At 40.9% G+C, this 72089-nt stretch overlaps 2 protein-coding genes and 1 non-coding gene across 3 annotated transcripts; 2 read left to right on the top strand and 1 right to left on the bottom strand.

Moving 5' to 3' along the window:
* Positions 1 to 45380: 45380 nt before the first annotated feature.
* LOC110798391 (uncharacterized) lies at positions 45381 to 45848 on the bottom strand. Its single transcript, XM_022003565.2, has one exon. It carries the CDS (start codon positions 45846 to 45848, stop codon positions 45381 to 45383), a length of 468 nt encoding a protein of 155 aa, XP_021859257.2.
* A 16307-nt stretch (positions 45849 to 62155) lies between these two features.
* Positions 62156 to 62261, top strand: LOC130460246 (small nucleolar RNA R71). The gene has a single exon (XR_008920179.1). It is a non-coding gene; the product is annotated as a small nucleolar RNA R71 (small nucleolar RNA).
* A 5096-nt stretch (positions 62262 to 67357) lies between these two features.
* On the top strand, positions 67358 to 69125 carry LOC130471638 (uncharacterized). Its single transcript, XM_056841885.1, has 2 exons — positions 67358 to 68033; positions 68224 to 69125. Exons 1-2 carry the CDS (start codon positions 67358 to 67360, stop codon positions 69123 to 69125), a joined length of 1578 nt encoding a protein of 525 aa, XP_056697863.1.
* The last annotated feature ends 2964 nt before the right edge of the window (positions 69126 to 72089 follow it).

Raw genomic sequence — 72089 nt, 5'->3', positions numbered from 1 at the left:
GGTGAGCCTTGGTTAAGTGCCAAGTCCTATTGACAATGTACCATTTTTTTTATTTTTTTTCAAAGGGGATTAGCAAGCATTTGAATTACCATGAACGGGTGCCCTGAGTTCGAAGGAACGATGGGGCGATGCCGTAGAACAATCCTCTTTATTGCAAGCTTACTGCCCTTACTACTTGTTGGCGATCATGACTGTGTCTAGTGGTGAAAGAAAGTCTTTAAGTGAGTTAGTTCGCTTTAGGGAGGGTCAAGTCGAGTACTTTAGAGGTCATGGACGCTTGCGCTAGCCCCCATTCAACTGAGGCAGAGCGATCTTTTGAGTCTTGGCTAAGTGCCTAGGAGTGTGAGTGCTCCTTCTGGCAAGGGTACGTGCCTTTATTTTTTTTCGATGTGGGCTCATTAATTTTGGCATCTTGGTGACTTGGATTCTTCCTTTGACTTAAATTTTTCTTTCGACTTGGATTGCAAGTAATTAAATTTCAATAAGGGACTTCTATTTTTTTTATTCTTGTTTTTCTATAGGCTTTAATATTTTTGCAAATTGGTTGGACCGAATCATGGATTGCCTACGTATCCGCCTTAAATAGATTTAATTTGGAATCAGGTCTTGCGTAGTTCTTAGCCTAGAAAATGGTTTCTTAGAATGCCGAATTTGATAAGTATGTTCTGAGGTGGAAACATATTATTTGAAACGGTAGAATAAGTGAAGTTTATTATTATTTTAATCTACTGCTTTGCCGTAAGACAAAAATTTGTCTTATATATTTTTTGAGTACATGTATTTTGTGGTGGTACGTATGTCTGAATACGTGTTGTACCCCTCCAAGTGTTCGTTATTTTTCCGTGCATATGCGGATAAAATGACGAGCACTTCTGGACAAAATTTGGCGAGCAGAGAGATTCAGCGCCCCGGCTGGGGCGCTTAAAGATTTCGGCGCCCAGCTGTGGGTGCTGAAAATTATTTCTGGGCGGATCTTTTTTGTGCGCTAGATGCTTCTTTTCCTTTTTAGACTAACTTTAGAGGCGATTTGCAAAGTTTGCTTTTGTATTATTTACATTTTTTGTACTTTTCATTTGTCTTTTTTTTTATATTCGTGACTCAAGACGGTTTGAAAGGCGGGTTGAATGAGATAGGATAATTTGTATAGGTATTGGTCAAGCATGAGGATTATATTAGCTAGGGCTTACAATTTGCAACCTTGAACTAGTATCGTGAGTTTAAATTAACCAAGGTCAATGAGTAGTATGGGGATGGCTTAAGGGTATATCAACAGTATGTATCCACACAAGTTATATGGTCATTATGCTAATGGTGGTGTAAGAACAGGTTTTGGGCTTTGGAAATAATGGGTATGACGCACGTGTCAATGGCCGTGCGTTGTTTGCGGTTGACAACAAGTTCAAGAACAAGAGTCGAGGTAATGGTTTCTTGGGTTATGGCAATGAGAACATGGATGGGTTAGATGAGCTGAACAGGAACCCCAGAGCGAATGCGTCTAAGAGCATAAGGATTGGAAAGGGTAGACATCGTAGAATTTTATGATTTGGATTGGTTGACTCAATTCTCTTCCTTCGCTTACTTGGGTAAATTTCGTACTTTGGGAGGTACGGGCTAAGTATTTCATGGCTCGCTCTTTTCGCTCTCCCTTTTCTCTTTCTATTTTTTTCTTTTTGCTTGGGATTTCTCCCCAACATAAATCCTTCAATCAATTTGGGCTAAAGGGTAGATGGTTGTGGTCTTTGAGTCACGAGGCGAGACTGAGTGAGCCTTGTTTGGTGGGCCTATAGTGGACCTTTAATTTTAGTAGGCCTAGGGTGGACCTTTAAATTTGTCTTACTTTGCAAGCGTATTTAGTCGTTTCTTAAAATGTGCAAATAGCGTAGATTCAAAATGTTGTTTTTACCTTATTGAATTTTAACGGAAGAATTACATCGAAAATAATTTTTTGCTTCTTTTCAGATTCCAGTTTCTGGGATTTAATTGGAAGTTGTGATTTAGACTCAAACTTTCATTAATCTTTCTGATTATAACCCGTGTATGAATACAAGGAGGTGGCCTAGACTCAAAATAATGACGTGGCGTAAGCCTATAATACTTGACCAAGCAACTCTCAGACTTAGGCTAATTGGACCATAACTTTCGTTGGTTGACACTTTAGATTTTAACCCTTGGGTGTTCATTTGTCATGCGCCATTTTGTTTAATGTTGGCAAGGTAGTTAATTGAAGAGATCGAATTTTTATTTTTGCAAGAATAGAATCATTAGTGCGGCTTCTCTCTTAGTGTGTATTGCTTTACCCCAATGGTAGCCCTATTGGTATGCCGATTTGGGTATTTTCATGGTTGGTCATGTTGCATTCATGGAAAATCTTTTAGTCCGTACTTAATAGTATTTCAAGGAGTGAGTGACTCGAGAGGACTATGATAGTCGTGACCCAATGTGATTATAAGCCTTGAGGCCATTAATTTTTCTTGCCAATGGTATTGACACCTTAGGTTCACTTTAGGGGTTGTGCGACTATGGGGGAATGATTTTCAGAATGTGACCGTTTCCATTTTGCAAATACTATAACATATTCTTTTTATTGGTGAGAAAGAGTATTGAGGCCGTAGACTCTTAGTAAGGGATGAAAATTACATATGGGTGCTTATTGATTTAAATGTTAGGAAGGGAGACTCAATATGGTTTAACCTTTTAACTTGCAGAACGACACCAAGCATTAGGACCGATTCTATGGATAAGACAACTAAGACTTAGGATTTGGATTGTATTTTGGCATATCCTAGTCTAGACTCGAATTTATTTGAACATTTATTTTTTTTGAAGACTTTATTCGAACATTTATTTTTTGAATACTTCGTCCATGTGACATTCAAGGTTTAATTAGCATGCTCGGCTTTGGGGCCGAACATCGTCGTCGTAGGAGGCCTAACAACGACACAAAGAGTTATTTATTTTTTACAAGTCGCTTTTAGAATCGAGTGCTTTTTCATACGCCCTCGTAGCAATTGTTTTTACGAAAAGTTGTTTTTTTTTTGTTTTTTTTGCTACGTATTTTCTTCATGCGTGGGCACCGAGGCTGCTGTGCCTGACCAAAAGGCCAGGCAGCAACTTCAGCGCCCAGCAGTGGGCGTGAGAAATATTGGCGCCCAGCCAGGGGTGCTGAAAATGCGTCCCTGACTGGTACTCGTTTTCTGTTCGCGTATATTCTTTTGTTTTATGCGACTTAATTTTGCGTGCTTGCCTAATAAAGTCCTTTACGCGTCGTGCAGCGTTTGTGGGATTCGTTACAGGCCATCCCGAGCGTCGCTTATTTTCGTGGCGATCGTTCGGGCTTGCGGAACACGTATTTTGGTATAACTCTTTGGCAAATTAGTCTATGAATGTTTGGGCAATTTTTAAGGTCGTTGGTTTTCTAGCATCATTTGTCTAGCATTATTCGTACACACAATCATAACATAGTCACATAGTTCGCTACACATAACTACATTACAAACATGGATTTGAAAATTAAATATGTCACGTAGTTTATGATAGGCTTCTATGGGTAGTATATTTGCGCCTGGCTTGGTACCGCTTCTATCGTAGATCCAACACATGCCCTGGTCGAGGTAGTGTCTTCAACAAACGAATTTCGCTCAAGAGGCCAACCCGCAAGTGCAAGCCAAGGGGCATGCAGGCGAGAGGGACCTAATGAGCGAGCGATTGGGTTCGGGTAGGTGTACTACCTACACAAGTACCAAGTGGGAAACATGCGCGGCGTATGCACCCTCCTATTGGCGAAAAAAGGTATCCTTAGTCCCAACTCCCGAGGGAGCCGAGATTCGTTATGATGTTCTGCCCGTTCACATTAATATGCTGATTTTCAGGTCGTCCCAACTTGATGGGGAAATAAACGCGGGGTAGGATCGTTTCACCCTTCGGCTATTTTGATTACCTACAAGCACGAGTATTTCCTTCACTATCCCCAGCGGAGTCGCCACTGTGAGGGGGTCGAAAAAGCGCGAGGCTAATGCGTGACCTTGTCCCTCGTGGGTGTGACGATTCTTTTTATTCAATCAAGTGTAATTGGATTTCCTGTGAGTATACACCCAATTGACTAGTAATATAGGAGTCGCCATTCAGTTTTTAACGACAATGAGAAAAACTGACAAAACCCGGTTATCGTGACATAAAGGGAGTGCAATTATGTTTGACCACGACGGCCGTAGGTTCCCTTGTGATTCCTGGTGTGGGGATCTCTCAACGTACACCCGCAAGGTAGAGATTGAGGGTTCGAGGGACTGTAACTACCGAGAGGAGTAATTCGCTCGTCGATAACTCCAGAGGCAGGATATCCTTACTAGCTAAGCATAAATAATTGAAGGGACATGCGTTAACTATTAAACTAATCTGAATTGATTTTAGCAATATGCAACATATAATACTAATTCGATCGTGATTATCTGATTTAAATACCATTAAGGGACCTAGCATGATAATCCGATTTCCCAAAAATATTATATTTGTTAGGCGTGATAGAACAATCAGATTAGGTTAGTTTAACAGTTCATAAAAAGGGCGAGGAAAGCAGTTAAATCATCGAAAAGGGACACATTACGACGCACCCTTGAGAGGTGCGTCACGGTTCTCAGAAAACTAACCACTTTGACTTTGCTATTTCTCCTTTTTATTTAACGAATCTCAATTATGGGACAGGATACGTTCTGTTCGATTTATGGATCGATTGCGACAGAACGCGTGAACAGTTTCGCAGCGAGAGGCTTAGGCTAAGGGGTTTAGAGTCAATACTCAGAATATATTATGTGTTGTTGTGTGTTTTTTCACGTCGAAACTAGGGGCCTATTTATAGGGAAGAGTTCGTGGAAAGATAGAATTGCAGAGTTCTAATCCACAAAGAATTAGGAAAAGAAACGTACCCAGGTATTTTCAGCGCCCAGAGCCAGGCGTTGAAAATAGGGTCTGGGCAGTTTTGTTTAGTCAGATTCGGATTCCTAAAATCCGTAGAGTTTGAGATTAATTCGAGTCTTTTAGCGCGTATTAATTTTATGACGGAATGCGTCTGGGCCCGTTACGAACTCTAGGCTCGTTAGGATTTTAATTAATACGTAACTCTTATTTCCGAATCCTATTAGGAATAGGATTCTCGCGGTTTTCTATCTCATTTAGGATTTATGTTGGAGTGCAACACCTAATTCTGACAGGTTTCTATCTTTTATGATTTGCCACTTTTAGAAGCTACCTTTTACGGCAGTTACTATTTTTAGCAGGCTTCCATAAATAGCAGGTTTCGGGTGAAATGAAATGGGGAATCGAGATTCGTTTATTTTATAGGAGATGCGTTGTCAAGTGGAGTTTTTATGCTTTCATCATCGAACCTTTCCCTTGCGGGAACGGGGACAAAAGTAGGTGTCTACAGGTACGTATCGGAAAATATTATCGGAAATGGAAATATTGCCGGAATTTGAAATATTACCGAAAACGGAAATATTGTCGGAATCAGAAATATAATCGGAATCGGAAAATCATTCCAGAAACGGAAATATTAAATATTCGTTCGAAACGGAAATTAATTCCGGAATCGGAAATGTTAAATATTGTTCGTATCGAAAATGAATTCCGGAATCGGGAATTTAATCGGAAGCGCGTCGTACGAATTAGCATCGGACGAGCTTGCTAGACGAAGGCCCAGCACGAAGCCAGGCCCGTGTCCAGCAAGCCCGCTGTGAGGGGGTCGAAAAAGCACGAGGCTAATGCGTGACCTCGTCCCTCGTGGGTGTGACGCTTCTTTTTGTCAAATCAAGTGTAATTGGATTTCCTGTGAGTTTACACCCAATTGACTAGTAATATAGGAGTCGTCATTCAGTTTTTAACGACAATGAGAAAAACTGACAAAACCCGGTTATCGTGACATAAAGGGAGTGCAATTATGTTTGACCACGACGGCCGTAGGTTCCCTTGTGATCCCTGGTGGTGGGGATCGCTCAACGTACACCCGCAGGGTAGAGATTGAGGGTTCAGGGGACTGTAACTACCGAGAGGAGTACTCGCTCATCGATAAATCCAGAGGCAGGATATCCTTACTAGCTCAGCATAATAATTGAAGGGACATGCGTTAACTATTAAACTAATCTGAGTTGATTTTAGCAATATGCAACATATAGTACTAGATCGAACGCAATTATCTGATTTAGATTGTTTTAAGGGACCTAGCATGATAATCCAATTTCCCAAAAATATCATATTTATTAGGCGTGATCGAACAATCAGATTTAGTTAGTTTAACAGTTCATAAAAGGGCGAGGAAAGCAATTAAATCATAGAAAAGGGACACATTACGACGCACCCTTGAGAGGTGCGTCACGGTTCTCAGAAAACTAACCACTTTGACTTTGCTATTTCTCCTTTTATTTAACGAATCTCAAATTATGGGACGGGATACGTTCTGTTCGATTTATGGATCGATTGCGACAGAACGCGTGATCAGTTTTGCAGCGTGAGGCTTAGGCTTAGGGGTTTAGAGTCAATACTCAGAATATAATTGTGTGTTGTTGGTGTTCTTTTCACATCGAACTTAAGGGTCTATTTATAGGAAAGAGTTCGTGGAAAGATAGAATTGCAGAACTCAAATCCACGAGGAATTAGGAAAAAACACGTACCAGGTATTTTCAGCGCCCAGAGCCAGGTGTTGAAAATAGGGTCAGGGCTATTTTTCTTAGTCAGATTCGGATTCCTAGAATCCGGAGTATTTGAGATTTAATTGAGTCCTTTAGTGCGTATTAACCTTGTGACGGGATGCGTCTGGGCCCGTTACGAACTCTAGGCTCGTTAGGATTTTAATTAATACGTGACTCTTACTTTTCTCTCGCAATTTCTATCTGATTTAGGATTTATGTTGGAGTGCAACAACTAATTCTGACAGGTTTCTATCTTTTATGACTTGCCACTTTTAACAACTACCTATTACGACAGTTACTATTTTTAGCAGGTTTCCATAAATAGCAGGTTTCTATAAATAGCAGGTTTCGGGTGAAATGAAAAGGGGATTTGAGATTCATTATTTTATAGGAGATGCGTTGTCAAGTGGAGATTTATGTTTTCATCATCGAACCTTTCCCTTTCGGGAATGGGGACAAAAGTAGGTGTCTACAGTTAGCCCCTACTTTGACTGAGTCTCGGGATGAGACGATGGTCAAAGTACTGGACGGAGTGCGCCACACAAGCCATGGTGTATGTGACCTGTTTTGCGAGGGTCTCACGAGCCCCCGAGTTATAACATTTGACTTAAGGGTCATCACTTGAAATGTCGACATATCCCTCACGTGTCATAGGGATTTGTCAACGGATAGTATAGAATACTCCCTCACTTTGTCATTGGAAGTATCTAAAGAGGCGTAAAAACTCCCTCACTTTGTCATTGGGAGTAGCTACAGATGTTTTCGAAATCAAAGCTATAAAGTGTAATTGGGCCTGGCCAAGCCCAACCACGAGGTAAAAATGTTTTTTAAAGATTCTCATTTTCAAGGCTAGTTAAACGAGACAACCCCCTTGTTTTTATGGGACGTAAAACGAAGGAAAATCCAGCACATCGTGTTTTTTTGGAAAAACGGAAAACCAATCCTTTAATTTTTGGAAAAAAGGGAAAACTAATTTCATCGTTCTTTTTTGGAAAAACGGAAAACCAATCCTTTTATTTTTGGAATAAGGGAAAACCGATCCTTTAATTTTTGGAAAAAGGAAAACCGATAAAGGTTATCGCTGCAGCGACTAAGGACCTGCGCGGTTAGTGACGCAGACCCCGCCGGCTAAAGATGGCGAGCCTGTCCGCTAAGGGTAGACACCCCGTCCGATAGAAGTGGACGAATCTGTTTTTGAAATTTGAAGATAAGGACCTACGCGGTTTGTGACGTAGACCCCGCCGGCTAAAGATGGCGAGCCTATTTTGAATTTGAAGACTTTATTTTTCGAAAACTGAGGACCTGCGCGGCTTAGTGACGCAGACCCCGCCCGTTAAAGGTGGGCGAGCCCATTTGAATTTCTTTCTTTCTTTTCATTTTGCCTATGTAGAAGGCCTTTTGTGATTACGACCTTTTGGTGGGTCGCAATATTTCCTGATTAGGTGTGTCCTATAAGTGGGCCCACACTGCGTATATATTTTTTGTGTTAACGATATTGCAAAGTACCGTTTTTTTTTCTTTTCTTTTTTTGAGATTATCCAAACACGGGACTTCGTACAGCGTAGTCTGGGAATATTGTTTTAACTTTGCATATTCTCTTTTGAAATATATATTTTCTTTCGAGCCCCCAAGCATTCGTGCTTGACGGTCATTTCTTGTCAAAGAGGTTCCTTGGGGATACGCATTTGGTAATGTTCTTGATTGTGTTTTGGGTTCGAGCGGTCTTTGTAGTGGTGTGCTACTCTTGAGAAAGTCGTGAGGTGCGACTTCCTGTAAGGAAATCGGCAATTTTCGAGTCGAATGGATGCAGCAGGGCCCAATAGAAGTTAGGGCCTTTTTTGAGCCTGGGTTCATTTTCGGCGCCCAGGCCTGGGCGTTGAAATAATTCACGCCCAGGTGGGGCATTGAAAGTGTTGTTTGGGCTGGTCTTTTGATGACACAGTTGGCCTCTTGTTCATTCGTTTATTTCACTTGGAAGTTCTATGTATTCTCTTCTCTTTTGTTTTTTCTTTATTTTTAGAACGTGATGATTTTCTTGAGAAGCCGTAGCCGATTGGTGGACTACGGTGCTTGTCGCTTTGGGGCGATTATTTTAAGGAACTGTTGCTCTTAAGGTGTACAGTTATTGCAATAGTCGGGCGAGTCTATATGGCCCGAGGAACATACCTTGAGGTGTAAGACTTTGATCCCCCTTATATTTTTTTGAACGTGTTCGTGAATGATGATATGTATGTGCGAACGAGCGTTCATAGAATGGCCGTTGTGTGCGGTCCATTAATCAGTTCGCTTGAATCAATTTTTTTTTTTGAGCAATGACTGATTTTGAATAGTTTGCTTAGAAGCTTGATAGGGGTCAGGCCCATTCATGAAGTGGGCTCAAGCATCGTGCCCTTTCGATCGTTCAAACATTTTCTTCGAGATTTTTTTTTTTTGCTATGGTCGTTTCGTAGCTTGGAGCCCCCAAGTATGCACTTTGGGATGCTTCCTTTTGGCGTACGATTTTTGTAGGTTCTTTTGAGAAAGATGCCTTGGGGTTCCACTCGTGTAGGTGCGAGCTATCCCTTCCGTGGTAGGTAATGTTTTGCTACCTTTAATCCTTAATGTAGAAGTCGTGTGGCTTGCATTTTGAATTTGGGCGATAAGTAGTCTTTGCCTCTTTTACACATGCTCTTTGGTCGTGCCCGCAATAGCGCAATATGCCTTACTCTCTTTTTTAGACTTGTACCGTAGGATAGCTGAATTTATGATGCGACGTAGGCTTGTGTGGCCTAACCGCATGTATTAGAACATTTCTCCAGGTGTTGGGATATCATTATTATTTTTTGCATTGGAGTACTTCATCACGCCTCGTTCAGGTGCTCAAACAAGTGTAGCACCTTCTGCGTGGGTTTGCACGGCTTATTACTTCGTTCGATGCGAGGATTCATAGGTGTTTCTTTCTTATTTTTATATCTGGGCAAAACTTGGCTAGCAGAAAGATTCAGCGCCCAGGCTGGGGCGTTAAAGATATCGGCGCCCAGCTCTGGGCGTTGAAATTGATTTCTGGGTATATTTTGACAGTTCTTATCCTTGATTTTTTTTTTCGCTTTTGCTTTGGTACGAGGTAGACTATGTAACGGGCGCTTGTAGGGCGAGCGTTATGTGCAGTAGTTTGATCGGAGTTTTGGTGACTCGCGATTTTCAGTTACCCTTGTTAGTGGGGTGACTTTATATATTCTAAGTGGTGCTTAGAATTTGGGAGGGGTTGTAGCCATTCTAAGGTTCGTTTTACACGATTGACCTTAGGATTGTGCCCCTAGGAAGTGTGTATAGCATTAGCGTCGAGAATTTGCGATAAAATCGTCATTTCGAGCATTTTTAGAGTGTTTTTCTCAAGCCCCCAATTGTAGCTACGGGATTGGCTTGGTGCTTATAATGCTTGGCATACGTTTTTATGCATTCATGGTGACATGGATCATGAATAGTTTGAACCAGACTCGTTTAGTGCGAGATACGTTCGATTAGTGATTTTGCTACTTCTCTTGTAAATGTCGTATTGTGCGACATTGCCATGGTCAAGGTAGTCACATGTTGTAGTATGCCTTGGCCAAAAGCTAGGTGCCTTTCTTTACCCATAATCATATTTAGAAATCTTTTTGACTCACTTGCAACATCGGGATAAACGCATACCAACGACACTTTATTATGTTCGAAAAACTCTTTGAAAATTATTTGAAAATTATTTAAAATCCGGATCCTACTGTGTACAATCCGAGGTGTCCTAAGTAAGTTGACTTATAGAAGGGTTCGTACAGGATTACACGAGTGAATCAAAAATACTGTTACGATTTTTGGAATGCTGTCTAAGGATTTGCTGGAAGCCAGGGTGCAGGCGTCAAGATATACTTGTGCCCGTTTGGCATATGATTTAGGCTTTTAGGGCCATCTTTTCCAAAATTGCGGGAATATAAACCGTTTTCAAATTCACTTAGATTTACTTGGTGTATGTCTGCACAAAAGGTCAAGGTATACTTAGTTCTTACACTAGCTCTTTCATTTCAATTTTTAGCCCCCAGTTGTTGTTATATCTCCCCATTAATGATGCTTTCAGATTTCGATTTTAGATGCCCGTGTCATATGTCTGAGTAGGATGAGCCTTGGTTAAGTGCCAAGTCCTATTGACAATGTCTGATTTTTTTTTTTTTTTTTTAAGGGGATTCTCGAGCATTTGAGTTACCAGGAACGGGTGCCCTGAGCTTGAAGGAACGATGGGGCGACGCCGTAGAACAATCCTCTTTATTGCAAGCTTACTGCCTTTACTACTTGTTGGCGATTATGACTGTGTCTAGTGGTGAAAGAAGGTCTTTAGGCGAACGACTATGTCTAGTGGTGAAAGAAAGTCTTTAAGTGAGTTAGTTCGCTTTAGGGAGGGTCAAGTCGAGTACTTTAGAGGTCATGGACGCTTGCGCTAGCCCCCATTCAATTGAGGCAAAGCGATCTTTTTGAGTCTTGGATAAGTGCCTAGGAGTGTGAGTGCTCCTTCTAGCAAGGGTACGTGCCCTTATTATTTTTCGATGTGTGCTCATTTTGGCATCTTGATGACTTGGATTCTTCTTCGTGCTTTCAATTTTTCTTTCGACTTAGATTGCAAGTAATTAAATTTCAATAAGGGACTTCTATTTTTATTCTTGTTTTTCTATAGGCTTTAATATTGGTTGGACCGAATCATGGATTGCCTACGTATCCGCCTTAAATAGATTTAATTTGGAATCAGGTCTTCCGTAGTTCTTAGCCTAGAAAATGGTTTCTTAGAATGCCGATTTTAAACAAGTACGTTCTGAGGTGGAAACATATTATTTGAAATGGTAGAATAAGTGAAGTTTTTTTTATTATTTTAATCTGCTGCCTTGCCGTAAACCAAAAATTTGTTTTATATTTTTTTTGATTGAGTACATGTATTTTTTTTGGTGGTACGTATATCTGAATACGTGCTGTACCCCCCAAGTGTTCGTTATTGTTCCGTGTATGTGCGGATAAAATGACGAGCACTTCTGGACAAATTTTAGCAGGCAGAGAGATTCGGCGCCCCAGCAGGGGCGCTAAAGATTTCGGCGCCCAGCTCTGGGCGCTGAAAATGACTTCTGGGCGGATCTTTTTTTTTTGGTGCGCTAAATGCTTCTTTTCCTTTTTAGACTAACTTTAGAGGCGCTTTTGCAAAGTTTTCTTTTTTATTAATATTTTTTTTTGTACTTTTCATATGTTTTCTTTTTTTTTTATTCGTGACTCAAGACGGTTTGAAAGATGGGTTGAATGAGATAGGATAATTTGTATAGGTAAGCACGAGGATTATATCTGCTAGGACTCACAATTTGCAGCCTCAAGCTAGTGTCATGAGTTTTCATCAATCAAGGCCAATGAGTAGTATGGGGACGGCTCAAGGGTATGTCAACATGATGTATCCACACAAGTTATATGGTCATTATGCTAATGGTGGTGTAAGAGCGGGTTTTGGAAATAATGGGTATGACGCACGTGTCAATGGCCGTGCTTGGTTTGCAAGAGTCGAGGTAATGGTTTCTTGGGTTATGGCAATGAGAACATGGATGGGTTAGATGAGCCAAACAGGGGGCCCAGAGCGAAGGCGTCTAAGAACATAAGGATTGGAAAGGGTAGATATCGTAGAATTTTATGATTTGGATTGGTTGACTCAATTCTTTTCCTTCGTTTACTTGGGTAAATTTCGCACTTTGGGAGGTACGGGCTAAGTATTTCATGGCTCGCTCTTTTCGCTCTCCCTTTTCTCTTTCTATTTTTTTCCTTTTTGCATGGGATGGTTGTGGTCTTTGAGTCACTAGGCGAGACTGAGTGAGCCTCGTTTGGTAGGCCTATAGTGGACCTCTAATTTTAGTAGGCCTAGGGTGGACCTTTAATTTTAGTAGGCCTAGGGTGGACCTTTAAATTGTCTTAGTTTGCAAGTGTATTTAGTCGTTTCTTAAAATGTGCAAATAGCGTAGATTCAAATTCTTATTTTTACCTTATTTAAATTTAACGAAAGAATTACATCGAAAATAATTTTTTGCTTCTTTTCAGATTCCAGTTTCTGGGATTTAATTGGAAGTTGTGATTTAGACTCAAACTTTCATTAATCTTTCTGATTATAACCCGTGTATGAATACAAGGAGGTGGCCTAGACTCAAAATAATGACATGGCGTAAGCCTATAATACTTGACCAAGCGACTCTTAGACTTAGGCTAATTGGACCATAACTTTCGTTGGTTGACACTTTAGATTATTAACCCTTGGGTGTTCATTTGTCATGCGCCATTTTTCTTAATGTTGGCAAGGTAGTTAGTTGGGGAGATCGAATTTTTATTTTTGCAAGACTAGAATCATTAGTGCGGCTTCCCTCTTAATGTGTATTGCTTTACCCCAATGGTAGCCTTATGGTATGCCGATTTGGGTATTTTAATGGTTGGTCATGTTGCATTCATGGTTAATCTTTTAGTCCGTACCTAGTAGTATTTGAAGGAGTGAGTGGCTCGAGGGGACTATGATAGTCGTGACCCAATGTGATCATAAGCCTTGAGGCCATTAATTTTTGCTAATGGTATTGACACCTTAGGCTCACTTTGGGGTTGTGCGACTATGGGGGGAATGATTTTCGGAATGTGACCGTTTCCATTTTGCAAATACTATAATATATTCTTTTTATTGGTGAGAGAGAGTATTGAGGCCGTGGATTCTTAGCAAGGGATGACAATTACATATGGGTGCTTATTGATTTAAATGTTAGGAAGGGAGACTCAATATGGCTTAACCTTTTAACTTGCAGAACGACACCAAGCATTAGGACCGATTCTATGGATAAGACAACTAAGACTTAGGATTTAGATTGTACTTTGGCATAGCCTAGTCTAGACTCGGATTTATTTATTTTTCATTTGAACATTATTTTTTTTTGAAAACTTTATTCGAACATCATTTTTTGAATACTTTGCCCATGTGACATTCAAGGTCATTTAATTAGCATGTTCGGTTTTGGAGCCGAATATTGTCGTCATAGGAGGCCTAACAACGACACAAAGAGTTAATTTATTTTTTACAAGTCGCTTTTAGAATCGAATGCCTTTTCATACGCCCTTGCAGCAATTTTTTCGAAAAGTTTTTTTCTTGCTACGTATTTTTTTCTTATGCGCGGGCACCGAGGCTACTGTGCCTGACCAAAAGGCCAGGCAGCAACTTCAGCGCCCAGCAGTGGGCGTGAGAAAATTTGGCGCCCATCCAGGGGCGTTGAAAATGCGTCCCTGTCTGGTTCTCGTTTTCTGTTTGCGTCTACTTTTGTTTATGCGACTTCAATTTTGCGTGCTTGCCTAATAACGTCCTTTACGCGTTGTGCAGCGTTTGTGGGATTCGTTACAGGCATCCCGAGCGTCGCTTATTTTTGTGGCGATCGTTCGAGCTTGCGGAACACGTATTTTGGTATAACTCTTTGGCCAATTTGTTCATGAATGTTTGGGCAATTTTTAAGGTCGTTGGTTTTCTAGCATTATTTGTCTAGCATTATTCGTACGCACAATCATAACATAGTCACATAGTTCGCTACACATAACTACATTACAAACATGGATTTGAAAATTAAATATGTCACGTAGTTTATGATAGGCTTCTATGGGTAGTATTTGCGCCTGGCTTGGTACCGCTTCTATCGTAGATCCAACACATGCCCCGGTCGAGGTAGTGTCTTCAGCAGACGAATTTCGCTCAAGAGGCCAACCCACAAGTGCAAGCCAAGGGGGCATGCAGGCGAGAGGGACCTAATGGGCGAGGGATTGGGTTTGGGACGGGTGTAGTACTAGCGAAAGTGCCGAGTGGATAACATTCGAAGCGTATGCACCCCCCGGTTGGCGATGGGTATCCTTAGTCCCAACCCCGAAGATGAAACACCAAGGGGAGCCAAGATTTGTTATGCGGTTCTGCCCGTTCACATTAATATGCTGATTTTCAGGTCGTCCCAACTTGATTGGGAAATAAACGCGGGGTAGGATCGTTTCACCCTTCGGCTATTTTGATTACCTACAACCACGAGTATTTCCTTCACTATCCCCAGTGGAGTCGCCACTGTGAGGGGGTCGAAAAAGCACGAGGCTAATGCGTGACCTCGTCCCTCGTGGGTGTGACGCTTCTTTTTGTCAAATCAAGTGTAATTGGATTTCCTGTGAGTTTACACCCAATTGACTAGTAATATAGGAGTCATCATCCAGTTTTTAACGACAATGAGAAAAACTGACAAAACCCAGTTATCGTGCATAAAGGGAGTGCAATTATGTTTGACCACGACGGCCGTAGGTTCCCTTGTGATCCCTGGTGGTGGGGATCGCTCAACGTACACCCGCAAGGTAGAGATTGAGGGTTCGGGGGACTGTAACTACCGAGAGGAGTACTCGCTCTTCGATAACTCCAGAGGCAGGATATCCTTACTAGCTCAGCATAAATAATTGAAGGGACATGCGTTAACTATTAAACTAATCTGAGTTGATTTTAGCAATATGCAACATATAGTACTAGATCGAACGCGATTATCTGATTTAGATTGTTTTAAGGGACCTAGCATGATAATCCAATTTCCCAAAAATATCATATTTATTAGGCGTGATCGAACAATCAGATTTAGTTAGTTTAACAGTTCATAAAAGGGCGAGGAAAGCAATTAAATCATAGAAAAGGGACACATTACGACGCACCCTTGAGAGGTGCGTCACGGTTCTCAGAAAACTAACCACTTTGACTTTACTATTTCTCCTTTTATTTAACGAATCTCAAATTATGGGACGGGATACGTTCTGTTCGATTTATGGATCGATTGCGACAGAACGCGTGATCAGTTTTGCAGCGTGAGGCTTATGCTTAGGGGTTTAGAGTCAATACTCAGAATATAATTGTGTGTTGTTGTTGTTCTTTTCACGTCGAACTTAAGGGTCTATTTATAGGAAAGAGTTCGTGGAAAGATAGAATTGCAGAACTCTAATCCACGAGGAATTAGGAAAAAACACGTACCAGGTATTTTCAGCGCCCAGGCCTGGGCGCCGAAGATTTCGGCGCCCAGAGCCAGGAGTTGAAAATAGGGTCTGGGCTGTTTTTCTTAGTCAGATTCGGATTCCTAGAATTCGGAGTATTCGAGATTTAATTGAGTCCTTTAGTGCGTATTAACCTTGTGACGGGATGCGTCTGGGCCCGTTACGAACTCTAGGCTCGTTAGGATTTTAATTAATACGTGACTCTTACTTTGGAATCATATTAGGAATATGATTCTCTCGCAATTTCTCTCTCATTTAGGATTTATGTTGGAGTGGAACACCTAATTCTGACAGGTTTCTATCTTTTATGACTTGCCACTTTTAACAACTATCTATTACGGCAATTACTATTTTTAGCAGGTTTCCATAAATAGCAGGTTCCTATAAATAGCAGGTTTCGGGTGAAATGAAAAGGGGATTTGAGATTCATTATTTTATAGGAGATGCGTTGTCAAGTGGAGATTTATGTTTTCATCATCGAACCTTTCCCTTTCGGGAATGGGGACAAAAGTAGGTGTCTACACCCGCGCACCACACAAACAGCCAAGGCCACGCTAGGCCCATCGCAAGGCCAGGCCCAGCAGGCCGTAGCTGCGAGCATGGCTGCGAGCAAGATGCGAGCAGTGGGCTGAGCGGCTGCTGCGTGGGCTTGCGCGGGCATGGCCTGCGCGCATGCGGGTCATGCTCGTGTAAGTGTTTGTGTTTCCGTACGAAACCTAAATCATGTAGGATTCCTTTAATGATTAAATTCCTATTCCTAAGGGGATAAATTAATTAATAGAGTTTTAATTAGATTCTAGTTAATTAATTTGTTTCCTAGTAGGATTCGATTACTTTTTCCATAGCCTATAAATATGAGGTTAATGCTCACAATTTATAACGAGTTTTAAGTATTCAAAAGGAGAGAATTTTGAGGAAAAATCCAGTCATCTATTTTGCCCCATATTGCTGATAATTTGTAGTACCTTTAAGGGCGATTCTAGTTAGTCAAGCTTAAGGCGGATCCGGACGTGCTGTGGACTTTCTACGGAGGGACGACACTTGGAGTCCTAAAGACTTGTTCTTGTTCGGTTCGGGCGCAGCAAGGGAGGGCACGCTACAAAGAGTATGCATCCTAATTATGCTAATTGTTATGTGGCAATTAATTTGAGTTCCTGGCTTTAATTGTTTTTCCGCATGATTTATATTCAGTTATATGTATCATAACCTTACAGTGGTATCAAGAGCCTCTAATTAATTCCATAATAATTGCTTAACATGGTTAAATTTTATACATTTGCAAGGAATTAAATGGGTGATTAATTTTCGTAATTGTAATTAATTGCAAATTTGCGTTTATTTAATTATATGTATGCAGTTTTTCGGCAGTTTCTTCGTTACTCAACGAAATCGAGTAATTTTTGTGTCAATTCCGCATATAAAAGGCATTCTAAAATTTTGACAAAATTACTATTTTTCGGCCGAACCCAGAATTCCCAAATTCGAAGCCTAACTATGACTTTTCGGAGGTTTTAGTTTTTCGAATGCAAAGTTTGTATTTTTAAGATTATTGTTGTTAAATCTTGAATTTTTGATTGACCTACTATATATGTTTAACAAATTCGAATGCCTAAGCTTGTTAACTATACAACCTAATTTGTAATTATAATTAATTTGTTGAAATTTGAATAATTTAGAATTTATTTGATTTTCATAATTAATTAACGATTTAATTAGGTATCCATGATTAAAAACCACCATAAAAATTGTTAATTTATGATAAATTTTAAATTTTTATAACCTAGATTTGAATCCAAGATAATCGGAAATTAATTGATTAATAAATTTTTGATTTTTTGCCCTAAAATTATGAAATTAATATGTTTTATTAATTTGTCATTAATTTTGAATTAAAAGTTTTAACTTTTATGAAATTCGCTCATAAAAGTTGCACACACAAAGCAATGGACGCTACGTGTTATCCTTAAGGGGTGTTGTATAGTGCGGGCATGCGACGATGAGCAAGGGAGCTCGTCACCCATGCGGTACGAATACAACGAGCAACGAGCGTGGCATGCACAAGGCAATGGATGCCTAGGGGCTGTGTGCTACGCATGATGGGCGATGGGGCGAGGGGGAAGGCAAATGCAGCGAGCAAGGCAAGCACGCGTGGGTAGCGATGGATGCTGCGCCACAACGTGCGTTGCCGCGCCCAGCAAGCACGCCAAGGTAAGCAGCCAAGGTAACAACAAGCACAGCACAACGTGCACGCGGGCAGCGTTGGCTGGTCTGTCCAGCAAGCGTTGCCCAGCAGCATGCCAATGCGATGGGCGAGTGGGCTGCGCGCAAGCGTGGCTCGCTGGGCCTGCTGCATTGGTGCGTTATTGCTTGGGCTTTGCGGTACGATCAATCGAGTGACAAGGGGTTTGTTGCTTGTTGGACTTGACGAGGTATGGGCGCAAGCCCATGGCCTTGTCTTGACCCGATTGGTTCCTTTTAATTTTAATTTTGAATTTTCAGTTCGTAAACGATTTTAATTAATTTTAAAATTCATAATTTAAATTGTTTTCTTGGAATTTAATTTTGAATAATCTAATTATTATAAATTCTAATTTATACTAATTAGTTTACTAAAATTAAAACCTTGAATTAATTTAAATTCATTCATTTAATTCAACTGAAAATAAATTAAAAGGATTCAATTATAAATTTGTATGAGCTTTAAATTTTAATTAAATTTGTATGTTTCCGGTTAGACTAGGAAATACATTTTTATGTTTAAAATTAGTAAAGCATGTAAATTTATTGGTTTAAGTGGGAGAGTTTTAGTCATAAACTCTTGATTAGGTCTACATTCCTTTAAGGTTAAAACAACTTGATTAGAATTAATAAGGATTGAATAATTGGTAGATTATTGGAAGCCTTGATTAATTGCTGCAAATATTTATGTGATGCATAATATGTTCTACTAACCAGCTATGTGGGTCATTCATGATAATGAATTGGTGAATGGTATATATTGTATATGTACTGTTTTGCAGGTTATTGAAAGTGACTAGTATGGCCCAAATAGGATAGTAAATATGGTCCGCGTACCATTAATTTGAATGTAATATTGGTCTAATGCACCAAATTTTTTTTAATTTAAATATGGTCTGCGTACCATCGAATAGTTGTAATTAGTTTAATTATAGATTATCCTATTTGAAGAAAATGGCGCCTCCCATGGTGAAAATCAAGACGGAGTTTCCAATCCATTATCAAGACGAACTTTGAAGTTGAAGCTTCAAGATGAAGTCGGGCCATACTAGATCACATTTATATCTTATGCATGTTTTAAGTTATTTATTGCTTTAAATATGTCTTAATTATGCATGAGATTATGGCTTGATTATGTTGCATGATTAAGGATTTTAGTTCACTTAAAATCTAACCAACATAGTAAGAGCCTTAAGTTCCAAACTTTAAAATTGAGTTAAAAGGTGCCATGCCAAAATAACACTTACTTGGATAACCTTTACATCAATTTTAGTAATAGTTTTCCGCCATAGCGAGGTGTTACTTATTGTGAGTACAAGTTAGTTTTGGTGAAACTCAACGATATAAGTAAGGAGTCCTTTTATGTCGTGGCAAATGAGATAGGTTTACCTAATAAGTTCTTAGACGTACCTATCAACCACGAGTAGTTTCTAGACTATTACCAAAGGCTTTTCTTACCTAAAATATTTTAGAATTGAGTCTAAATACATAATGTTCTTAATTCTTCAATGATTTAAGGATCTTGGAATCATTTTATTCACACCTGCCGGAATAATAAATTCGAATAAAATGCTAATAACTTGTTCAAATTGCATGATTGCTTTAATTTTCAAGTTATTACTCATGATAAATGTTTAGACTTTGCATGCTTCAATGTATGTTTTAATTATTGTTTATAATTAAATATCTTTTACTGCAATAAATCCTTTTGAAAGGGTAACAGTAAATTTCCTCGATTGGTAGTGAATCCAAGAACGATTCACGGAAATGAGAGAAAATGAGCAATTTAAATGTACGTTTCTTATATCGACTTTTATGTTTGTTTTCGAGTATCAAAGTCGAATGGCAAACCGATTGGTGCTTGTGAATTCAAAATACAATGTAGTTTTAAGATCATAAAACATTGAGTTTAAACGCTCAGCTTTACCAATGGTTAACAACCTAATATCTTTGTCCATTTAATTCTCGAATGAGTCTAGTCTCTAGACATTCGAATAGATCGATGCTTAGAGAACTTTAGAAGATTCTGGTAAGATCATCTAGTTGAAACAGAATATTCAACATAAATAAAATGGTAAGAACTCTGTTGAAAAGACATCGGACATGTCTAACAAAGTATAAAAGTCAACACTAGAGAAGTTAATTCTTAAGACTATAAGAAAGGGTACAAGAAATAGGAAAACAAGAAAGGAATTTACAATTCCGTTTCTACCTATAAGTTTATGTTTAAAGAGAAGTGACCTAGCAATCAAACTTCCTTGGTATCATATACCGCTTGAGGTTCTTACTTCGGTAATAACTCAAATAATGGAAGCTAGGCTACACTAATGACCTACAAGTGGGAAATGAAGCATGGCAATGCTACATTAGTTGTAGGGTCATCTAGTTTGTTTTAAGTCCTTTCAAGGCTGAACTTAATGGCTATTTTGTTCCATAATCAGCATACCTAAATTTCTGTTTTCAAACACAGAAAGACTCACATTCAAGAAAAACGAAAACAATGATTGTTTGTTTATTTGACTGAAATGGTCATTTACGGGTTGAGTCAATATGCTTGATTAAAACAAACAAACTCTTTAACAATAAGAACTTTACTAGGTTCAAAGCAATCCCTTAATTTGAGTTCCACTAATCTTTAGCATTGTTGCTTAGACCATAACAACAAGTTAACGTTCTAAAGCTCTATTTTGATGGACTTTTAAAAGTTGATTGATTTCTAGATCAATTCAAGAAAAGCTAGTCTTACTTGTTGAAAGTACCAAAAGATATGAACTATTGTTAGAACGCCTAGACAATAGAGTTCAAAGCTAAAGAAAGATTTTATGACTCTATTATTTCACATGGACTTGAGTGAATATAGGTTTATTTACTCAAATATGATATAAGTTTGAATCTGTTTGGCTAGTTGAAAGATTCAGAAGTATAAAACCCACTTGGCAAGAAATCATAAAGATCTAGGTTAGATCATGTTGATGATTACTTGAGACCAAAAATGATCATCAATGATTATGTATTCACGATCTAACTCCATAAGATATGGCATATCTACGTTGGAATGATCGAAGTCAATAAGTACTTGATTTGATCAATGATGAATAATAAAAAAATTTCCTATAATTTCTAAACAAAATGCTCAACTACCACCAAACTAAACCAAATTTGTCAAAGCTATTTGAAAAGTAATTTCAGAATATCTTTTCGACAATATATATATCTAAAGAGTTGCAAAACTCAGTGGGAGCTTTGTGTTTGTTATTCAACAAACTAAGGCCCAAGCATAGATATATGTTTCATTGTGATTTATTCAAATGAGACACAAGGGTATTGTTTCTACCACGAATTTTTGAGAACATAATGTTTGTTTGCTCGAAATAATGTCCTTTTGGAGATTCGTTTCCAAAATGACAAGTGGGAGAAAATAGACCTCGAAAGTCTTCGAGGCGAAAAACAAACATAAACGGACATTCCGGAGGCTTTTCGAAGTTCTTCAGAAAATCCGAACACTTATTCTTTAAGGACTTTAGAAGTGGCTTTAAAGAATAGACATCTCTTAGAAGACTTTACAAGTGCTTCAAAGAGAACAGAATATTCAAAGGACTTTCAAGTGGCTATTGATATTCTATTGTTTGATGTTCTATACCCAAGTAGGCATAGAGTTCAGGTCACTGAATCTATGCGATTCTTCTATTAGATAGTGAAGAAACCTACAACTTGCAGTCAAACTATTATCATGTAGATTAATTAGTTGGGAGAAAGTTGAGTCCATTCTTATGAGGCTTACATCTCGAGTTTGTGACCTGTAAGAAAGCTATGACGAAACCCAGATTCCCTAAAATGGTTAGAGGCCATATATAGACTCAAAAGTTTTAGATGGTTAAAAGCCATAAAACATAACCAATGTTTGATGACAAAATTGAAATTTTGTTGATTTGCAAGAATAGGTTAACACCTATTGGTTGCAAATTGGTTTTAAGGATAAAAACCATCAAACATGGAATTGTGTTCACGCACAAAGCTAGATTAGTTGCTGAAGGTTACAAGAAAATTCATGTCATGGATTGTGTTGAAACCTCATGCATAATCATAATTCTCAAGTCTATAAATCAAGCAATGATTGCATATTGGTACATATGGCAATTGGATGACAAAGCGTATTCCTCAATCAAATGTTGGAAGAAACTATATACATGATATGTCATATGATTTGTGGATCCAAATAAATGCTTGAAAAGGAAAGCTAGCTTATGAAATCTAAGTACAGATTTAAGCAAGCAATTGGGAATCAGAATTGTATTTTAGTGAAGCTAATAAGTATTTTAGTTTCATAAAATGCACATAATTCTTATAGATATATATAGAAGTTTAGTGGGAGTACGTAAAATTTTAATTGGTGCTATGTGTATCACACACATATCTCTCTATTGTGAAATAACATTCAAATGCTAATGACTTAGATTTGAAATTATTCATCAATGATGGACCAAGGCGAAACTTAGTACATAATGGGTTTTAAGATCTATTTACAAAGATCTTATATTATTGTTTTAGATTAAGTAATGGCATTTACTAAATCAAACACGAAAGTCTCCTTAGGAGACATTCGACCCATGTGAATAAATCTAAGTAATGAATGTTTAAACTATATGTATAAGCATTTACTAAGTTAAACATCAAAGGGTTTAAATGAGATTCTTAACCTATATTATATGTCAAAGAATTTAGCTGGATTTAGTATCTACTGAAACTAGATGAGCTTAAGTTACATGAATAGAATTCAATTAAGAATTATTCTGCAAAAGAATTTATCATGTATTATATAATATGAGGATTGCCAAAAACGTATCGTATGACTTTAGGCATGACGAACATATACCAATCTCTATTGATCTAAGTAAAGATCAACTAGATTGAGATCAAGAAAAACTTATGGTACTTGAAGAGGTACATAGGAATAGTTCTTGATTCAAGGAAATAAAGATATGCTAAATATTGATTCTACACGCATAAACACTGGTAAAGGATCAAGAAAGATCCATTGGAGTTAACCATTGGCAAGAACGAGCTATATGAATCGTGGTTTGAAATGGTAACATGGATCGGAGACCATGAGTTGTTGCGTGGGAATTTAAAAGATTAATTTCTATGTTCTGAGATATAGATGGTTTAGGTCCACCAATTAATTGAAAAACTTTCCGAATTTATTAATTTTAACACGAAAATTAACAAAAACGCCCAAAAACACATACTTCGAGGCCTGTTTTTGCAATTCCATTCTCATCAATTGATCTTTGAAAATTGTTTTCAATCAGATTAGGGTCAGAAAAATCGAAATTTCAACAATTTTTGAATTTAGAACTACTTCCTGCGATAAATCCAATAATCCAGAAACATTCGAAGAATTCCGAAAAATACAAGAAAATTCGACAACAGCAAAAACAATAATTCATGCTAAAAAATTCTTTGAATACATAAGGCTCTGATACCACTGTGGGGGAATACAGTTAAACATACAAAACATGTGCGGAACATCCCCAAAGCCAGGAAACATGTATAAAGCACAGATTAAGCATACTTACATTTGAAGCGTGTTTTCCCGAGTATAGTATCAACGAACACGAACAAAGAACTCCAATTGTCGTTCCTCTATTTGGTTCACCGACACGTTCAGATTCGTCTTGATAATCGTAGCTTAGACAATCACTCAAGAGTTTGTGCTTTTGGGAAGAACACATCCATGGAGGCTGAGAGAGAATTAGGGTTTCTCTCTCCCTTTAGGGTGTTGATGTGTAAACTGAATTATTGCATTAGGTTCGGAAAAACTTGTGTGGAATAATATTATAACCCTTAGGTTATAATACTAACCGGCCAAGCCACAAAGGCAAGAACCGGACAGCTAGCACGCAAGCCCATACGCGCACAGCCACACAGGCGCTGGGCCTTGGGCCGCGCTGTGTGCGCTGCTGTTGCTGCTCCTCGCATGCGCGCGCTCCCAGCCGAGGCATGGGCCTTGTGCGCGCTGGCTCGCTGCTATGCCTAGTGGGCCTTGCGCGCTTGCGCGCCTTGGCTCGTTGGGCTGGCAGCGTTCCCTTCTCGTATTTGCGTCCAATGCCTTACGGCAATTATTTATCGTATAGTACTTGACGATTCAATGTCGAACTATACGATTATTCATTTCGCCTAGCTTACAAATATACGCAATACGATATACGATTCCGATCCAACGTCATATCGTATATTTATGTTTTCCAAACTAATTCCCGAAAAGCTATTAAATGAATTTCCGATTCATTTAATCCGGTGATCTGTTACACCATGGTTCACAGAAATTCTAAAGTACCTGCAAACTTCTGAAAATCCACCCCACTTTTCTAGTAAGAACCAAAGAGGTTTGCGCCTTCAAGCGGCCAACTTTGCCATTGAGGGTGGTATTTTGTGCAAAAGGGCTCATGGTGTCCTCAATCTTTGATGTGTTGATAAGTACGAAGAACAAAGGGTCGTGGAAGATATATATGCCGGAGTCTATGACACTCACATGATTGGGAGGATGTTGCCTCTAAAAATCATAAGGGCTCGATATTTCTTTACCATGCTCGAAAGAGACTGTCACTTCTTTGTCAAAAATGCGCAATCTGATGCACATTCTAAGCATGGGGTATCAATGTCATCGGAAAGACCACTCCAACAGATATCGGGGGTCATGAGTTCATAATAGTTGCTATTGATTACTTCGCCAAATGGGTCGAAGCCATATCCTTCAAAGTACTAGGCTCCAAGCAGGAAGCTCAATTTGTCGAAGAAAATATCATATGATGATAGAGTGTCCCTCATGAATTCATCAGTGATCAGAGAACCCACTTTCAAGGAGAGTGTGAGGACTTATTCACACAATACAATATTCAACATCATCAGTCTTCTCCTACATTTTGCATCTGTCTAGAAGCGATAAGTTTGACGATGAAACAAAATATCCACTTGTCAAATGTATTCCTAACCAAGCAACGAACCATCTAAGATTGACTAACTCATCACCCAAACCCATGTTTCTGTTTATAGTAACTGCTATTTATAGTAGATGTCGTCTTAGGTATCTGCCAAAAATAGTAAACCGTCCAAGATAGAATTGCGTCAAGGGAATATTAATTTCACTCCAATTAATTCCCTAAAAGAGATTGAAAATCATAAAAGAATTTTGGTTACCTTTCAATTAGATTCCTAAAAAATATAAATAAAGGGAAAAGGATTTCTAGATGGAAATAACTCAAAATAATGATTAAAAGCGTAAAAAGAGTATTAATCCAGAATAAAACCGGACTAAGCTGAATTAAGCAAGATAAAACGCGTGGAAATAGATCATGCGCAAGGAATTTCTTGCGCACAGGGCCCAGTGCAAGTAATCATTCACGCCAAACTCCACGCACAAGAGTTATCTCACGTACCCACTTTAGTCCAAATCACATGCAAAGTCTGAAACAACCCCTGCGCACGAAACTGTGCGCGAGAAAAGTTTCACGGGCCCGGCCGTTCTATGCGCGAGAATTTACTTGCGCACCAATGCTTTTCGGTGGTTCTCAAATTTTTAATATTTCTATATTCCATGTCATTTATATCCTATAAATAGGGCCATAATCAGCCGAGTAAAGGGAAACAAATATTATTCTCATACTATACGCAAGTTAAGTCTAATCATACGCCTTTCGCATACTCCGTATATGTTGTGGGTCCGCCGTATTAATTCTTATTAAGCGGAACTTTTCCGTTTAAGAACTTAAATTAAGTCTGGATCCTGCCCAAGAGTCTAGTCAAGTCGAGGAAAGTACGCTGCGTAAAAGGAAAACGAGTAAAGTCAAGTGGTTAGTTTTCTGAGAACCGCTATATAGCCAAAAACTATACTGTAACGTGCTATAATCTATTTTATTGCTTTACACACCATTATAAATCTTTCAAACTTGATATGATTATTTATAACGCATAAAAAGATATTTTTTGGACAATCCGGATTATTGCTAGGTACCTGAAATAAATCTAAATCATATTTTAGACATCTGTTTTGTGCATTAAAAGCAATGCAAATTATGTGGTTTAACGCATGTCCCGTCTTCGTTAGATTGAAGTAGCAAGGACAGCTTTGTGGGCTAAATTGGTGACTCCCCATATTAGTAAGTATCCCCTAAACTCTCAATCTCTACTCCTCTAGATGTAAATTGAGCGGTCTCCATACCAGGGATCACAAGGGAACATACGGCCGTTGTGGTCAAATACGTGAGCCTGAGCTTTCAGCTTTTACTTCCGTATAACAATAACAGAGTTTTGTTAGTTATCCTCATTGTCGTTGAAAACTGAATGGCGGCTCCTAAGACTAGTAAAAAGAGGCTAACGCCCATAGTTACTCCAGTTTTACTTAATATTGATTGCCACACATCCGCAAGGGAAGAGAACGAAAGAGGCCCTAAACCCGTGTTTTTCCGACCCCCTCACAACAGTCGAAGCGGAAAAAAAATGTCAACAACATCATCGTGAAGATGACACATAATTACAATGACTGGCCACAAAAAGTACACTTTGCATTGTGGGGGTACCTAACTTCAATCCGCACCTCGACCGGCGCAACCTCATTTTCCTTGGTCTATGGAATGGAAGTCGTACAATCCATCGAGTTAGAGCCACCTTCTCTAAAAATATTTCTAGAGAGGAAAATCCCAAAAGTTGCATGGGTACAAGCTAGATACAATGAGCTAATCCCGTTGGATGAACTCCGGCTCCAGGTCGCTAATCATGTCCAAGTATATCAACACAGAGTTGCCAAAAACTTCAACAAGAAATTCAAAACTCGCAACATCAAAAAAGGCCAGCTTGTCCTGAAAGCTCTTCGCTAAAGTGTCATGCATCCAAGGGGAAAATGAAGACCCAACTAGCCCGGACCATAAATTATTAAAAAGATCCTCTTCGAGGGAGTAGTTGAGCTAACAGATGTCGGTGGCACATGGACCAACTCAAGAAATTCTATGTCTAGATTCAAATTGCACTTAACAAGGTTATGTACTTAGAACTACGTTCCGCCTGATTCCTTAATGGGACACGCAGGTGTAGGGGGTATTTTCGTTGCTTTTTCCGTTCCTACGGGGGCGGTTTTAGAACCTTTGTATCTTTTTATTTTGAAGGAGTCGCCACCAAACATTTTTTAGGGTCTCGTTTGGAAAGACCAAAAAGTGACTCTATTAGGATAAGGCATTGAATCTTAGAAACGAATGGGTGAGAACCGGGCAAGGGAACGAAATGCTTATGCCGCGAGCTTTAAAAATAATTCAAATGCGTGGCACCACATTTTCGAAAATACCCTAGTTTAGACTATGTGGGTTTGAATTTAAAACAAATAGAATTTTTACTTTGTATTGTGACCACTTTTCTTTAAAGTTAATTTAAGGGACCCTAAGATCGGGTTGTCCAAGAAATTATCTTTGTTAAGCGTGGTGTAACCTTCTATTTTGTTGTATTTAGCATGTGAGGTGATGAAAGAAATAAACAAGTAAAGCAACATCACAATGGAAAATAAATGCAAAACTAGTAAAGTACAAGACCACCTAGAAATGGACTAGGAGGTGAAACCACATTGCCTAGAAGGACTAGGCAAGTAAAGTTGCGGAATTGAAATTGCATAATTGAAAGTGCGGAATTGAAATTGCATAATTAAAAGTGCGGAATTGAAATTGCATAATTGAAAGTGCGGTATTGAACTTGCATAATTTAAAGTGCGGTATTGAACTTGAATTTTAGCACATGAGATCCGAACGCCAAGCGACTCCTTAAGAATAAGTGCGCCTGACACGGATTCAAAGCAAAAATCTCTACTTTAGGTCAAGTTGCTCGACCTAAAGTGTCTTGGATTTTCAACATAGAACTTGAACTTGAAAAGTTTGGATCTTGAAATATTGGACTTGAAATATTGAACTTGAAATGTTGAACTTTGAAATATTGAACTTGAACTTGAAATATTGAACTTAAGAGTCTTGAATCTCAAAGATTGGACCTTTTAATGTTGAAAAGGTTTGATCTTTGATATGCTCTTATTTTGAAATGATCCTAGTTTAGGGAAGTGATTACAAACAACCCTAAACATTATTAGATCTTGAAACTTGAACTTGAAATTTGAAAAGTGGAGTCTTGAATCTCAAAAATTAAACCTTTAAACATTAGAAAGGCATCATCTTTGATTACTCCATGTTTTGAAGATGATTCTAGTTCAAGAAAGTGATTACAAACAACCATGAACATCATTGAATCTTGAAATTTGCATTTTTGTATCACATAAAGTTTGGATTTTGTAAGAAATGTATGATTGTTGTAAGTGACACTTTTAAGATTAAAAGTGCCAACTTATTAATCATTTTTGAAAGAGAAAATCAAAGAAACATGATAGATTAGGGTTGGGATTCGGAATTACCTAGTTAGGTTTAGGCAAGAATTCCTTTTAGAGGTCCCAATTGCTTAGAACTTGGAAATTGTATTTGATTTTTGGAGGATTTTTGTATTTTGATTTGAGGGGCAATTTTTGTATTACGACGTTGTGTTTTCCATTTTTGCCTCCCCATAATGCTCAGAATTAGGGGTTTAAATAGGAAAATTTGCTGCTAAACGCCAGCTCACGCCAGCGTCCAGCGCAGCTGCCATCGCCAGGCGTTGCTGACGTGGCATAGAAGCTGCCAAACAAGGAGGAAAGATGCCGTCCTTGCTTTTGGCTTGTAATGGTGTACCTTTGTACGAATTGTACGAAGTTGGCACGTAGTTTTTGCTTGATGATTAAGGCTTGATTTGCGTCTAAAAACAAGCCGTTTCGGGTTTTTGAACGCACTTTTACGGGACGAGGCCCGGCTTGCTCAGTTTTTTGGGTCGGCGCCCGAATTTGGATTTCTTAGTGTCTTTTTGACTGGAAAAGGCCTTGTAAAACCAATGGGATAGTCCGTTGGGTGATATTGTACTTGGATTTTGAAATTGATTTTTGGAAATTGTATTTTTTACCAAGTTCAGGAATGGGAACGGCCTCGGGGATTGGATTTTGGCTCTTGGATTTTGGAAATGTTCTTAGGAATTGGGACTTCCGCAAGGAGTTGCTCCAACCGCCTAATAAGGATAATGGTATCGTCATCGTCCCAATGGGGAGACACGATTTATGTGTCTATAGAAGCCCCCACTTTGACTGAGCGTCCGGTTAGGAAAGCTCAAGTCAAAGTTTTCGACTCGGGACGGAGAACGGTCAAGATGTTCTGTAATCAAGACCATTCTTTGTACGCCAGTACCTGCACAAAAGAGGTGTTAGAAAAAAAAGGATAGAGTCTACCTCCGTGTGGTTGTGACGACTCCGATTTGCATTTGTACTGCTCTTCCGCCTTTGGTTTAGGACGGAGCTTGGCATCGAAAATTTTGAATTTCGAACGCTTGAATCTTGAATTTTGAATTTTGAATACCCGGAATTGATCCGCTGGGGATGTACTTCAGTGGGGATAAGAGCATTTTATTGGCTCTTAAGATTTTGAAATTTTGGCTGCCTTTCCTAGAGCTTGGGTCCGTTGGGAGTCGAACGCCTAAATTGTTGTATTTTTCGGACTTTGTATTCTTGAAATGATCATATGTTTGTGTTTGGAGATACAGGCATATACCCGTATTTTCGGTGGATAGTATGATTTGATGTTTGATGCCTGGTGCAGAAAACCGTAGCAGCAAAGGACGTGCAATCAGCACGGAGGACCGTGCGCTGAAGATTCCTGCGCATGCATCAGGTCAGCGCCCAACGCTGAGCTCGGCGTTTGGCGCGGGATTGTGCTATAAAAGCCCCATTGCCTTGCCTTTTGAAGAGCAAGCACTTTCATTCTCCCTCAAAGGTCGAATACTCTCCCCTTGATCTTGTTCTTGCCTTGTTCATGTAAGTATTTCATGTTTTTCTTATTAAATAATCTCTAGGATTTCATGTAGCTTTGATTTCTTTGCACTTTGAAATTATTCTTGTATGATATTAGGCTTCTTGAATCTTGTAGAAATTTTTTTGATAGCCACTTGAACTTGTAATGTTGGAACTTGTAGATTTGAATTTTTGAAATTTGAAATTTTTCTTGAACTTTGTACCTGGCATTGGTTGATAGTGGTCTCACTGGCGACCTTGTCGGGTCTCGGGAGAGAATAGTCTAGGATGCCTAGATGTTGCTTGTAGAACTTTGAATATTGGCTTCGGCATGGATAGCCTAGGCGTTGGTGTGTTCGTATACCTGCTTTGGCATGGATAGCCTAGGCGTTGGTGTGCTCGTATACCTGCTTTGGCATGGATAGCCTACGCGTTGGTGTAGAACTTGTATGTTGAAGTAGAGGTCCCTGGCTGAATTTGTACCGCCGCCGGGGATTTTTGAATCTTGACTTTTGTACGGGCAAGTATAGGATAGCCCCCAGTTTAAAATCTTGATATTTCGTACTTTGCATGATTTAGTATGCCTCGTCACACTCGGAGAAAGCTTGCCGAACGTTCGTTGGTTCGAGCTGCCATGGAGGATGCTTCAGATGATGAAGCAGCTGCAATAAACGTACCGGAGGAGGGCATGGTTCCGCGGAGAGTACCCGCCTTCGTTGGCACTGGCTGGAGTCCCTCCGATCTAGTGTTTCGACCGGAGTTTCATTTGTCTCAGCGGCCTCGCGCTGGTTTGGTGAGTCTTGATGTGCTTTGTCTTTTATTTAACTTTTATAGATTTTGAACTGATCGGCTCATCCATAGGCTGAAGGAGATCCGTTGCGCACTTTTTAGTCCTTGGCGGACCTTCAAAAAGTTTTTTCAGTCGTCCGTGCTGACGCGGAGGCTATGGAGATCTTGTTGAAGACGGGCCTGATCGATTTTTGGCATGCAATGGGAGATACTCAGAGGAGGACGGCCATCAAACCCTGGCTACAGGCCTTGCTGGAGCGGTGGTGGGATACCACCAACACCTTTCATATGGCATGGGGGGAGATCACTATCACCCCTTTTGAGTTTGCTATGATCACGGGTCTTCCCTTCTCTGAGAGGAACGTGATTTTTAATTCTGAGCTTACGTGGCACTCGAGTGGTGTCAGGGACTTGCTTGGCCCTGTTGTCGACTTAGCGGATGATGACACCCACGCTTTTGTGACGGTGATCATGGTTGCGATCCGTAGCGTGGACATATCTGCGGAGCAGAGGGTTCGGCTCTTCCTCTTGGCTCTGGTGAGTAGAGTGATGGCCCCAACCAGGAATAGTCGGGTGCATGTTGGCTTCCTGACGGCCTTGCAGGATTTGATGGATGTTTCGAGCCTCAACTGGGGTGGTCTGGCATATATCCACCTTTTGTATGAGATGAAGTGGGTTTCCCGGACTTCGCCGGAGAGCGACCCAAGTATTGCTGCATTGTGGATTGTGCTGGAGGTACTCGAGACTCCTTGTACTTTGTATCTTGTACTCGTATGTTTGTATCTTGAATTTGATTGATGCTTTGTTTGCCTTTTGAAAGATCTTGATGTACGAGCACTTCTCGACTTTGGCGCCGGCTCGTACTGGGGATGCAGCTTACCCGTATGCTGCCTCTTGGATAGGGGCGGTGCGCAGGAGAATGCCTCTAGCGGCCTCCCGCAGAGCTTGGCGGGTTTTACCCGTTGATGAGGTAAACTTTTGTACTTTTTTGTCCTTTTGTATTTGTACTTGTATAGTCGCCTGAGTTATCTGCTCTGTAGGTGGTTTGGCGTCCCTTTGTCGTTGCGCCTATACTGTTCCGGCTACTCGTGCCCACTTCTTGTCTGGGCGGCGGGTCTTGCTCCCAGGGGTGTATCGCCATATGTGGTACTTGGGGGAGCGAGTGTCCCTTCAGCATAGTACGGGGGGAAGGCTTGTCCCTAAGGACCCACCGGAGTCCATGTTAGCGCCAGACGAAGAACTTGCCCAGCTCTATTAGAATGCTAGGGGTGATGCTGTTTGTCTCCCTTGGGAGAACTTTGTAGATAGGAGGGGCCATTACGAGGACCTTTTGAAGAGGCTTGCTCCACCTGTACGCTTCGTACTGCCGGTGAGCTTTTGAATTTTGTATCTTGTATTCTTGTACTCTTGTATTCTTGTATAATTGAATTATTGTATGAATGCTTGTAGGAGGAGGAGGTCGACCCCGAGGACATTCCCTATGCTGACAGGGTTGTCCGCTATGAGAACTCGGATGGGGAGCAGGTGGAGGTGACCGTCCCTATAGCTTCTCCTCCGCACCGGAGGTCGTATGATGTTGTACCAGAGCATTATGCAACTGTATGTACCGTTGTATTTTGCTTGAAACTGATTGCAATCTTGTATCTGGAAATTGATCTTGAATTTTGTATGCAGGCGCCTTGGGTGAGAGTGCGTCGCTAGATGCTTATAATTGATTATTTGAAGAGGCATTGTGCCAAGCTAACCCAGAAGATTTCTGGCCGGGACAGAGAGGTGCTTTCATTGACTGTGAAATTTTGTACTCTAGAAATTTGAATTTGGATGTCTGATTCTTGAATTTTATATTTTGTATAGGAGCGTCGTCGAGGTCGTAGAGGTTCCGTTGACAGGGAGCCCCAGGTGGAGATTTCGTTGAGGCAGGAAGGATCGAGCTTGTATATAGGACAGGGGTCCGGTGCTGGTACTTATCAGAGTCATTTTGATGCTGATAGGGGAGCTGTCCCCTTTGTACATGTTGATCCTACCAGGCATTCTTTTAGGGGTGCCAGCAGTTCGAGGCCTTTTGTACCTCCTCCCGGCTATTACTTCGGAGCGAGCGGCTCTCAGCCTTTGGGTGTAGATCCTTGGACTTACTGGCATGAGATGGAGATGATGCGTCAGACCTAGATTTTTGAGGAGCAGCGCCAGTTCATGGCGATGCCACAGCCTTATCAGTACCCCTCCCCTCAGCAGGGAACTTATCGTTCTCCCGGTCTCTTCGTATTTTGGAGCAGGACCCTAATACCCCTGGGACAGAGCTGGATCGAAATCTGGTGCGCTATAGGAGCCGAAACAGGAACAAGGAGCATGTGGTTGACATTACGACTGATGATGACTCGGAATGACCCTGCATGGTAGCGAGTTCCAGCTTGCCTTGGTTGATTTTTGTATGGATTGTATTTGTTTGTATTTGTATGGGTTTTGTATGGTTTGAATTTGAAATTTGAACTTTGTATGGCTTTGAATTTCGCAAGGTTTGGAATTTTCGGATCTTGTATGGCTGAATATTGGTTTTTGTACGGTTGAAAATTGAATTTTGTATGCGTTGTGTGTGCTTTTGAAATTTGTAGGTATATGCATGCATGAAAAAATTTGCAAAAAATTTGCCCATTTTTTCGGGTGTACATACCCACTATAAGCCCCCACTTTGACTGAGGTTATTTGGTTAGAAAAAACGCAAGTCAAAGTATATTCAACTTTTGCTGATGCATATGCAGACTCGACTTAGGACACCGATCTAGGACTAGAATGCTTGAATTTTGAACAGATTGACCCGAAATCGGCGCGAGGCGCTGACTCGGACTACTTGAAATTGCGCGGCTTGCGGCTTTGGAATCTTGAATGATCGAGGTTGTACTTTGCTGTGCGAAGCACTAAAGAGTGCGTACTTGGAATCATAAAAGGGACGGTGGCCTCGTCCTTTATTGCAAGCCCCTGCGCTTGGCGCAGGTCTCGGCGCCTGGCGCCGGTGTACTGTCATAAGGGCCGGTTTTTGTATAAATAGGGAGCTTTCAGATCATACTTTGCATCAATCCTTCCCTGCTTTCCTTTGCATACTGCTTCCTCACCAAAATGGAGCTCGATGGCATGCATCTTGGGGTGCTCGCCTCCTTCCGGTTTGTAAAGCTTGATGTGCACTTCATTCTTGCTACTCTGGAGGCTTGGGATCTGAATCATCATGTCTTCCGCTTTGGAAATAATAAGGTATGTCCCCTCCCTGAAGAGTTTAGTGTCATATTGGGGTGGCCCATTATGCCGGAGCCATGCATGCCTAGTGTTGAAGAACACTTTTTCTTGGGTTTTGAAAGATATTTGTGCTTGAAGCCCCCACTTTTGAGTGCTGATGTATATGGCAGAGGGGTGGATTTGTCCCTCCTTGTCACCTATTTTGATGGGCTTGATGTCCCCAAGGCTTTCCGCTTAAGGGCCTTGAGTTTTTGTATCTTTGCTCGCTTCCTCTTTTCGAAGCAGGGGTTTGGCAATGGTGATGCCTTCCTAATAGAGATTGTAGAGCAATTTGCTAGTGGTCGGGACCCAATGCCGCTCGTGATTGGCGAAACATTGATGGGCCTTTATATGTTGAAGTCGGACCCCTCTTCTTTGCCGTCGGGAAGCCAGGTATTACTCCAAGTAAGGATCTGGAGCTTTCTTGTATATTGAATTTGTATATTGTATCTTGAAGGTTGAATTTGGAATTGCTCTTTTTTTTGTATACTCCCCAAGGTCTGGCCTATGGAGAGGCTCATGCTGGTGGCACCACCGGAGAACATGGAAAGCTATAATAGAAAAGGGTTCACTGTGCGGCCCATGGTGTATGGCCGGCTTTCATTGGATGAGTGGCGATGCACACTTTCTGGGATTGGATCTTGTATAAGGTGGGTAGTTCCTTAGTGGGGGATCGCTGCTATGAGACATGCCCCAGGTTCTACTGCTTTGAGGGTGCCAAGCCTCACAATGTTGGTCTTCTACTCGCTTGCTCGAGTGATGAGACAGTATGGCTTGAAACAAGAAATCCCGGATTGTGCTGAAGAGAACCCGAGACCTGTTGCGCTGAATGCAAATCGACTTGAAGTTTGGAGGCAGGATTGGGTCGCCAAGCCATTCTTGAGTGTTCAATACCCGCCTGAGCCTGATACTCTGCCTGCGCGGTACATTGTATGGATGAACGACCCAAGCTAGAGGGACATTTCTCTCTCCGGACCAGCTAGAGTCCGAGGTTCTAGAGCTAGACGCCCTGCATCAACTGATTATGAGGAAGGTGACGGGAGTGTGGCTCGTCCGGTGCTTTACCGTTCTGAGTCCAAACGAGGTTCGTCATCCTCCCGTCTTGGAAGACTAGCAAGTTCCTTCTCCCGCCGCTTGGGCAAAGGGAAGATTGATGAATGATTGCGGGAGGAGCCAAGGGATAGTACTCAAGGTGCCAAGACTCAAGAGCATAGTCGCCTGACCCTAGATCTTTGTAGGCTAAATGTGTTTGAAGTTGTTCTAGAAGGAATTGTGTTTAAGAATGTGTTTAGAAAATGTGTTTAGTGGAAGTGAAAAAGGCTTTGAACTTTGCTTCACTTGATTCCAACCTTGTTTTTGAATTAGCTTTGAAGGCCTTAGAGCCAAATAAATAGATATTGTGTTAAATTCCGCTTAAACATGCTTTGCTTTGAATTGGTACATTTGGAATAAAGGCAACAACCATTGAATTTTGAATTTTATTTTTAGGATGCCCTTAATTAAGGAATTTTGAATTTTTTTTGTATTAAAGTGGTCGGGCCTCGGAATGAGGTTGCCTACGTGTCCCGTTAAGGAATCAGGCCGAACGTAGTTCTAACCTGGCAGAACTTTTTGAATTGGATTTTGAATTTGATCATAGATCTTAGACATACAACTTCTTGAGTTGATCGAGGCTTGTCAGAGATCGAAATTCTATTCCATCGACATCCGTTAATTCGACTGCTCCCCCGGAGAGGATTTTATTGACAATGTATGGTCCTGCCCAGTTGGGTTTGAATTTTGCCCTTGGGTCCATGACGCTTTTGCGAAGGGCTTTCAAGACAAGCTCGCCTCCCTTGATGTTTCGGGTTCTGACCCTCTTGTTGAAATGTCTTGCCACTCGACGCTGATAGACTTGTACGTGGTGAGCGGCTTGAAGCCGATGCTCATTAAGCATGATTAGCTCATTATACCTTGCTTGTACCCATGCAGCTTCTGGGATTTTTCTTTTGAGGACTATCCTTAGAGAAGGTATCTCTAGTTCAATAGGTTGTACTGCTTCCATTCCATAGACCAATGAAAATTGGGTTGCACCAGTTGAAGTACGGATGGAATTTCGATACCCCCACAATGCAAAGTGCGGCTTCTGGGGCAGTCTTTGTAATTGGTTGTCATTTTCATGATGATGGTTTTGACATTCTTGTTGGCTACTTCGACTGCCGCATTAGTTTGCGGGCGGTAAGACGAAGAACGGTGATGTTGAATTTTGTACTCGTTGAATAGGTCTTCACACTCTCCTTGAAAATGGGTTCCCTGGTCACTAATGAACTCGTGAGGAACTCCGTATCTGCATATGATGTTTTCTTGTATGAACTGGGCCACTTGCTTGGAACCCAACACTTTGAATGATCTGGCTTCGACCCACTTAGTGAAATAGTCGATGGCAACCAGTACGAACTCATAACCCCCGGTGCCTGTTGGAGTGATTTTGCCGATGACGTCGATACCCCAAGCTGAGAATGGCCATGGCGATGATTGAGAATATAGCAATGATGGGGGAATGTGCTTTAGATTCGCACACTTTTGGCAGGTAGGACATTTCTTGACAAAGAAGTAGCAATGCCTTTCTAGGGTAGTCCAGTAATATCGAGCCCTGATGATCTTGAGGGCCAACATCTTCCCATTCATGTGGGTGCCACAGACTCCGACATGTACGGTGTCCATGACTCTTTGAGCTTCATGCTTGTCAACACATCGAAGATTGGGGCCGTTAAGGGACCTCTTGTATAGGATGCCGCCTTCTATGACGAAATTGGCTGATTGTAGTCGTAAAGCCCTCTGAATCTTGCTTGAGAAGTGTGGGGGATACTCAGAATGTTTTAGATACCTTTGAATGTCTGTAAACCAGGGCTCATCTTTGTCTGGCTCGATGTCGTCAATAGCATGGACATATGTTTCTTCCTGACGCGTTTCAATTGTAAGTGGCATTTTAGCCATGCCATTTGGAATGTTGATCATTGAGGCCAGCTTTGCTAGTGCATCGGCAAATTCATTCTCCTATCTCGGGAGGTATGTATAGCGAAGCTCTTCTACTTGCTCAGGAAGCTTCTCAAGATAGGATTGGTATGGGTCAAGCTTTCGCTTCTTACTTTCCATTTGCCGGAAATTTGATTGATGATCAGGGAGGAATCCCCATAAACTCGAAGTTTTCGGACACCCAATGCTAAGGCGGCTTCCAGGCCCATAATGCATGCTTCATATTCTGCCGCATTATTTGTGACGTTGAATTGTAGTTTTGCTGACATAGGAATGTGGGTGCCATCCATGGCTACTAGAATTACTCCAACACCACATCCGTTCTGATTTGAAGCACCGTCAAAATGCATCGATAGGTTGTCATCACTTGTCATTAAGATTTGCTCATCAGGTATGTCGTAATCCTCCTCTTCTGCCTCGATGGGACAGTCAGCTAGGAAGTTTGAGATTGCTGAACCCTTGATGGAATTTTGAGGAATGTATTTGAGATCGAATTCTGCTAGCATGACCAACCATCTGGATAACCGTCCGTTGAGAGCTGGTTTTTCAAATAAGTACTTGAGAGGATCCGCTTTGCTGATTACATAGACTGTATGGGAGAGCATGTAGTGCCGTAGTTTCTTTGTGGCCCAAACCAAGGCGATGCTGAGTTTCTCGAGCTGAGTGTATCAGGTCTCGTACTCGATCAGCTTTTTGCTTATGTAGTATACGACATTCTCCTTGCCTTCAATCTCCTGGGCGAGCATGGCCCCTACTGCCGAATCTGTTGTTGTGAGGTAGAGCCTGAGGGGAATCCCTGGCATGGCTGGCTTTAGAACTGGCGGGTTGGAGAGGTAATTTTTGTTAATGTCGAACGCATGTTGACAGTCCTCATCCCAGACTTTGGGATCACTTTGCGGAGCTTTCAAAATACCGGTTCATAGATCATAGTGAGCTTCAAAATGAACCTAATGATGTATTGCAGTTTGCCGAGAAACCCCCGAATTTCCTTTTCATTCATTGGTGGCTTCATCTCTAGAATTGCTTTGATTTTCGAAGGATCAGCCTCGATGCCCCGAGAGTTGATGACATATCCGAGTAACTTGCCCGACGTTACCCCGAATACACATTTTTTAGGATTGAGCCTCATATTGTATTTCCTGAGCCTATTGAAGAACTTTCGAAGTACTGAGGTATTCTCATGTCGCTCTTTGGACTTGACAATCATGTCGTCAACATATACCTCAATTTCCATGTGAATCATATCGCTCATGATGGTTGTGGTTGTTCTTTGATACGTAGCCCCTACATTCTTCAATCCGAACGGCATAACTGTATAGCAATATGTACCTCACTGAGTGATGAAGGTTGTCTTCTCCAGGTCCTCCTCTGCCATGGGAATCTGATTGTAGCCTGCATACCCGTCCAAAAAAGAGAGTAAGGCATGATTTGCGGTGTTGTCGAACAAGATTTCGATGTGAGGCAATGGAAAACCGTCTTTAGGGCTGGCCCTGTTAAGATCTCTGTAATCCACACACATTCGTACTTGGCTTCTCGAATTTCTTTGGAACTAGGACGACATTTGCAATCCATTCTGGATACTTGGCTTCTCGAATAAACCCGACCTCTAGCTCCTTAGAGACCTCTTCTTGAATTTTGAGGGAAACGTCCGGTTTCATGCGACGGAGTTTCTGCTTGATATGATGGGTTTTGAACCTGCAATGAGGGGAATTGTATGCTGACCAATGCTTGGATCAACCCCTGGCGTATCATGATAGGACCATGCAAAGACGTCTATGTACTCTAAAAGTAGCTTGATAAGATCATCCCGCTCTGCTTGAGATAGAGTTAGACCAATCTGAACTAGTTTTGAATCACTGCTGTTAGAAAGGTTAACTTTTTCCGTTTCCTCAATTATGGGCGTCCCCTTTTCATGATTTTTAATAGCTTTTAGTATTTCAAGGTCAGTTTCTTGTGAAGTAAAGTTGTTTGGATTAGAAGTGTGTTTTGAATTTGGACTCGAAGAGTAAGAGGAAATTGAAGTGTAATTGAAATCAGCAATCATTACATCGACAGTTTTGACTTGAAGCTCGGCCTTTAGAGGCTCTTGATTGATGCAAGACTCTAGCCCTAGACTCTTAGACTCATTACTAGACTCGAAAATTGAAAGACAGACTCTGGACTTGAACAAAGACACTAACCGTAAAGATAGTTCTCGGGGTATTCCCAGACGTCCACGCCATCTACATCATCATCATAGGCGGGGCTACATCCACAGATTTGCAAGACTTGATCCTAGACTTGGTTCCACGTGCTGTAGGGAAATGCAGCAAAGCAGCCTTTGCATGAGGTATTGAGGTCTAGGAGGAACATTCTCACCATTTTGCCTTCAGGCATCTCAGGCTTGATTGTACGAGCAGATCCTCCATCTGTGATAGTACCCTTGGATGCATTCATCTCTTTCTTGGCGCAAGGCCGACTTTTGCTTGATAAAAGTTTCATGGAAGCTTGAACCTTTGAGAGTGAGACAGGCAGGGCCGTCCAATAGTTTCTCGAACGAAGGTTCTCCAAATAGCAGATCGAAGTTGTCAGGCACATCGATGACTAGAAATTCAGTACTGTTGTAGTAGGTGTCGAAGGAAAAGACCAAATCGAGGACCCCAGGATTTTGTATGTAACGCCCTGGAGCTTGACGGTCTGTTGGGTAGTTAGCATGAGATCATAATCGGAGAAGCCCAAAGCCTTCAGGGTGGCAAGAGGACATATGTTTTCTTGAATGTCGGTGGTTACCCTAGGTTCGGGGATTACCCAGTTTTGAACATTTGGAATGAGATGGCAGAAACATGGAACCACTAGCTCATAACCTGGCTTGTATATTGTAGAGATTAGGTTTCATGGAAAATCCTCTCCTTCGTCTTCACAATCATAGGAGATGGCTTGCACCAAGGGAGTTTGCTTGGCTCCTGGAGGTAGGGGCAAGGTCTTGTTGTCGACCATGTTCTGGATCAAATGCTTAAGCTTGTAGCAATCTTCAATGTCACGGCCTTTTCCCTGATGGTATTTGCAATGTGCTGCAGGATCCCAACTCTGGGATCTTTTGTCGATTGGAGGATCGGGTGTAGGACCGATTGGGTTGATGACGTGCTTTTCGACCAGTCGATCAAATGCTTCACTGTAAGACATTCTGAGGTTAGTAAAGACCCTTTGTGGCCTGCCTTGAAAGTTGCGTTGATTGGTGTTATTCTTGAAATTGTTCGGCTTTTGACCTTGATGAGCTTCTAGGGCGTTGACCTCGTGGACTTTATGTGTTGCTTCAGCTTTCTTACCCTTCCACTTTTCAGCTTGCGGAACCGGGGCTATTGGTGCTTTCATCAGGTCATCCTCTATATCGACCCCAATGTCATATGTTCTCTTGAAGCTTTCCAAGCCTAGATACTTCATGTGAGTATTGTATTTTGGAAGAAGTCCATCAATAAAGATCTTGACCAATTCTCTCTCGGAGGGTCGAGTCACCATTTGGGACGCCATTTCTCTCCACCGGTTGAGGTAGTTAGTGAAACCTTCTTGGGGTCCTTGCCTGAGAACCTCCCGCTCCCTCAGAGTAGTTTGACGTTGAATATTGGGCTGATACTGCTCCATGAATTCTCGAGCGACCGCTTCCCATGTACTGGTTTGATGCTCTTTGAGTGAGTAATACCACTTCTGGCAGAGAGGTTCTAGGGACATAGGGAATACCACAGGGTATAGCTCGAGTTCGACCCCCTTAATGGCCATTGTAGCTCTGAAGTTCTTGAGATGATACTTGGGATTGTTAGTCGACTTGAATTTTGGAATGTCATTGGCAGAGAATTTGTCTGGAAGGTTTGCCTTTCCCTTGAGGTTGTCCTCCATTGAGGTATAGAAATAGTTCTCTTGATTGGTAACCTTGTTAACCAGGCTTTCGATCTTCTTGGTTAGGTCATCGGTGGGTGCGGCCTGCTCCACAACACCCAAGCGGTTGCTCACATTCTCCAGGTTTGTATTGAGGTTGGCTACGGCGGCCATGAGCTGAGTGATTTGAGCGACCGTGGCCATTTGAACTGATTCTTTAAAGGGACTGGGAGTTTGATTTGTAGAAGGTGAGTTGGCTGCTTGCTCGATACCGGCTATAAGGGAGGCTAGGGCTGATGGAGTTCTCTTCAACCTTTCTCCTCTTCGGCGAACCCACAGGATCTTTGGACTGCTAGTTAGGACACACCACATGACTTTAGAATTTCGACTTCCCGACACATGATATGATATGCATGCAATGAATGAGACCTAGACTTGACTCTAAGTGCCACTCCGAAGATTCAGGATTTTGGATTTTGTATTTGTACTCGGGATTTGCAACCCGTTGAAAATATTTGAGAGAAGCTTCATTCTTTTGTGGAGGTTTCCTCCTTGTACTAGAACTTGGAATATTGAACTCGGACTATTTTTGGGGGATTTCAACCCATTGAGAATTTGAAAATTGGACTTGTATTATTTCAAGGGATTTTCAACCCATAGGAAATATTTTAGGAGATTGGATATTGTAGTATTTCAGGGGAGTTTCAACCCGATTGAAAGGGAAAGTATTTTGTATTATTTCAAGGGAATTTCAACCGTCAATATTTTAGGGGTATTTCAACCCAAAGGATCTTTGAATATTTTAGGGGAATTTCAACCCATTGATAGGACTCGGAATATTTTTGGGGAATTTTAACCCGTTGGATTTCGAAGTATTTTAGGGGAGTGATAGGCATATTTTCCGTCGTTGATAGAAAACAACCTATGCAAACAATATTTATAAAACCACTCAACTACCGGCTAGCGGTAAGCAAAGGGATCGTCCCAAAGAAACGGTGGTTATTGAGTTTGAAAGTCAATCTAGTTCGAACAAGGATTTTGTTTTGAATTGTCACTTTTAAGAATCTAAAACTAAGAATTATGCTAAATTGAATCAAGAAAGGGAAACGTTAGGGAGTCGGGGATAGGCTAGGGAAACCGGGGGAAATGAATTCAACTATCTAGCAATGGTGATCATGCAACGAAATGGTGATTAGGCAAATGACATCTAAGGCGAACCCGCCACCTCTCGGATAGGGAACGCTAAGCGTCTAATCCACGGAAGAGATTTCGCCTAATCCTAAACTAACTAGCATATAAAAGGCACCGCCATTTGATCACACAAAATAGGCCCACAATCTCTCGCCAAACCTATCCTATGGTTCCATGTGAATCCAATCAAATAGCATTTGCAACTACCACTCAACTAGCATGAATATCCTATCATCAAATCATATTTAATCACATGAATCAACCAACAATAAATCAACAATTTCCCCTGATTAATCCCCTAGATTCTCCCCTTTCCCTAACCTAATTCTACTCACTAGTCATTCTAGAAATCAAGAAATCCATTAATGCTACGCTAGCAAGCATGAAATTGAAGGAGTAGGAGAAGAGAATTAAGAGTTCAATTGCACAATCAAATCACAAATTGAAAATCAAAGTAACTTCAATCAATGAAATCAAGAATTCAAGAAATTAAGGAATTGAAGAACAATCAACAACAAAGCAAGAGCAAGAATTAAGAAACTAAGAATTAAATTGCAAGAAAAAGAGAAGAGTTGAAGGAATTACAGATTTGAAGCTTGAAATCAATGAGTTTCTCTCTCTAGAACACTAGCTTGAAGAGAAAAATATCTAAAACCTCTTAAAATCTATTTCTGAAAGTAATTGTTAATGAAAATAAAGAAAATTCTATTTATACTAAACCCCGAAAATAAGAGATTTAAAATCGAAAACTGAATCCCGCACCAGTGCGATCGTGCTGTGATTCCATGCGAACGAGCTCAGCGACGATTCTCCTCCTTCGATCCGTGTGATCGTGCTCAGCAACCGTGCGATCGCACGGTTCTGACTTGGCCAATTATTCATAAATCCTCATGTGCTCGCACAGGAATTCAGTGCGAGCCCACCAAAATTCCGTGCGAGCGGGCTCCTTTGCGGTGCGATCGCACAAAATCACTCATAATTCCTGCATCGATTTTCCAGATTCGTGCGAATGAGCTCTTCTTCTGGTGCGGTTGCACAAATTCCCATATAGTTCCTGCATCGATTTTCCGAATTTGTGCGAACACACACTCCTGGGGGCACGAGCACACGAACCTGCTTAACTTTGGAGGCAACTTTGCTGACCCGTGCGAACGCACATAAATTCCGTGCGATCGCACAGGCTCTGTTCGAGCAATTCTCAGCCATTTTCCATCATTTTCAACATTTCTACCTGAAAAGTACAAAGATGGAATAAGGGGATGAAAATGCAACAAAACTATGCAAAACTATCAAAAAGCATAATGAAATTCTATAAAATCCTGGGCTTAGAGTGACATAAATGCCCCTCATCAAACTCCCCCAAGCTAAGCGTTTGCTAGTCTCTAGCAAACAAAACTCAACTAGGGAAGAATGAGCAACTAATCAAATTCTAAAAATTTACCAAAAACAAAATCTAGCAAATCTAATCAAGGCAAGACTAAAATGGAAAACACAAACCAAGAAAAGAAAGAAAGAAAAGAAGAAGAAAAGAAAAGAGAAGAAAAGAAATTAAACTACAATATCCAAGATGGGCCATATTATGGAACAAGTATAGAAGAACGCTAATATTACTAATCAAATAAATGAGTACACGCTAACTAATGTCCTAAATCGAGTGAAAGATTCGAGCATCAAGAAAAGCGAACTAAGGGCAAGCACTAGTCAATCCCCCTACATCCGGGCATACCACGTCAAATCTCTAGATCTTATCCACCCTTGAGAATAGCGTCTCAAGACACCACGAAGGCGCCAGAAAATTAATATTAGGCTACCCGACATCTTAGCATGACAACCTTGTTCCTTAAGCTTGACCAAATCCTCCCTCCACCGACAATGACTCAACTCTAAAGGGTCAAGAGGGCTTTTAGGGCGTAACGTAGGCTAGGGGTAAGGTGCGGAACAAATTTGCCAATTTGGTGCTCATAGCTAAAGTGAAGCGCAATGATAGAACTAAACTCAAGCATTTTGAACCAAACACAAACTCGTACCACTTATTTGGGATACCCCCAAGCGTATTCAACAACAATTCTAAACTACAACTCTTTTTGCCTTTTTTCCTTGATTTGATTTTCCTCTTTTTTTGTGTTTCAAATGAAACTTTTCATGCCTTGTTTTTCTCTATTTTTTTGGATATTTCACAACTTAACTCTCTTTTTGCTTTTGCATCAATTATTCACTATATACAACATTCTTCCAAAACTTTGCCATTCATACCAAACAACATTCAATCCTCAACTTTGCATATTCAATCAAAACCAACAAGCATCATAACTCAAAGCTTCACTATCACTTCTAAGGGTGAAAACAAAACAAAGGCTATTAGGCTTGTAATGTGCTTATAAGAAATGGCTAGCAAAGGGGCAAATGCAAACAAAAATATATGAGAAAAATAGAAAATAAAATCCTAAACTAAAAAGAAAAATAGTCACCGAAAGAAATGCCTCTATCTTCCCCTAAAGTAGTTCGGTCGCGGTCTCGGGAAGGAAATGGTCAAACTCGGGAGACAAGAAAGTCAATGCTAAGGATCCATGCCACTCAATATATGAAAATGTGTTTGGGCTTATTTGAACATGAACCTCACAAGGGAGCAAATACCATTCTCTCCGGCTTCAAATCACTAGAGAAATCGACACCATCTTACCACAAGCCGAGAGTTCATGATGCATGCTACCCATAGTTCAACCAACTTTCTTGACACCAAATCCTAGACTCGACCCAAGACATTAAGAACCGTGTAAAAATCTACCAATTAGGAATAAAAGCACTCTAATCTACAAGTTCCAATTTTATATGCCCCAATCAAGAATATTGCCTAAGAAAACCTAGAAAAACTTGCCTTGACGAAAAGGAAATCAAAACAAAAGAAAAAGGAAGAAAATAAGAAAACACACCAAAAAGGGAAACAAAAAGAAACAAACAAAAAGAAAAGAAACTAAAATCAAACTAAATCAAACTAAATACAAAGAACTAACATATACAAGTGCACAAAATGGTATGGTTTCCAAGACATGAGCATCACAAATAGGCAACTATACAACAAAACTCCCCCCAAGCTAGAAATAGGCCGTGTCCTCAAGGCCGAAAACTAAGCAAGGAGGGGCACAACTACTCATCCAACCAAATGCCCCAAATGCAAGATGCCCGTCCCAAAGAATGCATGTTAGATAGAAGGATATTACCGGAAATGTCGTGGGAGCAAGTCCCGCAAAGAACCGGTAAAAACCGAACAAACTCACCAAAGTGTCGACGAACAAGGCATATGTGGAAAATGGGAACCCACATCAACGAAACCAATCATAATAATGCATAGAAGCCGAGGGGTGCCTCCCGGGAGCGCTCGTTTAACGTCATTAGCTTGACGAATCCCCCCAAATTCATGTGGGGTCCTTGAGGTCCAAGGAAGCAAAAGATCCAATAAAGTCTTCCAAGAAATAGTGTTTGAGCGGATGCCCATTCACTTTGAAGGACCCGGAATCATCATTCCGAATCTCGATAGCACCATGGGGGAAAACTCGAACAACATCGAACGGACCGCTCCACCGGGATTTTAGTTTTCCCGGGAACAACTTCAAGCGAGAGTTATAAAGGAGGACCTTCTCCCCCTCCTTGAAATCTCTCTTCTCAATCTTGGCGTCATGATATTGTTTAGAACGCGCCTTGTAGATGCTTGCCGAGTCATAGGCATTCATACGGAGTTCTTCTAACTCATGGAGATCGAGCAAGCGCCGCTCACCCGCACTAGTGAGCTCAAAATTCAAAGTTTTAATGGCCCACATGGCCTTGTGCTCAAGCTCCACCGGCAAGTGGCAATTCTTGCCATAAACAAGTTTGTAGGGAGTCATCCCAATTGGCGTCTTGAAAGCCGTTCTATACGCCCATAAGGCGTCATCAAGTTTGATTGACCAATCCTTGCGGTTTTTGGCAACCGACTTCTCCTAGATAGACTTGATCTCCCTATTGGTGACTTCCACTTGACCTCTAGTTTGAGGGTGATATCCCACACCAACTTTGTGACAAACACCATACTTCCGCAAGAGAGCCTTGAACTTACCATGGGCAAAATGGGACCCTCCATCACTAATCAAAGCCCTAGGAACCCCAAAACGCGGAAAGATGATCTTCTTGAAGAGGTTGACTACCACTTTATGATCATTAGTGGGAGATGCAATGGCTTCTGCCCACTTGGAAACATAGTCAACCGCTACAAGAATGTAGAGGTTTCCATAAGTAGAAGGGAAGGGACCCATGAAGTCGATTCCCCACACATCGAACACTTCCAACTCTAGGATAGGATTTTGTGGCATTTCATGTCTCTTGGAAATATTACCCGTTCTTTGACAACGATCACAAGACTTGACAAATGCCCAAGCATCCCGAAAAAGGGTAGGTCACCACAACATGCTTTGAAGAATCTTGGAAGCGGTTCTATCACCTCCCATATGCCCACCACAAGGGGAGGAGTGGCACATACGAAGAACACTAGGGAACTCTTCATCCGGAACACACCACCTTAAAAGGTCATCCGGGCACCGTCTCAACAAAGTGGGCTCATCCCAAATATAGCGCCTAGAATCAAACTTCAACTTGCTGCGCTCTTGAGTGGTGAGATCTTCCGGGATTACCCCACAAGCCAAGTAATTAACTATGTCTACGAACCAAGGAAGATGGGAACTCCCAACCATATACAAAGTATCATCTCTCAAAGCATCCTCGATTGGGACATCATCCGGAGCAACACTCCCAAGTTCTAGCCTAGATAGGTGGTCGGCCACCACATTCTCGGCTCCTTTCTTATCTCTTATCTCAATATCATATTCTTGAAGGAGTATAACCCAACGAATGAGTCTCGGTTTGGCCTCCTTTTTTGCCATAAGATAGCGAATAGCCGCATGATCCGTGTACACAATTGTCTTTGACCCTACTAAATAGGTCCTAAACTTCTCAAATGCATGCACAATGGCGAGAAATTCTTTCTCGGTCGTGGTGTAGTTGGCTTGAGCTTGATTGAGAGTCTTTGACATATAATAGATCACATGGAGCTTTTTGTCCTTTTGTTGACCAAGAACTCCCCCAACCGAGAAATCACTAGCGTCGCACATCAATTCGAAAGGTAGAGACCAATCCGGAGCTTGAACTATGGGAGTAGAAATAAGGGCACTCTTGATTGTGTTAAAGGCCTTGAGACATGAGGAATCAAAGTGAAAGTCACACTCTTTTTGGAGGAGGTTAGTGAGAGGTCGAGCAATTGAGGAAAAGTCTTTAATGAATCGCCTATAGAATCCGGCATGCCCAAGAAAGGACCGGATCCCCTTAACATTCAACGGGGGAGGCAACTTCTCTATGACTTCGATTTTCGCTCTATCTACCTCGATCCCATGGTGAGAGACTTTGTACCCTAGAACAATTCCTTCCTCCACCATGAAGTGGCATTTTTCCCAATTGAGCACCAAGTTGACTTTCTCACACCTCGCAAGGCACTTCCTAAGATTGATGAGGCATTCATCATAGGTGGATCCTCCCACCGAAAAGTCATCCATGAACACCTCCATTTCTTCTTCAAGCATATCACCAAAAATATTCATCATACACCTTTGGGATGTCCCGAGGGCATTGCAAAGCCCAAATGGCATCCTCCTATAGGCAAAAGTCCCATAAGGGCAAGTAAATGTAGTTTTCTCATGGTCTTCCGGGTTTATGGGGATTTGAAAGAACCCGGAATAACCATCAAGAAAGCTAAAATACTTGTGTTTGGTTAGACGTTCAAGCATTTGATCAATAAATGGTAGAGGAAAGTGGTCCTTCTTAGTGGATAGATTGAGTTGGCGATAGTCAATACACATGCGCCACCCGGTTACCGTCCGGGTGGAAATGAGTTCTCCATGTGAATTCTTGACTACCGTCATCCCACCCTTTTTTGGAACCACATGGACCGGGGATACCCATCGAATATTAGAAATAGGATAGATAATCCCGGCCGCAAAAAGCTTCATTATTTCCTTCTTAACCACCTCTTCCATATGTGGATTAAGTTTTCTTTGCCTCTCACGATGTGGGACGGCGTTGTCCTCAAGCTCTGTATGATGCATGCAAAGGGCTGGGCTAACACCTTCCAAATCTCCAATAGTGTAGCCCAAAGCCCTTTGATGACGTTTCAAGACATGAGTGAGATTGAGCACTTGCTCGTCATCTAAAGAGGAATTGATAATCACGGGGTAAGAAGAGTTTGGTCCGAGAAATGTGTACCTCAAGCTCGAAGGTAGAGGATTTAGCTCTACCTTGGGAGCTTCCTTACCAATTTCGGCTTCATCCAAAGCTTCTTTCCCATCCAACACAAGAATGCATTGCTCGGGTTGAGCGCAAGGTGGTGGTGCATCCAAGAGCTCCTTGTAGTTAGCCACTTCGATCCCTAAAGTACCTAAACCATGTCTATTCAAAAGAACCAGATCAAGTGGATCATTAGTGGTGAGCAAGTTCTCGTGCATGTCATTCACAATGGGATCAAAAGAGTCAACCAAGAAACATTTCTCATTAGTGGAACTAGGATAATGCATGGCTTTATTCAAGTCAAAAAACAAACTATCCTTCCCAACTTTCAAATTAATGTTCCCTTGCTTGACATCAAAAATGGCCCCCGCCGTAGCCAAGAATGGGCGGCCTAGAATAATAGGGACATGCACGTCCTCATCTGTGTCTAGGACTACAAAATCGACGGGGATCACTAATCCACCAACCCTCAAGGGTACATCCTCAACCTTGCCAATAGGGTACTTGACCGAACGGTCGGCAAGTTGCAAGGTGATGTTAGTTGGGACAAGATCACCAACTTCAAGCTTGGCGAACACCGAATAAGGCATTAGACTAACGCTAGCACCCATATCACACAAGGCATTTCTTATTTCAAGCTCCTTAATTGATGGGTTATGATTCATATGAAAATACATAAATCATGCGGAAAAACCATAAAGCCAGGAAAGCATATTATTTACACATAATCATTTAGCATAGTTTAGATGCATACACTTTGTTGCGTGCCCTCCCTAGTTGCGCCCGAACCGAACAAGAACAAGTCTTTAGGACTCCAAGTGTCGTCCCTCCGTAGATAGTCCACAGCACGTCCGGATCCGCCTTAAGCTTGACCAACTAGAATCGCCCTTAAGGTTGCTTAGGAAATTCGGCTAATATGGTGCAAGTGTATGGCTGATTTTTCTTCAAAATCTTACCTTTAGAATACTTCAATTGTGTCTATAAATTATGACCCTAGGAACCTATTTATAAAGGTATGGAAAAGGAACTGGAATCCTATTAGGATACGAATTAATTAAACTAGAATCCTAATAGAACTCTTATTTAATTAATTTATCCTTTTAGGATTAGGAATTTAATCATATATCGAAACCTGATAGCTTTAGGATTCGTATAGCACACAAACACACACACGCACGCATAGCAGCCCACGAGGGGCGCAATGCGCGCGCGCACAGCCCGCGAGCTCGCAGCCCATTGCCACGAGGCCCACACGCTGCCGCAGCCTTGGCTGGTGCGTTGTGGCGCGCTAGCTTGCTGGGCGATGGCCCGGATTCGTGCTGGGCCTTCGTTTGGCAGGCCTCGTCCGATGCTAATTCGTACGATACGCTTCCGATTAATTTCCCGATTCCGGAATTCATTTCCGATACGAACAATATTTAATATTTCCGATTCCGGAATTAATTTCCGTTTCGAACAAATATTTAATATTTCCGTTTCCGGAATTATTTTCCGATTCCGATAATATTTCCGATTCTGACAATATTTCCGTTTCCTGCAATATTTCCGATTCCGGCAATATTTCCATTTCCATCAATATTTTCCGATACGTACCATGTTTCCGTTTCCGGCAACATCTACGACTTGGATAATATTTATATTTCCGATACGATCCATATTTCCGTTTCCGGCAATATCATCGTTTCCGGAGTATTCATTTCTTGCTTGTGACGATCTCAACTCCCACTGAAACCAAGATCCGTCGATTCCGAATATCCATAGATGGAGTATTTAATGCCATTAAATACTTGATCTGTTTACGTACTATTTGTGTGACCCTACGGGTTCAGTCAAGAGTAAGCTGTGGATTAATGTCATTAATTCCACTTGAACTGAAGCGGCCTCTAACTAGGCATTCAGCTCACTTGATCTCACTGAATTATTAACTTGTTAATTAATACTGAACCGCATTTATTAGACTTAATATTATATGCATACTTGGACCAAGGGCATTATTTCCTTCAGTCTCCCACTTGTCCTTAGGGACAAGTGTGCATTACCTAATTCCTCTGTCGCTTGATGCTTTCTCTTGAACATAAGGTAAGAGTTGTCATCCTTATTATGTCCAGAGGTGTTTCTCGGTTTCAGAGTTCAACTGATCAAATAAACAGATAATCATAACCTATGATTGATCCGAGCACGGCCATGCATTTTACAGTTTCTAGCTCTCCGAGTGGCCTTGTACAACTTTTAAGCATCTCATCCCGATTTATGGGAGGACAATCCCAATTTTGCGATCTTGAGATTAGACTTCGTTTGATAGGTGATTACCTGAGCGTTGCCTTTATAGCCTCCTTTTACGGTGCGACGGTTGGTCAACGTCAAAGTAACCAGTTCTCAAACAAGTAATCTCAAATCACTCAGGTATTGAGGATTTAGTGTCTAATAATTTTAATGAAATTTACTTATGACAGATTTTCATCTCTTACAGTAAAGTTTCATAGGTCTGTCCGATACTAGTCTTCCCAAAGTAAGTATCTATGCAAATGATTATGACATTGCCATGTCCACATAGTTCAAGAAACAGAACTACTAGTCATCTTGCATTCTAGTCGTCTAATGTTTTCTATGCGTCCAATTTTACAGAAAACTCCGACCAGGGACCATTTTCAACTTTTAACATTCAAGTTCACTTGATTGACATTTCTTAGTCACAGGACTGGTCCTGACAGTCTATCTTGAATATATCGTCAAATTGAAGGGACTCATCATTTAATAAACCACAAATTAAATGGAAAAATGAATTCTATTCATTTATTGTGAATGATTAACCAATAATGTTTTACAAAGAATTAAAATCTAAAACTTTAAAACATTAAACAAGGACATCAAAGCCATTCTCCAATATGCTTGATTCCCATAGCTGCAGTGTGTGAGTTGTGCTTCGCCTGCGGCAGAGGTTTAGTCAATGGATCTGAAATGTTGTCATCAGTTCCAATCTTGCTTATCTCGACTTCTTTTCTTTCAACGAACTCTCGTAGAAGGTGAAATCTACGAAGTACATGCTTGACTCTTTGGTGGTGTCTAGGCTCCTTTGCCTGTGCAATAGCTCCGTTATTATCACAATACAGGGCTATTGGTCCTTTAATGGAGGGGACTACACCAAGTTCACCTATGAACTTCCTTAGCTATATAGCTTCTTTTGCTGCTTCATGTGCAGCAATGTACTCCGCTTCAGTTGTAGAATCCGCAATGGTGCTTTGCTTAGCACTTTTCCACCTTACTGCACCTCCGTTGAGGCAGAAGACAAACCCAGACTGTGATCTGAAATCATCTTTGTCGGTTTGGAAACTTGCGTCCGTATAGCCTTTAACAATTAATTCATCATCTCCACCATAGACCAGGAAGTCATCTTTGTGCCTTTTCAGGTACTTCAGAATATTCTTGGCAGCAGTCCAATGTGCCTCTCCTGGGTCTGACTGGTATCTGCTCGTAGTGCTGAGTGCGTACGCAACATCCAGCCGTGTACAAATCATAGCATACATAATTGAACCAATCAATGATGCATATGGAATCCCATTCATTCGTCTACGCTCATCAAGTGTTTTTGGGCACTGAGTCTTGCTTAGAGTCATTCCATGAGACATGGGTAGGTAGCCTGGCTTGGAGTCTGCCATCTTGAACCTATCAAGTACTTTATTGATATAAGTGCTTTGACTAAGTCCAATCATCTTTTTAGATCTATCTCTGTAAATCTTGATGCCCAATATATACTGTGCTTCTCCTAGATCCTTCATCGAAAAACATTTCCCAAGCCAAATCTTGACAGAGTTTAACATAGGAATGTCATTTCCGATAAGTAATATGTCATCGACATATAATACTAGGAAAGCAATTTTTCTCCCACTGACCTTCTTGTATACACAAGACTTGTCTGCGTTCTTGATAAAACCAAAGTCACTGACTGCTTCATCAAAACGTATATTCCAGCTCCTGGATGCCTGCTTCAATCCGTAGATTGATTTCTTTAGCTTGCAAACCTTTTTAGCATTCTTTGGATCCTCAAAACCTTCAGGCTGTGTCATAAACACAGTTTCTGTTAAAAGGCCGTTTAAGAAAGCGGTTTTGACATCCATCTGCCATATTTCGAAATCGTAATATGCAGCGATTGCTACCATTATCCGAATAGACTTTAGCATTGCAACTGGTGAAAAGGTTTCATCGTAATCCACACCGTGGACTTGCCTGTAACCTTTTGCAACCAATCTAGCTTTGAAAACTTCAAGTTTCCCATCCTTGTCCTTTTTCAGTTTGAAAACCCATTTGCTTCCAATGGCTTGGTAGCCATCTGGCAAATCGACCAAATCCCATACTTGGTTTTCTGACATGGAGTCTAATTCAGATTGCATGGCTTCTTGCCATTGCTTGGACCTAGGGCTCGTTATAGCTTGTTTGTAAGTCGCAGGTTCATCACTTTCAAGTAATAGAACGTCATAGCTCTCGTTCGTCAAAATACCTAAGTATCTTTCCGGTTGAGATCTATATCTCTGCGATCTACGCGGGGTTACATCTCTAGATTGACCATGATTCTCACCAGATGCTTCCAAAAATCTCTGAGTTTCATCCTGGATGTCATCTTGAGCATTCTCTAGAGTTTGTTGTTCGACTCGAATTTCTTCGAGGTCTACTTTTCTCCCACTTGTCATTTTGGAAATGTGATTCTTCTCCAAAAAGACACCATCTCAAGCAACAAACACCTTGTTCTCAGATGTATTGTAGAAGTAATACCCCTTTGTTTCCTTTGGATAGCCCACAAGGATACATTTGTCAGATTTCGGATGAAGTTTGTCTAAAATTAATCGTTTGACGTATACTTCACATCCCCAATCTTAAGAAAAGAAACCTTTGGAGGCTTTCCAAACCATAACTCATATGGAGTCTTTTCGACAGCTTTAGACGGAGTTCTATTTATAGTGAGTGCAGCTGTATTTAGTGCATGTCCCCAAAATTCTAATGGAAGTTCGGCCTGACCCATCATTGACCTAACCATGTCTAGCAAGGTTCTGTTCCTCCGTTCCGACACACCGTTCCATTGTGGTGTTCCAGGAGGAGTCAATTCTGATAGAATTCCACATTCTTTCAGATGGTCATCAAATTCATAGCTCAGATATTCACCGCCTCTATCAGACCGCAGTGCTTTAATCTTCTTGCCTAATTGATTCTCTACTTCACTCTAAAATTCCTTGAATTTGTCAAAGGGTTCAGACTTATGCTTCATTAGGTAGACATAACCATATCTACTGAAGTCATCAGTGAAAGTGATAAAGTAGCTGAAACCACCCCTAGCATTTGTACTCATTGGTCCACATACATCTGTATGGATTAAACCCAATAGTTCAGTTGCTCTTTCTCCAACTTTAGAGAAAGGTTGCTTCGTCATTTTGCCAAGTAAACATGATTCGCACTTACCATAATCCTCTAAGTCAAATGGTTCTAGAATTCCTTCATTTTGAAGTCTTTCCATGCGTTTCAAGTTAATATGGCCTAATCGACAATGCCACAGATAGGTGAGATCTGAATCATCCTTTTTGGCCTTTTTGGTATTTATGTTATAAACTTGTTTGTCGTGATCTAATAAATAAAGTCCATTGACTAATCTAGCAGATCCATAAAACATCTCTTTAAAATAAAACGAACAACTATTTTCTTTTATTAAAAAGGAAAATCCCTTAGCATCTAAGCAAGAAACTGAAATGATGTTTTTAATAAGACTTGGAACATGGAAACAATCTTCCAGTTCCAAAACTAGCCCAGAGGGCAACGACAAATAATAAGTTCCTACAGCTAATGCAGCAATCCGTGCTCCATTTCCCACTCGTAGGTCGACTTCACCCTTGCTTAACTTTCTACTTCTTCTTAGTCCCTGTGAATTGGAACATAAGTGTGAGCCACAACCTGTATCTAATACCCAAGAAGTTAAATTAGCAAGTATACAGTCTATAACGAAAATACCTGAAGTCCAAAAACAATCCTAATAAGTAAAACGGAATGGATACTTAAGCATAGAATACTAATGTACACGTTTTATTATTACACTTACTGTACTTATCCAAATTTTATTTATCGTAAAAATGATATGCACTTACTGTACTATTGATTTCAACTTTCAAAAGAGGAAAAGAGAAACTTTATGAAGATAATTAGATATATCAATACCTTATGCAATTGTTGAAATTCAAACAAGCACGATGATAGATTAAGCTGGCAGTACGATCATCGCCCCTCTCTTCAACCATATGCGTATCTATCCATCTTCAGAATTAACTGCAAATTAAAGACATAATTGAAAAACAGCCAAAAAAATCAAAAAATTCAAAATAAAAATAAAAGTTGAACAAACGAAAATCAAAAACGAAAATTGAAAATGAAAATCAAAACGAAAATCAAAAACGAAAATCAAAACGAAAATCAAAAACGAAAATTGAACCCTAATCTGAAAACGAAAATCAAAAACGAAAATAAAAATTGAACAAACCATAATTACTTGTTGGTGCAAGGAGAGTAACGCCGAGCAACCACCGGAACCAGGACGCGACGGGGGGACGCTGAACCCCCGGCCGACCAAGAATATCGACGTTTCAGGGACTGAGTAGGCGCGCAAGAACAGAACGGGATGGGGGAGATGAAGCGAGAACATAGACACACCGGCGAAGACAGTGACGCAGGGCTGAGCAACGCCTGAGTTCGACAGCGACATAGGGCTGAGTTCGACGGCTGAGTTCGACGGCTGTGTTCGAAGGATGCTTGGATATTTGTTTAAGGGAAAAAGCTTGGAGAGAAGGAGTATGTACGTTGAGCGCTGTTTCAAAATTTTGTTTAAGGGAAAAAGCTATTGACGTACGTTATTGCAGCAAATTTTTTGGAAACGCGGACTTGTTGCAGGGGGAAATAGCATGTACGCTGCGATAACGTCGGGTTGTTGCTGCGGGCTTTGATTTTGTACGCTGCAACATACACTTTTGCTCCGAACAATTAAAATGTACGCTGCGATAACCCTTTAAAGGGTTTGACCCGCGTTGACCGACTGGTTGTTGAAGCGTATTTATACATGTACGCTGCAACAAGGGGGCTGCAACAGGGGTTTTTTCTACTAGTGAAGAAACAGAAATGATGTTTTTAGTAAGACTTGGAACATGGAAACACTCTTCCAGTTCCAAAACTAGCCCAGAGGGCAACGACAAATAATAAGTTCCTACAGCTAATGCAGCAATCCGTGCTCCATTTCCCCCTCGTAGGTCGACTTCACTCTAGCTTAACTTTCTACTTCTTCTTAGTCCCTGTGAATTGGAACATAAGTGTGAGGCACAACCTGTATCTAATACCCAAGAAGTTGAATTAGCAAGTCTATAACGAAAATACCTGAAGATGGAACGACTGTTCCGTTCTTCTGATCTTCCTTTAGCTTCAAGCAATCTCTCTTCCAATGCCCCTTTTTCTTGCAGTAGAAGCATTCGGATTCAGAAGTGGGTTGACTGACCTTCCTCTTTTCAGACTTGGCGCCAGTTTGCTTAGTTGGGCTGGCCTTGTTTCCACCTTTCTTAGCATTCCTCTTTTTTCCAGATTTCTTGAACTTGCCCCCATGCACCATAAGCACATCTTGCTTATCACTTTTGAGCGTCTTTTCAGCGGTCTTCAGCATACCGTGAAGCTCAGTGAGCGTTTTGTCCAGACTATTCATACTGTAGTTCAGCTTGAACTGATCATACTCGTTATGAAGAGAATGGAGGATGGTGTCTACAGCCATTTCCTGAGAGAACTGCTGATCCAGCCGACTCATTTTCTCAATGAGTCCAATCATTTTGAGAACATGTGGACTTACGGGCTCGCCTTTCTTAAGCTTGGTCTCAAGAATTTGCCTATGAGTCTCGAATCTTTCGACCCGAGCCAGATCTTAGAACATGTTCTTTAACTCACTGATGATCGTGAAAGCATATGAGTTGATGAACGTTTTCTGTAGATCTGCACTCATGGTTGCAAGCATTAAACATTTCACATCCTTGTTGGCATCAATCCAACGATTGAGGGTTGCCTGAGTGACCCCTTCGCCTGCGGCTTCGGGCATCGCCTCTTCCAGGACAATCTCCTTTTCTTCCTGCATATGAACTATTTGCAAGTTCCTTTGCCAGTCAAGGAAGTTTTTCCCGCTCAACTTCTCCTTTTCGAGAATTGATCGAATGTTGAATGAATTGTTGTTTGCCATAATTAAAACTACAATTGAAAAAAAATAAACAAATAAATAACCATTCACAGTTTCTCTCAATAAACTTAAATTCTAGCATACATGCATAATTCAATTTTCATTAAGCATTTTATTCAAGTTATGTGTTCCGGCAGGTGTGAATAAAATGATTCCAAGATCCTAAAATCCATTGAAGAATTAAGCACATTATGTATTTAGACTCAATTCTAAAATCTGTTAGGTAAGAAAAAACCTTTTGCTAATAGTCTAGAAACTACTCTTGGTGTCTAAGAACTTATTAGGTAAACCTATCGATTTTGCCACGACATAAAAGGACTCCTTACTTATATCGCTGAGTTTCACCAAAACTAACATGTACTCACAATTATTTGTGTACCTTACCCCTTTAGTATCGATAAGTAACACCTCGCTATGGCGGAAAACTATTACTAAGATAGATGTAAAGGATATCCAAGTAAGTGTTATTTTGGCATGGCACCTTTTAACTCAATTCTTAAGTTTGGAACTTAAGGCTCTTACTATGTTGGTTAGATTTTAAGTGAACTAAAATCCTTAATCATGCAACATAATCAAGCCTTGATCTCATGCATATTTAAGACATATTTAAGAGCAATAAATAACTTAAAGCATGCATAAGATAAATGTGATCTAGTATGGCCCGACTTCATCTTGAAGCTTCAACTTCAAAGTCCGTCTCGAAAATGGAAACTTCGTCTTGAATTTCACCGTGGGAGGCGCCAATTTCTCCAAATACGATAAGCTATAATTAAAACTAATTACAACTATTTGATGGTACGCAGACCATATTTAAATTGAAAAACAAATTTGGTGCATTAGACCAATTACATTCAAATTAATGGTACCCAGACCATATTTTCTATCCTATTTGGGCCATACTAGTCACTTCATAACCTGCAAAACAGTACATATACAATATATATCATTCATCCATTCATTATCATGAATGGCCCACATAATTGGTTAGTTAAAACACATTCTATGCATCATATAAACATTTGCAGCAATTAATCAAGGGCACCAATAATCTACCAATTATTCAGTCCTTATTAATTCTAATCAAGTTGTTTAACCTTAAAGGTTTTGTAGACCTAATCAAGAGTTTATGACTAAAAGGGGCTCCCACTTAAACCAATAAATTCATATTCTTTACTAATTTTAAACATAAAAATGTATTTCTAGTCTAACCGGAAACATACAAATTTAATTAAAATTTAAAGCTCATATAAATTTATAATTGAATCCACTTATTTAATTTATTTTCAGTCGAATTTAAATTAATTCAAGCTTTTTAATTTTATTAAAATAATTAGAAAAAATAAAATTTATAATAATTATAATATTCAAAATTAAAATCCAAGAAAACAATTTAAATTATTAATTTTAAAATTAATTAAAATTACATGAACTGAAAATCTCAAATTAAAATTTAAAATTTAAAACTCGACAATCGTAACATGACGAGCACTTGGGCTTGCGCCCAAGCCCCGTCGAGTACACGGCCTGTCGCTAGCCCATGTCACATCGTAGCAGCAGCCACGCGCAAACGCAGCAAGCCAAGCTACGCTTGCGCGCAGCCTGCCTACCCATAGCATCGCAGCAGCTACGATGGTGCTCGCTCGCTCGCTCGCGCAAGCAAGCGCTCGAGGCCACGCGTGTTGGTGCGCTGAGCAGCGATCTCTGGGCGACCAGCTCTCGCCCTCGCGCGCGCGCGTCTCCTCGTTCCATGCCATCGCTCTTCGCCCATCGCCCACATGCGCAGCACTCGACACAAGGCAGGGCTGCTGCCTTGTGCTCGCGCGCCACTCGCCTTGCTCGCTGCATTCGTACCGCATGGGCGACGAGCTCCCTTGCTCGTCGTCGCATGCCCGCACTATACAACACCCCTTAAGGGTAACACGTAGCGTCCATTGCTTTGTGCGTGCAAGTTTTATGAGCGAATTGCATAAAAATTTAAAATTTTTAATTCAAAATTAATGACAAATTAATAGAATATATTAATTTCATAATTTTAGGGCGAAAAATCGAAAATTTATTAATCAATTAATTTCCGATTAATAATGGATTCAAATCTAGGTCATAAAAATTTAAAATTTAACACAAATTAACAATTTTTATGGTGGTTTTTAATCATAGGTATCTAATTAAATTATTAATTAATTATGAAAATCAAATCAATTCTAAATTATTCGAATTTCAACAAATTAATCATAATTACAAATTAGATTGCATAATTAACAAGGCTAGGCATTCAAACTTGTTAAACATATACAGTAGGTCAATCAAAAATTCAAGATTTATCAACAAGAATCGCAAATATTTAAATTTAACATCTTAAATTTACAAACTTTTGCGTTCGAAAAACTAAAACCTCCGAAAAGTCATAGTTAGGCTTCGACTTTGGGAATTCTGGGTTGCGGCGAAAAATTTTAGAATGCCTTTTACATGCGGAATTGACAAAAAAATCACTCAATTTGGATGAGTAACGAAGAAACTGCCGAAAAACTGCGTACATATAATTAAATAAACGCAATTTGCAATTAATTAACAATTACGAAAATTAATCACCCCTTTTAATTCCTTGAAAATTTGTAATATTTAACCATGTTTATGCAATTTAGATTATGAAAATAATAAGAGGCTCGTGATACCACTGATGGGTTATGATTCATATGACAAAACATAAATCATGCGGAAAAACCATAAAGCCAGGAAATTAAGCATATTATTTACACATAATCATTTAGCATAGTTTAGATGCATACACTTTGTTGCGTGCCCTCCCTAGCTGCGCCCGAACCGAACAAGAACAAGTCTTTAGGACTCCAACTGTCGTCCCTCCGTAGATAGTCCACAGCACGTCCGGATCCGCCTTAAGCTTGACCAACTAGAATCGCCCTTAAGGTTGCTTAGGAATTTCGGCTAATATGGTGCAAGTGTATGGCTGATTTTTCTTCAAAATCTTACCTTTAGAATACCTCAATTGTGTCTATAAATTATGACCCTAGGCACCTATTTATAGAGGTATGGAAAAGGAACTGGAATCCTATTAGGATACGAATTAATTAAACTAGAATCCTAATAGAACTCTTATTTAATTAATTTATCCTTTTAGGATTAGGAATTTAATCATATATCGAAACCTGATAGCTTTAGGATTCGTATAGCACACAAACACACACACGCACGCACAACAGCCCAGGAGGGGCGCCATGCGCGTGCGCGCAGCCCGCGAGCTCGCAGCCTATTGCCACGAGGCCCACACGCTGCCGCAGCCTTGGCGCGCGCTGGGCCTGCCTTGCGGTGGGCCTGGCGCAGCCTTGGCTGGTGCGTTGTGGCGCGCTGGCTTGCTGGGCGATGGCCCGACTTCGTGCTGGGCCTTCGTCTGGCAGGCCTCGTCCGATGTTAATTCGTACGATACGCTTCTGATTAATTTCCCGATTCCGGAATTCATTTCCGATACGAACAATATTTAATATTTCCGATTCCGGAATTAATTTCCGTTTCGAACAAATATTTAATATTTCCGTTTCCGGAATTATTTTCCGATTCCGATAATATTTCCGATTCAGACAATATTTTCGTTTCCGGCAATATTTCCGATTCCGGCAATATTTCCATTTCCATCAATATTTTTCGATACGTACCATGTTTCCGTTTCCGGCAACATCTACGACTTGGATAATATTTATATTTCCGATACGATCCATATTTCCGTTTCCGGCAATATCATTGTTTCCGGAGTATTCATTTCTTGCTTGTGATGATCTCAGCTCCCACTGAAACCAAGATCCGTCGATTCCGAATATCCATAGATGGAGTATTTAATGCCATTAAATACTTGATCCGTTTACGTACTATTTGTGTGACTCTACGGGTTCAGTCAAGAGTAAGCTGTGGATTAATGTCATTAATTCCACTTGAACTGAAGCGGCCCCTAGTTAGGCATTCAGCTCACATGATCTCACTGAATTATTAACTTGTTAATTAATACTGAACCGCATTTATTAGACTTAATATTATATGCATACTTGGACCAAGGGCATTATTTCCTTCATTAATAGCACAACGGATAGAAAAACTACCCGGGTCTTTGAGTTTGGGTGGCATTTGGTTGAGAATGATAGCACTATAATTCTCGGTGAGGTTCACCGTCTCCTTTACGTCGCAATCCCGCTTCCCACTCAAGATTTCCTTGGGAAGAATTTGTTTCAATGTTGCTTCCGTAACGGGGAGGGTGATGTGCAAATTTCGAAGAAGATCAAGGAATTTTGAGAATTGCACATCCAACTTGTGCCTTATGAATCTTTGAAGATGGGGAAGTTTAGGAGTGGGGAGAGGTAGGAGAGTTGCCTCCTTTGGTATAGGAGTTTCACCTACATCATTGACGGGAGGCTCCTCTTCTACCACATCATTGTCACTAGACTCAATGACTCCCTCTTGATCCTTCCCATTAGGCTTAGAAACCTTACTAGCTCGAGGAACATCATCTAAGATCTTCCTACTCCTTGTCACTATGGCATTCATTTGCCTTGGAGCATGACTTTGGGGTGGGAGACTAGCATGCGCATGATGTTCCCTAAAGGTATTTGCAAGTTTACCTAGTTGGGTCTCAATCATCTTCAAGTGAGTGTTGGATTATTTGAATCCATCCTCAAACTCGACATTCTTCTTGGCTTGCGCCCCCACAAACGACTCCATGAGAGCCTCAAGATTAGACTTAAGAGGCGGGAGTGGTGGAGGTGCAACGCCATAACCACTAAGGTTTGCTTGATATTGGTTGCCAAAGGTCTTCGGTCCATTGAATCCGGGAGGTGGCAATTGAGATGCACCATAAGGACCTCCCGAGTTCAAAGGATAACCCCCACTTGAGGCACCCCCAAATTGCCCATAAGAGTAGTTATAACCCCCTCCACCTTGATGGTTGGGATTATAACTCCCTTGGTATTGCCAAAACCTTGAGATTAACCGTAGGGCGCTTGGCTTTGATAGCCTTGTGCTCTATAGCCACCTCGATTTTGGCTATCATACCCACTTCCTTCGCCATAGCCTTGGTGGGGACCATACATGGAGGGCCCTCTAGGTTGCCTAGCAAAATTAGGATTGTTAGGGTTATCATTCCTAGACCTCTCATTTATGGCATTAGCATACTCTACATCAAACTCGCCTTCATACGAAGGGCCATAATCCAAAAATGACAAGTTGTGAACTAAGGGGCATGCATCGGGGGAATGCCTATAGTCTTGGCAATTTTCGCAAAAGAATGTGCCTGGAGGCATTGAGGCATAAGATCTAACCTTGCCCTTCCCCTTAGAGATAAGAGTGGCCGAGGGAGGAGGGATCGTAGACGGTGATGGCGGTTGGCTTGGTGTGTTTTCGAGCTTCTCTATCATCCGTGCTTGCTCTATGGCGTACACCGAACCCTTACCATCTTCACTCCTACCTTTCCCATCATAATTCCTTGTGCCTACATGCCAAGATTGGTAGTTTTGAACTACATCCTCAATGATTTCCTCTATTTGATCCTCAGCTTTATTCATAATGGGGCCTCCCGCGCCCGCATCAAGACTTGTCTTCGAACTTGGACTCAACCCCAAGTAAAATGTTTGGAGCAACAACCATTTAGGGATCCCATGGTGAGGGCATTCCCTTTGGTACTCCTTGAAACGATCCCAAGCTTCGAAGAGTGACTCATCTCGCTTTTGCTCAAAGGATTGAATCTTGTGGTGACACTTTGCCGTCTTCCCATGCGAATAAAACTTGTTTAAGAATGCACTTGTCACTTCGATCCAAGTGCGAAGTGAGTTGGGTTTGACCTCCTTGTCACGCCAATCACTTGCTCGCCCAAGTAGAGAGAACCGAAAAATTGTCAACCTCACATAATCCGATGTGACACCATTGTGCTTGATTGTGTCACAATAGTGCTCGAATTGTTTTAGATGTTCGTGAGGTGATTCATTACTCTTCCCACAAAAGGGGTGGCTTTGCACCAAATTGATCAAGGAGGGCTTGATCTCAAAGTTGTTGGCACCCGTTGTTGGGGCTTGAATACCACATGTATCTTTGAATGCCCCCGGTATTCCCAAGTTCTTAACCGGGAGCGCCATGTTCTCAAACACTTGCTCACTCTCTTGTTGTTCCTCACCAACACTCAACGATGCGAATCTGTTATGGCTTGATGAGCTAGACCGTACACGCCTTAGTCTCCTAAGTGTCCTCTCCAATTCGAGGTCAAGAGGATGGAGGGTCCTTTGACAAGCACGTCCCCTAACAAGCATACAAACTCAAGAAAAACCGTGAGCAATGCCAAGGAAAAAGAAAGCTGAGCGAAATTGCAATGTTTTTGTATTTTCTAATGATGAACTAGTCTCAACTCAAACTCAAAAACAACAACCATTCCCCGGCAACGGCGCCATTTTGATAGGCATATTTTCCATCGTTGATAGAAAACAACCTATGCAAAACATATTTATAAAACCACTCAACTACCGACTAGCGGTAAGCAAAGGGATCGTCCCAAAGAAACGGTGGTTATTGAGTTTGAAAGTCAATCTAGTTCGAACAAGGATTTGGTTTTGAATTGTCACTTTTAAGAATCTAAAACTAAGAATTATGCTAAATTGAATCCTAAATTGAATCAAGAAAGGGAAACGTTAGGGAGTCGGGGATAGGCTAGGGAAACCAGGGGAAATGAATTCAACTATCTAGCAATGGTGATCATGCAACGAAATGTTGATTAGGCAAATGGCATCTAAAGACGAACCCGCCACCTCTCGGATAGGGAACGCTAAGCGTCTAATCCACGGAAGAGCTTTCGTCTAATCCTAGATTAAACTAACTAGCATATAATAGGCACCGCCATTTGATCACACAAGATAGGCCCACATTCTCTAGCCAAACCTATCCTATGGTTCCTATCATCAAATCATATTTAATCACATGAATCAACCAACAATAAATCAACAATTTCCCCTAATTAATCCCCTAGATTCTCCCCTTTCCCTAACCTAATTCTACTCACTAGTCATTCTAGAAATCAAGCAATCCATTAATTCTAAGCTAGCAAGCATGAAATTGAAGGAGTAGGAGAAGAGAATTAAGAGTTCAATTGCACAATCTAATCACAAATTGAAAATCAAAGTAACTTCAATCAATGAAATCAAGAATTCAAGAAATTAAGGAATTGAAGAACAATCAACAACAAAGCAAGAGCAAGAATTAAGAAACTAAGAATTAAATTGCAAGAAAAAGAGAAGAGTTGAAGGAATTACAGATTTGAAGCTTGAAATCAATGAGTTTCTCTCTCTAGAACACTAGCTTGAAGAGCAAAATATCTAAAACCTCCTAAAATCTATTTCTGAAATTAATTGTTAATGAAAACAAAGAAAATTCTATTTATACTAAACCCCGAAAATAAGAGATTTAAACTCGAAAACTGAATCCCGCGCAGCCGTGCGAACGGGCATACCCAGCTGCGATCGCACCAGTGTGATCGTGCTGTGATTCCATGCGAACGAGCTCAGCAACGATTCTCCTCCTTCGTTCCGTGCAATCGTGCTCAGCAACCGTGCGATCGCACGGTTCTGACTTGGCCAATTCTTCATAAATCCTCATGTGCTCGCACAGGAATTCAGGGCGAGCCCACCAAAATTCCGTGCGAGCGGGCTCCTCTGCGGTGCGATCGCACAAAATCACTCATAATTCCTGCATCGATTTACCAGATTCGTGCGAACAAGCTCTTCTTCTGGTGCGGTCGCAAAAATTCCCATATAGTTCCTACATCGATTATCCGAATTTGTGCGAACACATACTCCTGGGGAGCACGAGCAAACGAACCTGCTTGACTTTGGAGGCAACTTTGATGACCCGTGCGAACGCACATAAATTCCGTGCGATCGCACGGGCTCTGTTCGAGCAATTCTCAGCCATTTTCCATCATTTTCAACATTTCTACCTGAAAAGTACAAAGATGGAATAAGGGGATGACAATCCAACAAAACTATGCAAAACTATCAAAAAGAATAATGAAATTCTATAAAATCCTAGGCCTAGAGCGACATAAATGCCGCTCATCAGGGTGTTTCAACCCGAAGTAGAATTTGGAATTTGAACTTGTATTATTTCAGGGGATTTTCAACCCATTGGATTTTGTATTATTTCTGGGGATTTTCAACCCGTTGGACATTTGAACTTGTACTATTTCAAGGGATTTTCAACCCATTGGAAGTATTTGGAATTTTGTATTTGGGAGTAATGGAAGACAAGGATTTTTCTTTGTAGCTTGAAGATGCATTCGAAATTTGGATTTGACTCGGAGTTTGAACTTTGAAATGGAAAGACGCACTTTCGTATAGGGTATGAGGCTTTGAGTTTTGAAAATCCCAGCATTACGCCGCCATGGATTTGAGACATTGGATTTGGAATTTTGAAAGTTCGGCATCATGCCGCCATGGACTTGGAATTTTGAAGTGTTTGGTCATGGAATTTTGAATTTGAAATTGAATGAGGAAAATTCGGCACTACGCCATCATGGATTTGGAATTGGAAAGTTTCGAATATGGGACTTGAGATTTGGAAGATTGAATTTAGAACTTCGAACTTGAGGTTTGAAATATGGAATGGAAAATCCGGCATTATGCCGGCATGGATTTGGAACTTGAAATTTTGAGTATAGGACTTGAAGTTTGAAAGATTGAACTTAGGAATTTGGTCTTGAGGTTCCAAAGATTGAATTAAAAAGTTGTCATTACTCTGGCATGAGTTTGGACATTTGAATTTGAGACTTTGAGATTGGAATTGGCAACTTGAATTTGAGGTTCGAAAGATAGACTCGAAGACTTGGGTGCTTGAACTAGAAAATCCGACATGACGCCGTTGGATTTGAATTTTGAATTTGGAATTTGGAATTTGGAATTTGGACTAGAAAATCCGGCATTATGACGCCGTGGATTGAACTTGAATTTGAAACTCGAAATTTGGACTAGAAAATCCGGCATTATGACGCCGTTGGATTGAATCTTGAATTTAGAACTCGAAATTTGGACTAGAAAATTGGGCATTATGACGCCGTTGGATTTGAATTTGAATTGGAATTTGTGCGTGAGGCGTGTAAGGGTTTTGAATCAAATGGAGTAGCACTCCTAAAAGACCTTAAATCGGTGATTTTAGATGCATGAGGCTTGAATGATGCTCCTAGGGGTTTGGTTTCCTAGTTGGAGGCTAATGGTTTTGGCAAAGCTAGAACTCGAGGTTAGCCATTCACGCGTGAAAAGACGCCCACACAATGCACAAGTAGCACGTTGTCACACTAACATGGATATGAATGTGATATGCAAAGTTCTCAACCTAAGGTCGGTCTAAGTTTTGTATGATGAAAGTGGTCGGCTTTGGGTGTCAAAAGGTACTCAACTAAGAGGCGGATCCGGCGACAACTTGCACATCCACCTAAGGGACGTGTGTGTCGGCAAGTGACCTCCATACTTGACATCGGGAATGTCAAGCAAATGCCAAGTTTCGGTAGGCGCGGAAATGGTCACACACTTTGGTCGGGAACCGTATGGAGAGTCACCATTTCGTTGCCCCCGGGGCTAGCCCGAATGTAGAACACATCCGTTTAGGCAAGGTAAAAATTCGTTTTGCACAAATATGATTTTCGAAATATGCATGAAATGCCTAGAAATTGAAAATTGAAATCGCACTTGAATAATGTATTTGAAAAGCTCGTTTTTCGACATTCGTTCTCAAGGTTTGGGAGCGTCCTTCAAAATTCAAAAACAGACTGACTCCCACTTGAAAACTTGAGCAAACGTGGGTAACAAGCCAGTGTGAGCCACTGTGCTAGATGCAGGCAGTGGCGTTTGGCAGGGGCCTGCGCCTGGCGCCAGTGCTGGCATCCAGAACTTAAGCAGATCAGTGGCTTGCTGCTCAAAGTCTGCTTGTATTTTCGAAATTGAAATCAGGAACTCCCCAGTGAAGTCGCCAGAATTGTAGGGGGTATTTTCGTTGCTTTTTCCCTTCCTACGGGGGCGGTTTTAGAACCTTTGTATCTTTGTATTTTGAAGGAGTCGCCACCAAACATTATTTAGGGTCTCGTTTGAAAAGACCAAAAAGTGACTCTAGCCTAAGAATTATTGCTTTAAAATTCACAATTTCGCGTTTGAGAGGATTCAAAGCGGGAACCTCCCTCGTCTTCGACGCCATGGCAAGACCTCGCAATCGCAATCCACAGAATCAGAAGGGGAAACAATCTGTGCAAGTTTCCTCAAAGCGACCTAACACTCGTGCAAGTACAAAGGAGAAACTAAGCTCAGCAATAGTGAACAACAATGGCGATTCTGACCAAAGTGAGAAAAGTGACGATGAACACCCAGAAATTGTTTACTCACAGGAGAACCCGATTCTCACTCCAAGAACTGCACTGAGAGATCTGCAAAACCAATCTCATGTTCGTGATGACTTTAATTCCTGGATTAATGGTCTCAATTCAGGTACTGATGTTCGTACCCATTTTCAATCGAAAAATGGCGGGAATGATAATATTATGAACCCGAATGTTAATGTGTTCAATTTGCACCAAACTAATGACAATTCCACCATTCCTTTCATGATTAATGATGATAATCTGAATAATAAAACCCCCCTGTCTGTATTGATGATGATGATATTGCAGAGGAAGTTAGTTTTTGGCAATCTGTTGTTGTTTGTTATGTTCTAGGTGCGAACCCACCTCAACATGTGATGGAGGGTTTCTTTCATAGAATTTGGGGGAAATTGGGTGTTGATAAGGTTTAACTAGTTGAGAAAGGGATTTTTCTGGTCCGTTTCACCACCATGGAGAATTGTGCTAAAGTGCTTCAGGGTACTGCTCAATTCTTTGATTCTAAACCTTTGATCATCAAGCAATGGTCACCTGGTATGGCTTTGACCAAAGAAACAGTGAAAACTATCCCAATCTGGATTAAACTACCTGGTTTGGAGGTAAAATATTGGGGAGAGAAGAGCCTAAACAAGATTGATGGCCTGGTAGGATTAGTGATCAAAGTTGACCAAGCCACTCTTAAAAGGGACAAGTTGATGTTTGCTAGAGTCCTAGTTGAGGTTGAGATTGCTCAAACCTTTCCTACTAACATCCTATTCATGAATGAGAAGGGTGTTCTGCTAGAACAACAGGTAGACTATGATTGGCTTCCCATAACTTGTACCAAGTGTAAGGGCATGGGTCACTCATCTGATAAATGTGTAGCTAATGTAAAGAAGCAAGTGGTAAAAAAGGTTTGGGTTCCAAAGCAACAGACTGCTCCACCAACTGTTGCTACAGCTGCTTCAACACCTGTTCTTGAGGCACGGGATGAGGGATTTATTCAAGCCACGGGATTCAGTAGGCAAATATGCCATGAGCTAAGGCCAGTTCAAACCAGAAACAGTTTCACAGTACTTCATGGATTGGATAACTTAGATGAGGTGGTTTCAACTGGCATTGTGATGAGAGAAAGTGGGGGTGCATTAGGTCAGGGGGTGAGATCCCCTGTGCCTAATGGATAACATTCTCTGTTGAAATGTGAGGGGACTGAACAGGAAGGATAAACAACTAAGGGTGAGGAAGTTCATTCTTTCTCATCAAGCAAAATTGTTCTGTCTCCTTGAAACTAGGGTTAAGACTCCCAAATTAGGGGATCTATACCTTAATGTATGTACAGGGTGGTGCTTTACTACCAACCTCAGCCAGCATAAAAATGGAAGAATAGTGGTTGGATGGGACCCTATTTCCTTTGATGTTGATGTTAAGTTCATGAGCTCTCAAATGGTGCATTGCTTTGTTACTTCTAAACCTGCTGGTCACACCTTTTGGTGCAGTTTCATTTATGGACATTCTGATAAGAAAGATAGGGAGGCTCTCTGGCAGGACCTCTCCCACTTAGCTACCTCAATTTCTATGGCTTGGGTGATCATGGGAGATTTCAATGCCATCATGGCTATTGAAGATAGGGTGGGCTCTCCTGTTAAATGGGGGGAAATACGACCAATGAGATCATGCATGTCTTCTTGCAACCTTGCTGAAGTTAATACCATGGGGAGACATTTCACTTGGACAAATAAGCAGGATGGTGCAGCTAGAGTTTTCACTAGGATTGATAGGGTCCTAGCCAACTCACAATGGGAAGATATTTTCACTACTTCTGAAGCTACTTATTTGCCAGAAGAGGAGTTTGATCATTGTCCAATGCTCATGAGCTGTTATAGAGTGGCACACCAGAAAAAACATTTCAGATTCTATAATATGTGGGTTACTTCTGAGCATTTCATTCCCACAATACAGGCAAACTGGAGCAAGCCAGTCCATGGTTGTCACATGTTTAGGGTTGTTCAGAGACTAAAGTGGATTAAGACTGACTTGAAACTGCTCAACAAAAATGGTTTCAGCTCAGTTGAGGCTGCTGATATCAAAACACACAATGATCTTGTTCTTGCACAGAATGCTCTGCATGCTGCCCCTATGGACAGTGTTCTAGCCTTAGTGGAGAAAGCTGCAAATGAGGCCTGCAGAACTGCTCATCACAACTATCTATCTTTCCTTCAGCAAACAGCCAAGCTGCAATGACTCCAGTTGGAGGATGATAACACTAGCCTGTTTCACATAAGTATTAAACACAAAAGAAGGCAAAATAAGATCAACTCTATCCATGATCAAGAGGGTAATTAGATCCAGACTAGTGATGGGGTACATCAAGCCTTCACTCAGTTCTACAGTTCCCTTTTTGGTGATTCTATGACCAACAAAACACCTATTAAAGCAATAGTGATAGACCAAGGTCCAAGACTCACTGCAGAGCATCTAGCCATCCTCTCTTCTAGTATCCAGGAGAGGGATATTAGGACAGTTCTTAATGCAATCCCAAACAATAAAGCACCTGGGTTGGATGGTTTTAACAGTAAGTTTTTCAAAGCTTCCTGGCCCATCATAAAAGATGACTTGTGTTTAGCCATTTCAGATTTCTTCACTACAGGAAAAATACTCAAAGAAGTAAATGTCACTTCTATCTCTCTTGTTCCTAAAGTTACAGTCCCAAACTCTGTTGGTGACTACAGACCAATTGCTTGCTGCTCAGTAATCTATAAATGCATCTCAAAGTTGATATGTGACAAGCTCAAACACGTGCTACCAGATATCATTTCACCCACCCAGGGTGCCTTTGTTGCAGGAAGATCAATCTTGCATAATGTGATGATTTGCCAAGATATTATTAAGTCTTATACTAGAGGCAATGCTATGCCTAGTTGCATGATGAAGCTAGACCTCAAGAAGGCCTATGACACTGTAGAATGGAGTTTTATAGAGGAATTTATGAAGGAGTTTGGCTTCCCCCATCACTTTATCCAGCTGGTTATGACTTGCCTAACCACTACTCACTATTCTCTTCTTATAAATGGGGTTCCTTCTCCCCTAATTCAACCTAGAAGAGGTTTAAGACAGGGGGGACCCCCTCTCCCCCCTCTTATTCACTCTTTTTATGGAGTACTTTTCAAGAATGATGAAGCTGGTTGCATCTCATCCCACTTTCAAACATCACTCAAGATGTAAAACAGTCAATCTCCATCACTTGTGCTTTGCAGATGACCTCTTACTCTTCTGTCATGGAGATGTTACTTCTTTTCAGCTTATGTTGGAAGGTCTTCAGCTGTTTTCTTCCCCTACTGGTTTACACTTTACAGGTTAATCCTAGTAAATCTTCTATTTACTGCTGTGGGTTGTCTACTCATGACAAAAACATCATCACTGGTCTTTCTGGCTACAATATTGATAGTTTTCCCTTCAGATACCTTGGGGTGCCCATTAGCCCAAAGAAAATCAAGCAGGGTGACTGCAATCTGCTAGTAGAAAAGATGGTGGCTAGAATTAAAGTGTGGAGCTCAAGACAACTGTCATTTGCAGGGAGAATGCAGTTGGTAAACTCTGTTCTTATGAGCATCAGTTTGTATTGGTGTCAACTGTTCCTCCTCCCTAACTCCATCATTCAAAAAATCAATTCCATTTGAAGATCATACTTGTGGTTTGGAGCATATGATGATGGTAGACCTGGTAGTGTCAATTGGGATAAACTGTGTGATCCTAAGGAACAAGGTGGTCTTGGGTTTAGAAACTTGGCTCTTTGGAACCAAGCAGTTGTGGGGAAGTTAGCATGGGCAGTTGAGAAAAAGCAAGTTAATTTATGGGTGAAATGGATCCATGCTTTGTATATAAAGAACAAAAATTGGCAGCTTTTCTCTCCATCATTAGCTGCTAGTTGGCCTGTGAAGCACATTTGCAAGGTCAAAAGGTTGTGTACTGAAAAGCTTAATGACCCAAGCTGGCTTACTGACTCTAAATACTCTATCAAGGGTATGTATATCAAGTTCTGCACTCCCTCTGAAAGAACTCAGTGGGCTAGGTATATTTGGAACATACTGTCTGTTCCTAAACGTAGATTCTCCTTGTGGCTAGCCTTGCTGGATAGGCACAAAACCAAGTATAGGCTTCATCAGTATGGCATAAGAAATGATAATCTTTGTGCCATTTGTGGTTCTGCTCCTAAGACCAGTGCTCATCTCTTTTTTGATTGCTCCTACAGTCTTGATTGTTTGGCTGCAGTTACAGATTGGCTAGGTCTGTCTTGCACTAGGAAGAGTATTCTTCAGATTCTGAACTGGACTAGAAGATACTGCAAGAGTGCTTTCAAGAGAAAAATCATTTTTGTTGTTGGAGGCTTGGTTTATGGAGTTTGGAGAGCTAGAAATACTTCAGTTTGGGAGGGAGCAGTGCCAGCTGTTGCTACTGTCATCCAATCTTTGAAGTATAGTGTAAAACAAAGAGCTATTCAGTTGTGTCAAGATAGAATTAATGAGTTAGATAAGAGCTGGTTGTTTGCTTTATAGTTAGCTCTAGGGTTGTTCAGTCTCAGTGTGTTGAGACTTGCTGTTTGTGGCAGTGTTTCCTTGGCTCTTTGCCTAGATACACTGTCTAGGTTGTAACCAGTTTTCAGGTTATAATATATCTTCCCTCTTGCTTGTCAAAAAAAAATGTGACTCTATTTAGGATAAGGCATTGAATCTTAGAAACGGATTGGTGAGATCCGGGCAAGGGAACGAGATGCTTATTCCGCGAGCTTTTAAAATAATTCAAATGCGTGGCACAACATTTTCGAAAATACCCTACTTTAGACTTGAATTAAGAACAAATAGAATTTCTACTTTGTATTGTGACCACTTTGCTTTAAAGTTAATTTAAGGGAACCTAAGATCGGTTTGTCCAAGAAATTATCTTTGTTAAGCGTGGTGTAACCTTATATTTTGTTGTATTTAGCATGTGAGGTGATGAAAGCAATAAACAAGTAAAGCAACATCACATTGGAAAATAAGTGCAAAATTAGTGAAGTACAAGACCACCTAGAAATGGACTAAGAGGTGAAACCACATTGCCTAGAAGGACTAGGCAAGTAAAGTTGTGGAATTGAAATTGCATAATTGAAAGTGCGGAATTGAAATTGCATAATTGAAAGTGCGGAATTGAAATTGCATAATTGAAAGT

Source organism: Spinacia oleracea, chromosome 4, assembly GCF_020520425.1.
Source record: "Spinacia oleracea cultivar Varoflay chromosome 4, BTI_SOV_V1, whole genome shotgun sequence".
In the NCBI taxonomy this organism is placed as follows: domain Eukaryota; kingdom Viridiplantae; phylum Streptophyta; class Magnoliopsida; order Caryophyllales; family Amaranthaceae; genus Spinacia; species Spinacia oleracea.
The sequence above is the reverse complement of the archived record's forward strand: the minus strand, read 5'-3'. Positions and strand labels throughout refer to the sequence as shown.

Bases quoted from the DNA above. Each gene is read 5' to 3' on its own strand.
- LOC110798391 (XM_022003565.2), bottom strand. From the start codon at position 45,848: ATGACTCCCTACAAACTTGTTTATGGCAAGAATTGCCACTTGCCGGTG.
- LOC130471638 (XM_056841885.1), top strand. From the start codon at position 67,358: ATGGAGAATTGTGCTAAAGTGCTTCAGGGTACTGCTCAATTCTTTGAT. The intron at 68,034-68,223 runs GTCAGGGGGTGA...ATGTATGTACAG, and splicing joins AGAAAGTGGGGGTGCATTAG to GGTGGTGCTTTACTACCAAC.